The 72,089-nt window shown below is 44.5% G+C and overlaps 1 protein-coding gene and 1 long non-coding RNA gene across 2 annotated transcripts; one reads left to right on the forward strand and one right to left on the reverse strand.

Moving 5' to 3' along the window:
* Window positions 1-4,106: 4,106 nt before the first annotated feature.
* LOC132867173 (uncharacterized) lies at window positions 4,107-54,857 on the reverse strand. Its single transcript, XR_009650689.1, has 3 exons — window positions 54,622-54,857; window positions 5,122-5,156; window positions 4,107-4,684 (listed from the first exon to the last, which is right to left on the reverse strand). It is a non-coding gene; the product is annotated as an uncharacterized LOC132867173 (long non-coding RNA).
* A 178-nt stretch (window positions 54,858-55,035) lies between these two features.
* On the forward strand, window positions 55,036-58,253 carry LOC132867172 (tripartite motif-containing protein 75-like). Its single transcript, XM_060899944.1, has 6 exons — window positions 55,036-55,295; window positions 55,490-55,585; window positions 56,115-56,354; window positions 56,451-56,476; window positions 56,598-56,734; window positions 57,177-58,253. Exons 1-6 carry the CDS (start codon window positions 55,095-55,097, stop codon window positions 57,794-57,796), a joined length of 1,320 nt encoding a protein of 439 aa, XP_060755927.1. The 5' UTR covers window positions 55,036-55,094; the 3' UTR covers window positions 57,797-58,253.
* The last annotated feature ends 13,836 nt before the right edge of the window (window positions 58,254-72,089 follow it).

Raw genomic sequence — 72,089 nt, forward strand, 5'->3', positions numbered from 1 at the left:
TCTTTCTTAGAGTAGTTATCTAAAATATTTTGGAGTCTATCTTAAAACTCTTCTTTGTTTTCCCTTTTACTGTCATTCGTTGGTGGGTAGTATTGAATAACATTCATTTTAATTATCTTTCTCTTCGTTCTAAAGCTTGCTGTTATATTGCCTTGATTCATGTGCCTCCCACCCTATCAGTGCCCTTTGTGCAGATCAATGCTACGCCTTCTGTGTGTGGGGCATCCTCTTCATGGCCTGCATACAGTAAGATCTCTCCACTCACTAGCCTTTTTTGTCCCGATTGTGTCCATCTGGCCTCGCTAATTCCTAAGAGTTCCAGTTGATATCTTTGCATTTCTGCCACTACTTGGGCTGTTTTCCCTGCTTGGGACATGATCTTCACATTCCAAGATCCAATATTGATGGTCTTAGTTGAAAGAAGGGCATTCGGTCTTGAGGTTTCCTTGTGGCTTTTGCCCCTTGACATCATGGGCCTTCTGATTGAAGGGCCCCTTTCATCCAAGACTAAGTATGTTTGTTGAGCTCTTGTCTCCATTTCTGTAGCACTTTGTGTTTTACGGAGAAGGGTTGCTTGCCCTTCGTCCAACCCTCCTCCTTTCTCATTCGGGCTTGGGACTGGCCATGGCAGAGTTGTATAATAAAGTGGTATAATAAAATATCTGAAATGAAAATCAAATCAGGGCGGCACGGTGGTGTAGTGGTTAGTGCTGTCGCCTCACAGCAAGAAGGTCCTGGGTTCGAGCCCCGGGGCTGGCGAGGGCCTTTCTGTGTGGAGTTTGCATGTTCTCCCCATGTCTGCGTGGGTTTCCTCTGGGTGCTCCGGTTTCCCCCACAGTCCAAAGACATGCAGGTTAGGTTAACTGGTGACTCTAAATTGACCGTAGGTGTGAATGTGAGTGTGAATGGTTGTCTGTGTCTATGTGTCAGCCCTGTGATGACCTGGCGACTTGTCCAGGGTGTACCCCGCCTTTCGCCCATAGTCAGCTGGGATAGGCTCCAGCTTGCCTGCGACCCTTTAGAAGGATAAAGCGGCTAGATATAATGAGATGAGATGAGAAGAGATGAAAAACAAATCAAACCAGAACAAACCAGGTGCCTTTCTGGTACCAACAACAGAGACACTGAAATAACATTTTTTCCTCATTCTGATGTTTGATGTGAGAATTAACTGAAGTTCTTGACCTGTGTCTGCATGTTTTTTTTGCATTGCACAGCCGCCACATGATTGGCTGTTTGAATACTTGTATGAATGCAGGTGCAGGTGTACAGATATTCCTAATGAAGCAGTAGGTAAGTGTTTATTAATGTTTAGGGTTCCTCCTGCCATTAAACAGGAGGTGGTGGGGTGGAACTGGTGGAGAATTTCCAATTAAGCAAGTAAGTGTGTGGTACAAAAAACAAATCAGTATTCTGGTTTTTTTTTTGCAGCTTAATTATAGTTTCTGTCACACACACACAAAAAAATCACCTTTAAATTTGCAGGCATATTGTGTAAATCAAATGGTGTTAACCCTCCAAAAATCCATTTTTATTCCAGCTTGTAATGCGACAAAACAGGACAAACACCAAGGGGGATTACAAACTTTGTTATAGATTTCTATTTTATGACTTCTACATTATCGAGTCAGTACAAAAACATTTTAGAGTCCAAACGTTAGTTTTCCAGCACAAAATTAAATGCTACAGAAAAAAAGGTTTGTATCTGAGCAGCATATTACATAAGAGATCACATTTCAGATTAAAAAAGAAAACATAATGAAGGCTGCTGGGTTTTGGTGCAAAATTAAGAAGCGAGTGTGACAGTCAAAGTGCCCAGAAGAACTGTGGCTGGTTCTGTAAGATGCTCAGTAAAACCTACAGCTCATTTCCTTATAAAACTGCACCTGTACCTGAGACTACTGTTTTTTTTTAAAGCAAAGGGTCGTCTCACACCAAATATTGACTTTATTTAATTTATTTTGGCTTACTTGTGTTTATAGTATTTTTTAATGTTGAAACATTTTGTTTCATTATTTTTTAAGTCAATTATCATCTACAGCACGGGTGTGAAACATACGGACCGGGGGCCGGATCCGGCCCGCTAGATGGTTTAATCCGGCCCCAGACTTGTAGAGAAAAAATTTCTAAGGATGTCAAAAAAAAAAAAGTAAATCTCTAGCCCATTCCTGTGACGACTTATGAATTTTTAAAGAAATAACCGAAATGCTTAATTCAGCCGCTAGGTGCAGCCAAAAAAAAGCAGCACTGACATAAGGGATCAGGAAACAAACAGCACATTTTAGCAACGTACCCAGATATGCTGTCTGATTCCATGAATGGCAGTCTTGCCTCACCACTATTAAGTTGCTATCAAAATTATCAAGAGTGATACCCCCATTACCAAAATGTCTTTGTCAAAAAGAAGAAAAGTTGACGTAGAGTGCAGAGTTTTCCAGGAAAAATGGACTGAGTATTATTTATTCACAGAGGTGATTACAAAACCTGTGTGCTTGGTATGTAATCAACAGGTTGCAGTGCTCAGAGAATTTAATATTCAGCACCTCTATGAGACTCATCATCAAGAAAAATTTCACAATTTGTATGGACAATTAAGAAAAGAGAAGATAAACGAATTGTTAGCTGGTCTGAAGAAACAGCAGTCTGCATTTACTCGCAGCCGTGAGGTAGAGCAGTGAAAGCTAGCTACCTTATTGCAAACGAGTTGGTGCAAGCATCCAAGCCATTTTCTGATGGTGAACTTGTGAAAAAATGCATGCTGAAGGCTGCAGAAGTCGTGTGCCCTGAAAAGCAATCTGCCTTTGCCAACATTAGTGTGGGGAGTTGCTTCAGGTTGTCAGATGTAAAAATGTATTCACTCAACTGTATAAAAATAAACCAGTTGTTTGAGAGTGAAATGCATTTTATTTCAAATCCATCGGCCTATCTGTGAATAAATGTGTAATAATCTAGATCCCTTGTGATCAGTGATTATGTAGGCTACAAATGTAGGCTGAAGCATAAAGCATAGCCTACTGAAAAAACAAAGCTAAAGATTTGCAGTTGACAAAGGTTATTTTGCAATTATTTTACTGGTCCGGCCCACTTGAGATCAGATGGGCTGTATGTGGCCCCTGAACCAAAATGAGTTTGACACCCCTGATCTACAGCATTTCTTTATACACTCCTAAGACTTTTGCACACTACTGTATGAAGAACATTGCCAACTTGGCATTGTGAATAACAGTTGAAATAATCATGGCTGCACATCAGCAAATCCACTCTAAAGCTCCACTTGTCTGGCCAGTAGATCTAGTTCTGCCTGTTTAAGGGCCAGCCACTCTTGATGGTGCTGCTCCCTTTGGTTATGCAGGTCTCATAGTAACTGGAGTGGCTTCTTCTCGATGTTGATCAGCTCCTGGCTGCACTGACACTCTCAGCCAGCTGGACTCTGGCTGCCTGCAGCCTGGGAAACTGTCAACCGTGAGGGTCCAGGGGATGCAGAGGCAGTGGGGCCAGGAGGCTGAGAGGAGGCACTGTGGTCTAGGGAGGTGATGGGATAGATACTGTACTTCCTTCATATGCCAAATACCACTGTAAGAATCTGAGCAGGTGGGTGGAGCACAGAAGCACGGCAGGCCAGAACTGAGTTTGTAAAACTCTTTATTTTAACACTTTTCAGCATTTGCAACTCTTCCCAGGCACTCAGGCACACACATCCGTCGTCTGGTTGGGGAGAGAGCTCTCTTCCACTGCTCTCTCTCTCTCTCTCTTTAAATAGGGCACGGTCACTAGGCAAGACACACACACAAACACAGATTAATAGACATCAGGTGCAGTGATTCTGCCACTTACCTTCTCTGACTCTGCCCTCCGGTCACAGAGTGATGCTTGACCACGACCCCACTGCCACAACCACTCAGCTGCATGCTGATTTATAAGAGGCATTAAGCTGTTGATTGGGTAACAATGAAATGAGCAGGCACAGAGAAAACATTTTACTTAATTATTTAGCTTATTTTTTGCTCATTCTTTTGTCTGAATGGTTGGTCACTTAATTTAAAAAACACACTTGGAATATGTGGAAAATTGGAAAATTTTATTGTCCAAAAATGTAAAATAGCTTCAATTATTAATTACCACATTATTTATGTAATGCTTAACAATGATACAATATATTAACATATTTTAAGCACTTTATATTTCATTGGTTTTTGTTGAAAAATAAATGCCATATGACCTCATCGACTGGATTTAACAACTACTAATGCCTTTTGCAAGGATGTGCACTGCAAAGAAGCTCTTAAGAAAATTCCTCTTAAGAGTCCTTCTTACGGGTGTGTTCAGGAAAACCACATACAGAGAGACAACGTTCATTGCTTAAGAGCGTCTTTAAACTTGATCTTTAGCCCTAAAGTGCAGTGTTATCAGGAAACCCTGGGGTGTTCATGACAACTGCAGTCCTAAAGCTGTCATGGCAATTGTAGTCCTAACCCATTGTATTAATCATTAATTGTAAAAGCTGTTTGTATTAATTGTCCAAAATCATCATCTAAGTGTATCTTCAACTTGTCCCTATAGAGCCATCTCCACAGGACTGAAACAGTGAGAACTCCAGGCAGAAGTAGGGCATAAGGATGGATCAGGCAGGCCAAGAGAGCAGGAGAGGTCAGCATAACTGGTATCTCAGGAGTGGCCTGTGTAGCTAGAGAGAAAGGCAGTGAGAGAAAGAAAGAGAGAGAGACAGATTGTGAGGTGTGCCTATTGTCACATAATTGTTAAGAACAATGTACATTGTACACTAGTGCAAGTAGGGACAAGACTGAGAGATATATACTATTTATATTATTTTACTCAAACTCAAAATGAAATATTCTAATATTTTGAGGGGTTTTTTTGCGCCATAGGCCATAATTATCAAAATTAAAATGGAAAAATGCTTGAAACATTTTAGTTTACATGTAATGAGTCTAGAATACTTTCTAAGAGATTCAAAGCAGATTTTCATGCAGGTTGCACTGGGAAATCAAAGAGAAACCTTTTTATATAACATAATCACTGTTGAACAGAATATGGGTTTTTATTTAATGTTGTGACTCATGCAAGTTTGGTATTTGAAATAAGTGCATACCTTTTACCTACCTTAGATTCATTACAGGACACAATACCTTCGAGAACTGGGAAATGAAAGAAAACAAAAGAAAAAAGGAATCTCAGCTTGGAATTACTGTAAATAAACATACAGGAATTGTGAAGATGTGAATGGGAGCAAATATTTAAGCCAATGACAGAAACAAGAAACTAATTATCAAACTAGAAGTGACAGGTGTCTTCCTTGTCATTACTCACAGTTTACATATGCAGCTGTATCACAGGTAGCTTTCTAAACCATGTATCATTTTCATTTCATATTCAGTTAAAAACCAAATATTGGAAATAGAAACAGTTTGTTATTTTATTATGAATAATAAAATAACAAGCAGTTTTTTTTTCCATTTTTGGATATTTTGTTTTTAATCAAAGATAAAAAGAAAAAATAATACACAAATTCTTTCTAACCTATTAGTTTGTTTGCCTAAAGTAGCCAAGAGCAAAAAGTAAAATCTTTCCATATGGTCTGATTTGGTTTCACACTGCAGACATTAGCACACACACACACACACACACACACACACACACACACACACCAAACAAAGAAACAAACAAACAAAAATCCTGGGGGACATTTGTGAAACAGCAGAGTTCACATTTGTGAAAAACATTATAAATGGGGGATGGGGGGTATCAAAAAATACATTATCAGTCTATGACCCTGGGCAGCGGGGGCGTGGCCAAGCAGCAGTCTGTGAATGGAGGGCAGGGTCGGGGAAGGTAAGTGGCTAGGTCATTACACCTGATGTTAATTTGTGTGTGTGTGTGTGTGTGTGTGTGTGTGTGTGTGTGTGTGTGTGTGTTGCAGGGATGGAGTATAAAGGGAGGGGGAGAGGAGAGAAGAGTCTCCCTCCCCAACCAGACGACTGATGGGTGTGTGCATGTCTGTGTAACTGGGAGTTTGTTAAAAAAGCTGAAAAGCTGCAAATAAAGAGTTTTGTGAAACTCAGTTCTGGCCTGCCGTACTTCTGTGCTCCACCCACCCGCTCATCATACTACAGTGGTGCCGAAACCCGGGACGCACAGAAGGGAACCGCCCCATGGAGTCCTCCCCGTTCAAGGAGCTCATCCTTGCCCTCGCTACCACCCAGCAGAACCAGCATCAAGAGCTGATCACCCTCTGGAAGGAGCAGCAGCAGCGCTTCAAAGCCTTGATGCTGGCCCAGTGCGAAGATCACCAGGCGTTCCGGCACCGGCTTACATCAGCAGGGCCGCCGGCCACTGCTGCCGCCACCCTCATGAAGATGGGACCGCAGGACGATCCGGAAGCATTCCTCGCTCTCTTTGAGCAAACAGCCGAGGCGTGGGGGTGGCCGCTGGAGCAGTGCGCAGTGCGCCTCCTCCCGCTCCTAACTGGCGAGGCGCAGCTCGCAGCGCAGCAGCTCCCTGCTTACAGCCGGCTGGTCTTTGCCAACCTGAGGAAAGCCATCCTGCAGCGGCTCGGCCGCTCCCCGGAGCAACACCGTCAGCGCTTCCGGACGCTGACACTGGAGGAGGTCGGCCGGCCGTTTGCATTTGGCCAGCAACTCCGGGACGCCTGCCGGCGGTGGCTGAGGGTGGAAGACCGCAACGCCAAGGAGATCATCGATCTGGTGGCACTGGAGCAGTTTATCTCTCAACTTCTGGAAGGAACGGCGGAATGGGTCCAGTGTCACCGCCCGGCGTCGCTGGAACGAGCCATCGAGCTGGCGGAGGACCATCTGGAGGCGGCGCTGACGGCAGGCAGATGAGGCGCCTCCCCTCGCTTCTCTTCTTCCTCTTTCTCTCCTGTCTCTTGTACCCCTCCCCACCCCATTCCCCTGCCACGAAGGCGGTGGCTGGCTCCTCCCCAGCCAGCCCATCGCACCCGTGGTGTCCTCCTATCTGCCTCTTCTGTGTCTGTGTTGTCTCCCCCTCAGGTGAGTAACACACATAACACCAGTGCAGAGGGAAAGCCTGGGCCTGTGTGCTGGCGCGGCGGGGAATCGGAGCGTCTCCCGAATCAGAGCCCCGCAAGGGAGGTGGGGGCTGTCATCCAGATCCCCAACGCACCAGAAACCGCCCCCGATCGGGCCGGAGCATATCGCGTACCGCTGAGTATTCAAGGGGATACATATCATGCTTTGGTGGATTCCGATTGCAATCAGACCTCAATTCACCAACGCCTGGTGCAAGGTGAGGCATTGGGGGGAGCACAAGCGATGAAAGTGTTGTGTGTGCACGGGGATGTTCACCATTACCCTCTAGTGTCTGTCCATATTCTATTCCGGGGCCAAATGCATAAAATGGAGGCGGCGGTTAATCCTTGTCTTTCCCACTCGTTGATCTTGGGTACTGATTGGCTGGGATTTAAAGAATTAATGGAATATTTAACATGCAGTGGGTCCTGCGCGAGTAGGTCATGGGAAGATCCTGGTGTGGCATTGGCTGGAGAAGCTGTCACAGAGCCGTCTGCATCAACACCGCGTTGGAGTGAAGAGCACTCCGCTCCTCCTCCCTCTCTTGGGGATTCCCTTGGGGATTTCCCGTTAGAGCAGTTGTGAGACGAGACTCTGCGGCATGCGTTTGACCAAGTGAGAGTAATCGATGGTCAAACTTTTCAGCCGAGCGTGGCGCCAACCTTCCCCTATTTTGCTATTATGAAAGATAGATTGTACCGAGTGACGCAGGACACTCAAACCAAGGAATGAGTAACCCAGTTGTTAATCCCAAAGAGCTGTAGGGAACTCATATTCCATGCGGCTCACTTTAATCCCATGGCTGGACAATTAGGGCAAGACAAAACACTAGCCAGAATAATGGCCCGGTTCTATTGGCCTGGGATTTGCGGGGATGTCCGTCGGTGGTGTGCGGTGTGCCGTGAATGCCAATTACTAAATCCTGTAGCCACTCCAAAAGAGCCGTTGCGCCCTCTTCCTCTAATTGAGACCCCGTTTGAGTGAATTGGGATGGATCTCGTCGGGCCATTAGATCGGTCAGCATGGGGATATCACTTTATTTTAGTTCTGGTGGACTATGCAACGCGATATCCGGAGGCAGTGCCTCTCCGCAATATCTCAGGACGCAGTATTGCGGAAGTGCTCTTCCGCGTTATCTCCCGGGTCAGGATTCCGAAAGAAATCCTGACAGACCAAGGCACCTCATTTATGTCATGCACACTGCATGCACTGTATGGGTTACTGGGGATTAAGTCCATCCGCACCAGTGTACATCACCCACAAACGGATGGATTAGTAGAGCGATTCAACCAGACACTCAAAAACATAATCCAGAAATTCGTTAGTGAAGATGCGCGTAATTGGGATAAGTGGCTCGAACCCCTGTTGTTTGCAGTACGAGAGGTCCCGCAAGCCTCCACAGGGTTTTCTCCCTTCGAATTATTATATGGGCGTAAGCCGCGTGGCATTCTGGATGTGATGCGGAAAAATTGGGAGGAAGGACCATCACCGAGTAAAAATGAAATCCAGTATGTTCTTGACCTGCGTGCAAAACTCCACACTCTCACGCAATTAACACAGGAGAATTTACGGCAGGCACAAGAACGTCAAAGCCGGCTGTACGACAGGGGCTCGCGCCTTAGAGAATTCACGCCGCGAGAAAAAGTACTCGTATTATTGCCCACGTCGAGTTCTAAATTAGTCGCCAAGTGGCAAGGGCCCTTTGAGGTCACACGGCGAGTCGAGGACGTCGACTATTAGGTAAAGCGAACGGATAGGGGCAGGGCACTGCAAGTATACCACCTCAACCTTTTAAAACGCTGGAATGAGGGGGTCCCCACGGCGTTGGCTTCGGTCGTCCCAGAGAAGGTGGAGCTGGGACCGGAGGTAAAAAAGATAACATCGCGGACCACTCCGGTCCCTTGTGGAGACCACCTCTCACCGACCCAACTCACGGAGGTAGCCAGGTTGCAGAAGGAATTTTCCGACAAGTTCTCACCCCTTCCGGGTCATACCCACCTCATTGAACACCACATTGAAATGCCCCCGGGGGTGGTAGTGCGTAGCCGCCCTTACCACTTGCCCGAACACAAGAAAAAGGTGGTTCGGGATGAACTCAAGGCCATGCTCGAAATGGGCATAATCGAGGAGTACCACAGTGACTGGAGCAGCCCAGTGGTTCTGGTTCCCAAGACTGATGGGTCGGTCCGGTTCTGTGTGGACTATAGAAAGGTCAACGCGGTGTCTAAATTTGACGCATACCCAATGCCTCGCATTGATGAGTTGCTTGATCGGTTAGGCGCTGCTCGCTTTTATTCGACACTGGATCTAACCAAGGGATATTGGCAGATCCCCTTGACTCCTCTATCCCGAGAGAAAATGGCCTTTTCCACACCGTTTGGTTTACACCAATTTGTTACGCTCCCCTTTGGATTATTTGGGGCACCCGCTGCGTTCCAGTGGCTTATGGACAGGGTCTTCCACCCTCATGCTGCCTACGCGGCCGCCTATCTAGACGACATAATAATCTATAGTCATGATTGGCCGCGGCACTTGGAACACCTGAGGGCTGTTCTAAAGTCGCTGAGGCGAGCGGGCCTCACAGCGAACCCGAAAAAGTGTGCGATTGGGCGGGTGGAAGTACGGTATCTGGGGTTCCACTTGGGTCATGGGCAGGTGCGTCCCCAAATTAACAAGACTGCAGCGATTGCGGCCTGCCCGAGGCCCAAGACCAAAAAGGAGGTGTGGCAGTTCTTGGGGCTGGCTGGCTATTATCGTAGGTTTATACCTAACTATTCGGACGTCACCAGCCCGCTAACTGACCTCACTAAAAAGGGGGCTCCAGATCCGGTCCAGTGGACGGAGCAGTGCCAACAGGCCTTCTCAGAGGTAAAAGCTGCACTGTGTGGGGGGCCACATTTACACTCCGCTGACTTCTCTCTCCCCTTTATTTTATAGACTGATGCATCAGACAGGGGGCTGGGGGCCGTTTTGTCCCAGGAGGTGGAGGGTGAGGAGCGCCTGGTGCTGTACATCAGCCGGAAGCTGTCGATGCGCGAGAGCAAGTACAGCACAATTGAAAAGGAGTGTCTCGCCATCAAGTGGGTGGTCCTCGCCCTCCGATACTACCTGCTGGGGCACCCTTTCACTCTCTGTTTGGACCACGCGCCCCTCCAGTGGCTCCACCGCATGAAGGATGCCAATGCGCAGATCACCCGTTGGTATCTCACGCTCCAGCCATTTCAGTTTGAGGTGATCCACAGGCCGGAGGCGCAGATGGTGGTGGTGGACTTCCTGTCCCGTCAGGGGGCGAGTCAGCTTCAGGCCGGATGGCTCCCTGGTCTGAGTCGGGCAGTGGGGGTATGTGGCAGCGGGGGCGTGCCAAGCAGCAGTCTGTGAATGGAGGGCGGGGTCGGGGAAGGTAAGTGGCTAGGTCATTACACCTGATGTTAATTTGTTTGTGTGTGTGTGTGTGTGTGTGTGTGTGTGTGTGTGTGTTGCAGGGATGGAGTATAAAGGGAGGGGGAGAGGAGAGAAGAGTCTTGCTCCCCAACCAGACGACTGATGGGTGTGTGCGTGTCTTTTTTTGTTAAAAAAGCTGAAAAGCTGCAAATAAAGAGTTTCGTGTAACTCAGTTCTGGCCTGCCGTACTTCTGTGCTCCACCCACCCGCTCAACATACTACAAACCCCCATTCCAAAAAAGTTGAGACACTGTGCAAAACATCAATCAAAACAGAATGTGAAGATTTGAAAATCATGGAAACCCTATATTTCATTGAAAATAGTAGACAACAGCAGACAACAGCACCATGGCACAGAAGACCCCACCACCTCCCGGCGGCCAGGTGTTGATGCTGTCCCCAGACAGCGTGAGGAGAGCTCTCAGGACGACAAATGCATGAAAAGCCCCCGGGTCCTGATAACATTCCTGGTCGTGTCCTGAGAGACTGTGCTGAGGAGCTCACAGATGTCTTTACAGACATCTTCAACATCTCGCTGAGCCAGGCTGTTGTCCCCACGTGCCTCAAAACCACCACCATCATCCCGGTCCCGAAGAAGCCGTCTCCCTCCTGTTTCAATGACTACCGCCCTGTCGCACTCACTCCCATCCTCATGAAGTGCTTCGAGCGGCTAGTCATGAGGCATATCAAGTCTGCCCTTCCCCCCACCCTGGATCCTTTCCAGTTTGCATATCAGTCCAACCGTTCGACCGATGATGCCATCTCCATTGCCTCCACTCAGCCCTCACCCACCTGGAGACAAAAGACTCGTATGTCAGAATGCTGTTCATAGACTTTAGCTCAGCATTCAACACAATCATTCCTCAGCAGCTCATTCACAAACTGGACCAGCTGGGACTCAACACCTCCCTGTGCAACTGGCTGCTGGACTTCCTGACAGGGAGACCACAGACTGTACGGGTTGGAAGCAACTCCTCCAGCACCATCACACTGAACACAGGGGCCCCCCAAGGATGTGTGCTAAGCCCCCTCCTCTTCACTCTGCTGACCCACGACTGGACACCAACATCCAGCTCAAATCTCTTCATTAAGTTTGCAGATGATACGACTGTGGTGGGTCTCATCAACAATGGCGATGAGACAATCTACAGGAGTGAGGTGAGTCACTTGGCCATGTGGTGCAAGGACAACAATCTCCATCTGAACGTGGAGAAGACGAAGGAGATTGTTGTGGACTTCAGGAGAGAGCACACCCAGCATGCTCCACTATCTATCGACGGTGCTGCAGTGGAGAGGGTGAGCGGCACCAAGTTTCTGGGTGTGCACATCTCTGAAGACCTGTCCTGGAGCAACAACACCGCATCACTGGCCAAAAAAGCCCAACAGCGTCTGTACTTCCTCCACAAACTGAGGAGAGCAAGAGGCCCGGCACCCATCATGCACACTTTCTACAGAGGCACCATCGAGAACATTCTGACCAGCTGCATCACCGTGTGGTATGGCGCCTGCACCGTGTCCTGCTACAAGTCTCTGCAGCGCATCGTGAGAGCAGCTGAGAGGATCAATGGTGTCTCTCTCCCTTCTCTAATGGATATTTATAACTCCCGCCTCACCCGCAAAGCCATCAGGATTGCAGGTGACCCCACCCACCCATCTCACAGCCTCTTCAGCCTGCTGCCATCGGGGACAAGACTGCGGATTCTCCGGGCCAAAACCAGCAGGCTCAAGAACAGTTTCTTTCACCAGGCAGTCAGGAGGCTCAACTCCCTCCCTGTTCTGCCCCTCCTCCCCCCTCTGCCCCCTGCCACAGATTCTGTTCGCACACACACCCTTCAGCATCTGACATGTCATCCTCACAGTTCCCCCCCCAACACACACACACACACACACACACACACACACATACATACATACATACATACATACATACCTCTCATCGTTCATTAACACACTGAACTCAGGGACTGGACATCTCACTTTACCTCGCTCATTTGCACTATTCCGCACTACCTCATCTTAACAGCTGCTAGTTTGTTTATACTGCTTATTTCATGTTTCATGTTTACCTGCTATACCTCAAGTGCCCTTGACTGTTTGGTTATTTGAACAAATTTATGGGTGTGTGTGTGTGTGTGTGTGTGTGTGTGTGTGTGTGTGTGTGTGTGTGTCTATATATTTATATATGAGTGTTTAGTCTACGTCTAGTTCATATCTAGAGTGTTTATACTGTTTATATTGTGTGTTTGAGTGTTTAGTCTGTGTGTAGTTATTATCTAGTATTTACACTGTTTATATTGTCTGAGTGTTTAGTCTATGTCTTGTTCTTATCTAGTGTTTATACTGTTTATTTATACTGTTTATATTGTTTGAGTGTTTAGTCTACGTCTAGTTCCTATCTAGAGTGTTTATACTGTTTATATTGTTTGTTTTTTTCAATTGTTCTATTTTTATTTATTGCATTGCCTGTTTGCACCGTGGGTCAGAGAGGACTGATATTTCATCTGTGCTGTATATCGAGCATGTATAGCATATTTGACAATAAAGTTGACTTGACTTGACTTGAAAGACAACATATCCAATGTTGAAACTGAGAAATTTTATTCTTTTTTTTTTAATATATGCTCATTTTGAATTTGATGTCAACAACACATTTCAGAAAATTTGGGACAGGTTCAACAAAAGACTGAAAAAGTTGTGCAATGCTAAAACAAACCCCTAATTTGGTGAATTGGCAACAGGTCAGTAACCTGATGGGGTATAAAATGAGCATTCCAGAGAGGCGGAGTCTCTCAGAAGTAAAGATGGGGAGGGGTTCACTGCTCTGTGAAAGACTGTGTGAGCAAACAGTGCAACAATTTAAGAATAATGTTCCTCAATATAAACTTGCAAAGAATTTGGGGATAACACCATCTATGGTACATAATATCATTAGAAGATTCAGAGAATCTGGAGAAATCTCTGTATGCAAGAGACAAGGCTGAAAACTGACATTGGATGCCTGTGATTTTCAGGCCCTTAAGCAACACTGCATTAAAAGCACACACATGTCTGTAGTGGAAATCATTGTATGGGCTCAGGAACACTTCAGAAAACCATCGTCTGTGAAAACAGTTCATTACTGCATCCACAAATGCAAGTTAAAACCAGATATAAACAATATTGGGAAACACCGCCACCTTTTCTGGGCCCAAGCTTTTTTACAATGGACTGAGGCGAAGTGGAAAATTGTCCCGAGGCCTGACAAATCAAAAGTAGAAATTCTTTTTAGAAATCGTGAACACCACGTCCTCCAGGCTAAAGAGGAGAGGGACCATCCAGCTTGTTATCAGTGCACAGTTCAAAAGCCAGCATCTGTGATGGTATGAGGGTGCATTAGTGCACATGACATGGGTAGCTTGTACATCTGGGAAGGCTTCATTAATCCTGAATGATATATGCACATTTCAGAGCAACATGCTGCCATCCACACAAAATCTTTTTCAGGGAAGGCCTTCCTTCTTTCAGCAAGACAATGCTAAACAGCTTTCTGCACGTATTCTGTATTTAAAGAGCCCAGGTGCTAAACTGGCCTGCCTGCAGACCAGACCCATCTCCCATTTAAAATATTTGCCGCATTATGAAGCACAAAAGACGACAAAGGAGACCCCAAACTGCTGAGCAACTGAAACTGTACATGTATATCAAGCAAGAATGGGACAACATTTCTCTTTCAAAACTACAGCAGTTGGTCTCCTCAGTTCCCAAACGTTTACAGAGTGTTGTTAAAAGTAGAGGTGATGCAACACAGTGGTAAACATGCCCCTGTCCCAACTTTTCTGAAACATGTTGCTGATATCAAATTCAAAATGAGCATATATTTTTTCAAAAAACAATAAAATTTCTCAGTCTCAACATTTGATATGTTGTCTTTGTACTATTTTCAATGAAATATAGGGTTTCAATGATTTGCAAATTATCACATTTCTGTTTTTATTTTCAGTTTCACAGTATCCCAACTTTTTTTTTTGGAATTGGGGTTGTACTATCATTCTAAAACCCTTGTTTTAATTAAAGTACTTCAGGAAGAACTAGCCGTTGAGGTCTTTAGCTGTCGTTTGAAGACAGCCAATGACTCAACTATTCGAACATCTAGTTGTAGTTTATTCCACCATCTAGGCACCAGAACAGAGAAGAGCCTCAATGCAATGTGCTCCTTTTACTTTGAGAGATGGTGGCTTCAGATCAGCTTTGCACCAACATAAACATAATATCAGAAAGGTTTCACTAGCTCACTCTCAAAATGGAGAAGCCAGAGAAGAGTGAAGGGAAGGTGAAAGGAGGAGGAGTGATAAGAGCATCAAGCCAAGCCAGAGAGTATGTCACCTCTGGCCTTGATGCGATCTGATAGCGTACATTGTTCTGAGACCATACCACAATGCTAACAATTAAAAAAATTCCGTTCAGCATATTCCATATTGAGAGTCATAGATGAGCACAAAACTTTAGCCAATGGTCATGAATTCAGAAGAAAAGCAAGTAAAAGCAGACATTTCCTATTGTCCAATTTCATATTGGGGAGATTGTTTGACAGGAAGTTAAATGTGAAGATACTAATTTGTAATTTATTAATATCATGGATATTTAATATTTTTAATTTTTGAAACAAGGGAGCCGAGTGTGATCGAAAGTCAGAAGCAGTTGCTATTCTTACGAATTTCTTTTGGAGGGTTATAAGAGGGTGTAGAGTTGTACGATAGGCGCATCCCCAAACAATGTTACAGTAAGTCAAGTATGGGTAAATGAGGCTGTTGTATATAGTTATAAGAGTCTTTTGAGGGAGAACAGATTTGATTTTCCCAATTACACGAATTGTTTTAGCAACTCTTTTACTTATGACAGAGACATCTCATCTCATCTCATTATCTCTAACCGCTTTATCCTTTTCTACAGGGTCGCAGGCAATCTGGAGCCTATCCCAGCTGACTACGGGCGAAAGGCGAGGTACACCCTGGACAAGTCGCCAGGTCATCACAGGGCTGACACATAGACACAGACAACCATTCACACCTACGGTCAATTTAGAGTCACCAGTTAACCTAACCTGCATGTCTTTGGACTGTGGGGGAAACCGGAGCACCCGGAGGAAACCCACGCGGACACGGGGAGAACATGCAAACTCCACACAGAAAGGCCCTCACCAGCCACTGGGCTCGAACCCGGACCATCTTGCTGTGAGGAGACAGCGCTAACCACTACACCACCATGCCGCCCATGACAGAGACATGGGCTTTCCAATTTAATTTGTCATCTATTACTACCCAAAAAAATTTAGTCTGTCTCTCTTGCGTAATAGAAACAATCTTTAAGAATATTTTGGCCTTATTAATATCATAACTTTTATTTCTACTACAGAAAATAAGGAAATTTGTCTTTTTGGTATTTATTGATAATTTATTAGCTACTTTACTCAATTTTTGATGAGCCAGTTGTATCAGAGTATCAAAGTTTTTGTGAGAAAGGAATATGTTGGTGTCATTGGCAAACAGTATAAAATACAGTATTCAGGAGGCTTCTGCTAGATCATTGATGTAGATCAAGAATAGTAGAGGACCCCAAATTGACCCCTGTGGTACTCCACATTGAATTTCTTTGTAGGTAGATTTGATTCCATTCAGAGTCACATATTGTTTTCTATTATTCAGGTAATTTCGAAACCAATTTAATGCAATGCCAGTAACACTGTAAGCAGCTAATTTCCGGAGGAGTATGGTATGGTTTACTGTATCAAAAGCTTTTGATAAATCTAAAAATATTCCTATTGTATATTCGTTTTTGTCAATGGCTGTAGATATTCTGTCTACTAGTTGTATTAGGGCAAGAGAAGTGGATACACCCTTGCAGAAACCGTATTGGTGTTTGTATAGGATATTATTAGTGTTGAAATATTTAATCAGTCGATTATAGACAAGCTTTTCATACAGTTTTGACATACTGGGCAAGACCGAGATTGCTCGGTGGTTGTTAAATGATGTTGGGTCTCCACCTTTGAAGATAGGGATTACTTTAGCAGTTTTTGTCACAATGGGAACCTCTCCCATTGTAAAAACAATGTAAGAATATGGGTGAGAGGAATGAGGATGTGGGGAAGGGCCATCTTTAGGGCTTTAGATTTAATTTCATCATATCCAGCGGCAGAGTCTTTTAAATTTAAAACTATGTCCTCAACTTCTGTGTTCGAAGGTGGTTCAGAAAGTGACAGGGAACAATTTCTAGGGGCCCTAACGTAGCTTATGGGATCTTTTTGCATTCTTGAAATTTTATTTGCTAGATTTGTACCAATATCACCAAAGAATTTGTTAAATTCATTACACATTTCAACATTGTCATTGATGATTTCATCTGCGATTTTTATCTCTTGTGGGCCTGCGTTTGTCATTTTTTTATGATTTAGTACGTCATTAATAACTCCCCATGTTTGCTTTATATCAAGCCTTGCTTCCATAAACCTCTTGTGAAAACATTCCTTCTTTGCAGTTCTCAACATGTGATTGAGTTTGTTTCAATAGTTTTTATATTGGTGTTGGTTCAAAGGCGTTGGAATTTTTAGGTATCTTTTATATAGTTGTTGTTTCCTGTTTATTGATTTGAGCAGTCCTTTGCTTAGCCATGTTTTTTTGTAACTTTGGTTGGGGCTTTTAGCCGTCTTCAGAGGAAAGCTTTTATATGGTTCCTACAATATTATGGAATAAATTAAATGCTGTCTCAGTGTCAGGTTCCTCTAATACTCCGGTCCATGATACATCAGACAGCAGTTCTTTAAATTTCTCTGTGTTTCTGTTATTAACTTGTCCATATGTGTATCTATCCGCTGTCATCTTAGGTTCTTCAATCCCGGTTATTATAAATATAGGAAAATGGTCGGAAATATCTGTAACCAGAACACCTACTTTATAGTCACTATTTAAGGAATTTGTATAGATGTTATCTATTAGTGTTGCAGATTTGTTGGTTACCCTTGTTGGTCTACATACCATACTAGTGGAACAAACGAAGAAGAAAATAGGTTATTTATATGATCTGCAGTGAGGGAATTAGAACTTTTTATGAGATCTATATTGAAGTCTCCAAATATGTAGCAAGGCTTGTTTTTTCCATTGACCTTACTCGTGCTTTGTGTCAGTTGTTCATCAAAATCATGAATGCTTGTGTTAGGCAGTCTGTAGATACATCCTATAACTACGTTTTTATCTTTTTTGGATGTACTCATCAGTTCAATAAAGATACTCTGAGTGCCCGTTTCGTCATTTTGGAAGTCAAGATCGTTTCTCTCCACATATTTCAACCCAGTCTTTATATACAATGTAACTCCCCCTCCCATCCTATCTAGCCTAACACGGTGAATACTGTTGTAACCCGGTATATCAAAATTTTGGACGGTATCTCCCGTTAACCATGTTACCTACCTACTCTAAATTGCCCAGAGGTATGATTGTATGTGAATGGTTGAGAGGAGAAACCTCCATAATAATCTAGTAGAAGGCAACAGGAAGCCACGCTTGTAATTCTTCCCTAGAAACTTTGATGGCTGATGCCGTCGGAGCGGCCACGTCACTGCAGTGATATGCCAGAGAGAGAGAGAGCTGCTTGCTGTGTTACATGACAGACATTTCCTTTTGCATTGAAGCAGCCTTCATTATGGGTAACAGTAAGGATAAGTAAGAGGAGGGATGTTTCCTTGAAGCAGTCGTTTAATCTGTCAATTCTGACCTAGTTAACCTCATTTGTCAACAAAGAGCACAGCATGCATTCCATAACAGTGACAGCAGTTATGGACAAAATGTCACTTAGTCAATATAAATTTATTGTTGATAGAAGTGTTGTTGTGGCAGTGGGGGCGTGGTCAAGCATCGGTCTGTGACAGGAGGGTGGAGCCGGGGAAGGTGAGTGGCAGATTCGCTACACCTGACGGTAATTAACCTGTGTTTTGTGTGTGTTTTCCCAGTAAACCGCTCCCTGTTTTAAGAGGCTGAGAGAGAGCAGAGGGAGCGCGACCCGGGAGTGGAGGCTGAGAGTGTGTCTGTGTGCTGCGAGTTCTTTTAGACTGAAAAGTTTATTAATAAAATACGCAGTTACTACCTCCAAACGTTGTCCTGCCGTCCTCTGTGCTCCACCCACGCATTGTCCGCGCTACAGTGGTGCCGAAACCCGGGAAAAGGTGGAGCACCAGTGCTACAGCTCCATGGAATCCTCCCCGTTCGCGGACTTGGTCCACGCCCTCGCCACGGCTCAGCAGAGCCAGCACCAGGCACTCGTCACGCTCCGAACGGAGCAGGAGCGCCGCTTCGAAGCCCTGGTGCTGGCTCAACAGGAAGATCGAGAGGCGTTCCGGCGGCTCCTCGCGTCGGCGGGGTCCACCAGCGCCCCGGCCGCGGGCCCGTCTCCCCTCACTGTGACCAAGATGGGCCCGCAGGACGACCCCGAGGCTTTCATCACCTTGTTCGAGCAGGTCGCCGAAGCCTCGGGGTGGCCGATGGAGCAGCGCGCGGCGCGCCTCCTCCCCCTCCTGACTGGAGAGGCGCAGCTGGCCGCATTACAGCTCCCCGCCGACCGCCGGCTGGCCTACGCTGACCTTCGCCGGGCCGTCCTCCAGCGCGTGGGGCGCACGCCGGAGCAGCAGCGCCAGCGCTTCCGCGCGCTGCGGATGGAGGAAGCCGGCAGCCCGTTCGCGTTTGGCCAGCAGCTCCGGGACGCCTGCTGGCGGTGGCTGAGGGCCGAAGATCGCGACGCCGAGGGAATCATCGACCAGGTGGCGCTGGAACAGTTCGTTGCCCGCTTACCAGCCGGAACCGCGGAGTGGGTCCAGTGCCACCGCCCGGCGTCGCTGGATCAGGCCGTAGGACTGGCGGAGGATCATCTGGCGGCTGTACCGGCGGCAGGACAACGGATGACATCGTCTTCTGTCTCCTCTTCTCTCTCTCTGTCTTCCCCCCCTCTCTCTCTGTCTTCCCCCCCTCCTCCCGTGTCCCGTCCTCGCCCCATTCCCCCACCACGGAGGCGGGGGCCGGCCCCACCCCAGCCGGCCCGCCGCACCCGTGGTGCCCTCCCGTTTCTCCCTTCTGTGTCTGTCTCTCCCCCCCCTCAGGTGAGTGAGCCCCAGAACACAGTTGCAGAGGGGAGGCCCGGGCCGGTTTGCTGGCGCTGCGGGGAACCGGGCCACCTGCAGCAACAATGTGCAGCGATGGAGGTGGGGGCGGTGGTGCGGATCCCCGACGCGCCAGAGGCTGCCCTCGATCGGGCCGGAGCGTATCGCATACCGGTAAGTGTACAAGGGGCTACATATCAGGCGTTGGTGGATTCAGGCTGCAATCAGACCTCGATCCGCCAAAGCCTGGTGCAAGACGAGGCATTGGGGGGAGCACAAGGGGTGAAGGTGTTGTGTGTACACGGGGATATTCACAGCTACCCGTTGGTGTCAGTCCACATATATTTTAGAGGGGAAAAATCTATAGTGAAGGCGGCGGTTAATCCTCGCCTTACCCACTCTTTGATCTTGGGGACCGATTGGCCGGGATTTCGGGGTTTAATGGCACGCCTAGTAAAGAGTGGGTCCTGCCGGTTGACGGGGGAGGGTCCCGGTGTCGCTTTGGCTGGAGCGGCGGTCGCAGAGCCGTCTACGTCACCTCCGCGACAGGGGGAGGAGCCGCCGGCCCCTCCTCTTTCTATTGGGGAATCCCTCGTGGATTTCCCACTGGAACAATCGCGAGACGAGACTCTGCGACACGCGTTTGACCAAGTGAGAGTAATCGATGGTCAAACGCTCCAGCCGAACGCCACCCCGTCCTTCCCCTATTTTTCCATTTTGAAGGATAGATTATATCGAGTGACGCAGGACACTCAGACGAAAGAGCGAGTCACCCAGTTATTAATTCCAAAGAGCCGCCGGGAATTGGTATTCCAGGCGGCCCACTTTAATCCCATGGCTGGACACCTCGGGCAGGATAAGACACTCGCCCGGATAATGGCCCGATTCTATTGGCCGGGGATTCGCGGCGACGTCCGTAAGTGGTGTACGGCGTGCCGCGAATGCCAGTTAGTAAATCCAGCGGCCATTCCAAAAGCGCCCTTGCGCCCCCTACCATTAATCGAGACCCCGTTCGAAAGAATTGGGATGGATCTCGTTGGGCCATTAGATCGGTCAACACGAGGGTACCGCTTTATATTAGTCCTGGTGGACTATGCAACGCGATACCCGGAAGCGGTGCCTCTTCGCAATATCTCAGCACGCAGTATTGCAGAGGCCCTCTTCCACGTCATCTCCCGGGTTGGAATCCCGAAAGAGATTCTGACTGACCAAGGCACCTCGTTTATGTCACGAACACTGAGCGAACTGTATGGGCTACTAGGTATTAAGCCGATCCGCACCAGCGTTTATCACCCACAGACGGACGGTTTAGTTGAACGGTTCAATCGCACCCTCAAGAATATTATTAAAAAATTCGTAAGTGAGGACGCACGAAACTGGGATAAGTGGCTCGAACCCTTGTTGTTTGCAGTGCGAGAGGTCCCCCAAGCCTCCACGGGGTTTTCCCCGTTTGAATTATTATACGGGCGTAAGCCGCGCGGCATCTTAGATGTTCTGCGGGAAAATTGGGAGGAGGGACCTTCACAGAGCAAAAACGAAATTCAGTATGTTATGGATCTGCGCGCAAAACTCCACACGCTCACCCACCTAACTCAGGAGAATTTGCGGCAGGCCCAGGAACGGCAAGTCCGCCTGTACAACAAGGGCACGCGCCTTAGAGAGTTCACTCCGGGAGAGAAGGTACTCGTCCTGTTGCCCACATCGAGCTCCAAATTAATCGCCAAGTGGCAAGGACCCTTTGAGGTCACACGGCGAGTCGGGGACGTCGACTACGAGGTTAGGCGAACGGACAGGGAGGGGGCGCTACAGATCTACCACCTCAATCTGCTGAAACTCTGGAATGAGGAGGTCCCCGTGGCGTTGGTGTCGGTAGTTCCTGAGAAGGCGGAGCTGGGGCCGGAGGTCCCCAAAGGGTCATTGGCATCACGTACCTCTCCGGTCCCCTGTGGAGACCACCTCTCCCCGACCCAACTCCCACAGACACACTCTCAGCCTCCACTCCCGGGGAGTCCCACAGTGACTGGAGCAGCCCAGTGGTCTTGGTTCCCAAGGCCGACGGGTCGGTCCGGTTCTGTGTGGACTATAGAAAAGTCAACGCGGTGTCTAAATTCGACGCATACCCAATGCCTCGTATTGATGAGCTGCTCGATCGACTAGGCACGGCTCGCTTTTACTCGACACTGGATTTGACGAAGGGATATTGGCAGATCCCCTTGACTCCATTATCCCGAGAGAAAACGGCCTTTTCCACACCGTTCGGCTTACACCAGTTCGTCACACTTCCGTTTGGGCTGTTTGGGGCGCCCGCTACGTTTCAGTGGCTGATGGACCGAGTCCTCCGGCCGCACGCCACCTATGCGGCCGCGTACCTAGACGACATCATCATTTATAGCAATGACTGGCAGCGGCACCTGCAACACCTGAGGGCCGTCCTTAGGTCGCTGAGGCGGGCGGGACTCACTGCCAACCCGAAGAAGTGTGCGATTGGGCGGGTGGAAGTACGGTATCTGGGCTTCCACTTGGGCAACGGGCAGGTGCGTCCCCAAATTAATAAGACTGCAGCGATTGCAGCCTGCCCGAGGCCCAAGACCAAAAAGGGGGTGAGACAGTTCCTGGGGCTGGCTGGCTACTATCGTAGGTTTATACCTAATTATTCGGACGTCACCAGCCCGCTGACTGACCTCACTAAAAAGGGGGCACCAGATCCGGTCCAGTGGACGGAGCAGTGCCAGCGGGCTTTCTCTGAGGTAAAGGCTGCACTGTGTGGGGGGCCACTCTTACACTCCCCTGACTTCTCTCTCCCTTTTTTGTTGCAGACGGATGCGTCGGACAGAGGGCTGGGGGCCGTTTTGTCCCAGCAGGTGGAGGGGGAGGACCGCCCAGTCCTATACATCAGCCGCAAGCTGTCAGTGCGTGAGGGGCGCTACAGCACCATTGAGAAGGAGTGCCTGGCGATCAAGTGGGCGGTCCTCGCCCTCCGTTACTACCTGCTGGGGCGCTCTTTCACCCTCTGTTCGGACCACGCGCCCCTCCAGTGGCTCCACCGCATGAAGGATGCCAACGCGCGGATCACCCGTTGGTATCTGGCACTCCAACCCTTCAACTTCAAGGTGGTCCACAGGCCGGGGGCGCAGATGGTCGTGGCGGACTTCCTCTCCCGTCAAGGGGGGGGGGAGTCGGCTGCGGGCCGGATGGGCGCCCGGCCTGAGTCGGGCGGTGGGGGTATGTGGCAGTGGGGGCGTGGTCAAGCATCGGTCTGTGACAGGAGGGTGGAGCCGGGGAAGGTGAGTGGCAGATTCGCTACACCTGACGGTAATTCACCTGTGTTTTGTGTGTGTTTTCCCAGTAAACCGCTCCCTGTTTTAAGAGGCTGAGAGAGAGCAGAGGGAGCGCGACCCGGGAGTGGAGGCTGAGAGTGTGTCTGTGTGCTGCGAGTTCTTTTAGACTGAAAAGTTTATTAATAAAATACGCAGTTACTACCTCCAAACGTTGTCCTGCCGTCCTCTGTGCTCCACCCACGCATTGTCCGCGCTACAGTTGTATAAAAGCAATATTACACTGGAAGTTGTGCTGTTGGCAGAAATGTAAATGCACCTACTAATAACAGGCCAATTAACAAATTAACAAATTGCTTATACACTTGCTTGGTACGGAGATACACCTTTAGTCTTTGTTTGAAGAAAGCCCTTGACTCAATTGTTCAGGGAGCCAGGAGTAGTTAATTCCAGAAAAGAGACTCAATGCATGTCCTGCTTTTAATTTGAGAGTTGGTGGGTCTATTTGAGCCATGCTGGAGGATCAGAGAGAGCATAGTGCAGAGCAGGGTGCCTTAAGGTAAGTGGCAGCTGGTCCATTTTTTTTGCTTTGCCGGCAAGCATCAATGTTTTAAATCTGATGCGGGCAAATACAGGAAGTTACTAGAGGGAATGTTATAATGGAGTGGGGTGGGGGAAATTGTGGAGGTTGAAAACAGGTCATAGAGCTGCATTCTGTTATCAGTTATAGGGGTTTCATGGCACGCACTGGTAGACTTGCCAGGAGAGAGAGAGTTCAGTTTGCTTTATAACTAGCGTGGGTCCAGCAACCAAAAAGTAAAGGCAGACTTGCACAAAAAAACAGAATGATTAGAATTGGTTGACTTTCTATTCATAACCTCATTTTTGTCTCTAAAGTCAGACCAAAGAGAGATATGAGTTTCTGTCCTATGAGGTCCCACTGTGAAGGTTAACCTGATAGAGAGATGGGACATTTCCTCCCTTTTGAGGACCATCCACAAGACGGTCAGACCAAAGAGAGAATGAACAATGACTCACTGATCCTTTGATGCCTTACCAATGTAATTCTCTGGTATTATGTTTTTCCAGTTACTGTAAAAACAGTAGTGAAAAGTAATCCGGTTTGTAAAGATGTGGGTGTGTTCATTCAAGCAGAATAATTTTCTTTTTTTGGAATCTGCATCACATGTACACTCCTCCCACCAACACACACATTTTTCCTGCTGGTTCAGGGAATCAAACCAGTGACTTTTTGATCCCAAAGCTGCTTTTGTAACCTTTAGGCCATAACTTTCCCAGAAAAAGTTCCAAGAAATTCCACCTGGTTGAAATAAAAACCTCTACCCACAGCAGTCCTTTCTGGATAAGTTTGGACACCTCTGCTGAAAAAGCAAAGTAATGAAAAGGCATCTCTATTTATAGATGCAAGGTACCTATAACTACAAATTAGCATTATAGTAAATCAGTGGTTCTCAACCATTTTTCTTTCTTGCTTGTGTCCAAGACAAGCCAGGCCCCCCAACCCCTATCCCTGCCCGCACACACACACACACACACCACACCACACACACACACACACGCACACACACACACACACACACACAAAAAAGAATAAAGTGATTAATTACAAACTTTTATTTGCAAAAATAAACAGCAGTTGCAGGTTTCTTGTTCATATTATCTTTGTTTTATAGTGTATATTCATAAATGTTTTTCTTTCCTCCTTTTTATGTCATCAGGTATATCACCCCCCCCCCCCCCCACACACACACACACACAAACAAAACAAAACAAACAAACAAACAAAGAAAAAAACCCTGCAAGGACATGAAAATATTTGTTTCTTTTCATTTAAACTTCAGACATGAGCTTAACTCTTTTCCTTTAACAGCCAAACAGATTATGCCTCCCTTATTACAAAAGAAAGATCGTGATTCATTGTCAGATATATCAGCATCTCAAGGTCAAGGTTTTTTTATTTGCCATTTGTGCATAAACCAACAGTTCAGACACATTGGAATTTTTGTGCAGGGCTCTCTCAGTCAACAGATTAGAAAATAAAAACACTATCATAAAAATATAAAATATAGAAACACTATACAATACGCTGGGGGGGAGAAAAAAAGGCTATATCCTCAAAATTTTAAATACAAGTATTAAACAGAAGGAGAGGGTAAATGTTAAATAACATTAATAAAATAAAAGGCGAGTCCTGAGTGTTGTTCCTGGCTTATTAAAAGAGGGGAAGGTTATATGGAAATATTGCACATTTTGGGAGGGGAATGAAAGTTATGTGGGGATATTGCACAGTTAAAATACTGCACATTTATCAAAGGGTATATGACACATAATCTTGTTTCACAGATAATATAATAGTATATCGTATATTGCATATGACAAGTGAAGTGAGGTAGTAATGGTTGTTGTTATTCTTATTCAGTAATTTTGTTTTGCCATCCGTCTGACTATAGCAGGGAAGAAGCTGTTGAAGAACCGTGCTCTATGAGTGATGATGCTGTCCGATCTGCTGTGTCTCAGGTTGCACGTGCAGTGTTTGTGTCTGAGCAGAGAGTGAGCTGGGTGGAGTGAGTCTCTGATGATTCCCTCTGCTCTTTTCCGACAGCGCTGCACATACATAGAGTCCATGGAAGGAAGTTTTGTCCCTATGATCCTCTCCGCAGTCTTTATGACTCTTTGCAGAGCCTTCCTCTCTGCCTGTGTAGTGTTACCGTACCAGACGGTGATGCATGCGCTGAGGATGCTCTCTATCAGTCCTCTGTAGGCCAGGGTGAGAGGGCGATGGTTCAGACCAGCTTTCCTGAGCAGCCTGATGAAATAAAGCCTTTGCTGGGCTTTTTTCACTGTGGCTGTGGTGTTAAGAGTCCAGCTCAGGTCAGATGTAACCTGCAGTCCCAGGAATCTGTAGCTGTCGGCCCTCTCCACCTCAGTCCCTTTGATGATGAGAGGCTGTAGAGGGGGAGGATTCTTCCTAAAGTCCAGTATTATTTCTTTAGTCTTGTCTGTGTTGAGGATGAGGTCGTTCTCCTCTCCGTAGACAAGAATGTTGTTTACCAGGGTCCTGTACCCTGACTCGTCTCCCCCCTTGATGAGCCCCAGGATAGTGGTGTTATCAGTATATTTGATATGTGCAGTTTTCTTTCCTTCGGTTTGTCACCAGGTGTATAAAATAGAAACAGAAATAACAACTGCAAGGACATTTAACTATGTCTCTTTTTGTGAGAGCTACATTTCTTAATCTCTTCACAGAACAGGTTCATGTGCCGGGTAAACTCTGTGTGTAAAAACACACGTGCAGTGCCGTCATACTCCTTCAGCAGCAGTGGAAAATGCTGTAACTCTCCTTTTGACATTTTTGCAACTCTGTACTCCAGTTTGCACACAAAAGCATCCAGAGCGTTTGATTCAGGTCCCTGCATCTGCTTGTTCATCTCATTGTAGAGCGTGAATGTGTCCACCAGGTATACCGCTTTGATCCAAAACACATCACTCAGCTGTTCACACAGTGGTCGATTGTGATCTCTCGCAGGACGTCCCGCAGGACGACCCCGAGGCTTTCATCGTGTTGTTCGAGCAGGTCACCGAAGCCTCGGGGTGGCCGATGGAGCAGCGCGCGGCGCGCCTCCTCCCCCTCCTGACGGGAGAGGCGCAGTTAGCCGCACTACAGCTCCCCGCTGACCGCCGGCTGGCCTACGCCGACCCTCGCTGGGCTGTCCTCCAGCGTGTGGGGCGAACTCCGGAGCAGCAGCGCAAGCGCTTCCGCGCGCTGCGAATGGAGGAAGTCGGCAGCCCGTTCGCGTTCGGCCAGCAGCTCCGGGACGCCTGCTGGCGGTGGCTGAGGGCCGAAGATCGCGACGCCGAGGGAATCATCGACCAGGTGGCGCTGGAACAGTTCATCGCCCACCTACCCGCCGGAACCGCGGAGTGGGTCCAGTGCCACCGCCCGGCGTCGCTGGATCAGGCCGTGGGACTGGCGGAGGATCATCTGGCGGCTGTCCCGGCGGCAGGACAATGGATGACGTCGTCTTCTCTCTCCTCTTCTCTCTCTCTCTCTCTTCCCCCTCCTCCCGTGTCCCGTCCTCGCCCCATTCCCCCACCACGGAGGCGGGGGCCGGCTCCACCCCAGCCGGCCCGCCGCACCCGTGGTGCCCTCCCGTTTCTCCCTTCTGTGTCTGTCTCTCCCCCCCCTCAGGCGAGTGACCCTCAAAACACAGCTGCAGAGGGGAGGCCCGGGCCGGTTTGCTGGCGCTGCGGGGAACTGGGCCACCTGCAGCATCAGTGTGCAGCGATGGAGGTGGGGGCGGTGGTGTGGATCCCCGACGCGCCAGAGGCTGCCCTCGATCGGGCCGGAGCGTATCGCATACCGGTAAGTGTACAAGGGGCGACATATCAGGCGTTGGTGGATTCGGGTTGCAATCAGACCTCGATCCGCCAAAGCCTGGTGCAAGACGAGGCATTGGGGGGAGCACAAGGGGTGAAGGTGTTGTGTGTGCACGGGGATATTCACAGCTACCCGTTGGTGTCGGTCCACATACATTTCAGAGGGGAAAAATCGATAGTGAAGGCGGTGGTTAATCCTCGCCTTACCCACTCTTTGATCTTGGGGACTGATTGGCCGGGATTTCGGGGGTTGATGGCACGCCTAGTAAAGAGTGGGTCCTGCCGGTTGTCAGGGGAGGGTCCCGGTGTCGCTTTGGCTGGAGCTGCGGTCGCAGAGCCATCTACGTCATCTCCGCGACAGAGTGAGGAGCCCCCGGCCCCTCCTCTTTCTATTGGGGAATCCCTCGCGGATTTCCCACTGGAACAATCGCGAGACAAGACTCTGCGACACGCGTTTGACCAAGTGAGAGTAATCGATGGTCAAACGCTCCAGCCGAACGCCACCCCGTCCTTCCCTTATTTTTCCATTTTGAAAGATAGGTTATACCGAGTGACGCAGGACACTCAGAATAAAGAGCGAGTCACCCAGTTGTTAATTCCAAAGAGCCGCCGGGAATTGGTATTCCAGGCGGCTCACTTTAATCCCATGGCGGGACACCTCGGGCAGGATAAGACACTCGCCCGGATAATGGCCCGATTCTATTGGCCGGGGATTCGCGGCGACGTCCGTAAGTGGTGTACGGCGTGCCGCGAATGCCAATTGGTAAATCCAGCGGCCATTCCAAAAGCGCCCTTGCGCCCCCTACCATTAATCGAGACCCCGTTTGAAAGAATTGGGATGGATCTCGTCGGGCCATTAGATCGGTCAACACGAGGGTACCGCTTTATATTGGTTCTGGTGGACTATGCAACGCGATACCCAGAAGCGGTGCCTCTCCGCAATATCTCCGCACGTAGTATTGCAGAGGCCCTCTTCCACGTCATCTCCCGGGTCGGAATCCCGAAAGAGATTCTGACTGACCAAGGCACCTCGTTTATGTCACGAACACTGAGCGAACTGTATGGGCTATTGGGTATTAAGCCGATCCGCACCAGCGTGTATCACCCACAGACGGACGGTTTAGTTGAACAGTTCAATTGCACCCTCAAGAATATTATCAAAAAATTCGGAAGTGAGGACGCACGTAACTGGGATAAATGGCTCGAACCCTTGTTGTTTGCAGTGCGAGAGGTCCCCCAAGCCTCCACGGGGTTCTCCCCGTTTTAATTATTGTATGGGCATAAGCCGCGCAGCATCTTAGATGTACTGCGGGAAAATTGGGAGGAGGGACCTTCACAGAGCAAAAATGAAATTCAGTACGTTATGGATCTGCGCGCAAAATTCCACATGCTCACCCACCTAACTCAGGAGAATTTGCGGCAGGCCCAGGAACGGCAAACCCGCCTGTACAACAAGGGCACGCGCCTTAGAGAGTTCACTCCGGGAGATAAGGTACTCGTCCTGTTGCCCACGTCGAGCTCCAAATTAGTTGCCAAGTGGCAAGGGCCCTTTGAGGTCACACGGCTAGTCGGGGACGTCGACTATGAGGTTAGGCGAACGGACAGGGAGGGGGCGCTACAGATCTACCACCTCAATCTGCTGAAACTCTGGAACGAGGAGGTCCCCGTGGCGTTGGTGTCGGTAGTTCCGGAGAAGGCGGAGCTAAGGCCGGAGGTCCAAAAAGGGTCATTGGCATCTCGCACCTCTCCGGTCCCCTGTGGAGACCACCTCTCCCCGACCCAACTCACGGAGGTCGCCCAGTTGCAGACCGAGTTTTCGGATGTGTTCTCGCCCCTGCCCATTCGCACCAACCTCATAGAACACCACATAGAGACGCCCCCGGGGGTGGTAGTGCGTAGCCGTCCTTATAGATTACCCGAACACAAAAAAAAGGTGGTTCGGGAAGAACTTCAGGCCATGCTCGAAATGGGCATCGTCGAGGAGTCCCACAGTGACTGGAGCAGCCCGGTGGTCTTGGTTCCCAAGGCCGACGGCTCGGTCCGGTTCTGTGTGGACTATAGAAAAGTCAACGCGGTGTCTAAATTCGACGCGTACCCAATGCCTCATATTGATGAGCTGCTCGATCGACTAGGCACGGCTCGCTTTTACTCGACACTGGATTTGACGAAGGGATATTGGCAGATCTCCTTGACTCCATTATCCCGGGAAAAAACGGCCTTCTCCACACCGTTCGGCTTACACCAGTTCGTCACACTTCCGTTTGGGCTGTTTGGGGTGCCCGCTACGTTTCAGCGGCTGATGGACCGGGTCCTCCGGCCCCACGCCACCTATGCGGCCGCTTACTTGGATGACATAATCATTTATAGTAATGACTGGCAGCGGCACCTGCAACATCTGAGGGCCGTCCTTAGGTCGCTGAGGCAGGCGGGGCTCACGGCCAACCCGAAGAAGTGTGCGATTGGGCGAGTGGAAGTACGGTATCTGGGCTTCCACTTGGGTAACAGGCAGGTGCGTCCCCAAATTAATAAGACAGCAGCGATTGCGGCCTGCCCGAGGCCCAAGACCAAAAAGGGGTGAGACAGTTCCTGGGGCTGGCTGGCTATTATCGTAGGTTTATACCTAATTATTCAGATGTCACCAGCCCGCTGACTAACCTCACTAAAAAGGGGGCGCCAGATCCGGTCCAGTGGACGGAGCAGTGCCAGTGGGCTTTCTCTGAGGTAAAGGCTGCACTGTGTGGGGGGCCACTTTTGCACTCCCCTGACTTCTCTCTCCCTTTTTTGTTACAGACGGATGCGTCGGACAGAGGGCTGGGGGCCGTTTTGTCCCAGCAGGTGGGTGGAGAGGACCGCCCAGTGTTATACATCAGCCGAAAGCTGTCAGTGCATGAGGGGCGCTACAGCACCATCGAGAAAGAGTGCCTGGTGATCAAGTGGGCGGTCCTCGCCCTCCGGTACTACCTGCTGGGGCACTCTTTCACCCTCTGTTCGGACCACGCACCCCTCCAGTGGCTCCACCGCATGAAGGATGCCAACACGCGGATCACCCATTGGTATCTGGCGCTCCAACCTTTCAACTTCAAGGTGGTCCACAGGCCGGGGGCGCAGATGGTCGTGGCGGACTTCCTCTCCCGTCAAGGGGGGGGGAGTCGGCTGCGGGCCGGACGGGCGCCCGGCCTGAGTCGGGCGGTGGGGGTATGTGGCAGCGGGGGCGTGGTCAAGCGCCGGTCTGTGACAGGAGGGCGGAGTTGGGGAAGGTAAGTGGCAGAATCGCTTCACCTGAGTGTAATTAACCTGTGTTTGTGTGTGTTCTCCCCAGTAAACCGCGCCTTATTTAAGGAGGGAGAGTGAGAGCGGAGGGGAGCTCACCGAGAGGAGATTCACGAGTGTGAATGTGTGTGAACCTCAGAGCGTGTTTTGTGCGTGCCCGACTGAAAAGTGCGGCAATAAAAAGCGCAATACTTTATCCTGATCTCTGTCCTGCCGTCTTCTGTGCTCCACCCACACGTTAAACCCGCTACAAGGTGTTTCAAAAATATAATTTGAATATCACTGATTCACTCTGGTTCTCTGCTGTGTTTCATTTCCTCTCTGACACGTCCTTGTCACTGCTGAACCCAACCTTTTTTCCAACTAACTCCATCCCTCTTAGCTTTTGCAAAGTTTATCTCTTATCAACTGCTCCCACACCCACACTGAGATTTTCCTGTTAAATCTGATCATTTTCATTTGCTCCCATATTACAGGAATGGCTATTCTAAAAACAGCATAAATGGATCTTAAACTGGGGCCCAACAGTGCATCCCTGCAGTCCTAGAATTTGAACTAACAACCTTTTTGTGGTGCATTTTGCCCATTAGAAGTGCTGTGAGTGGAAATGCTTTGTGATTTACACAACATGCCTACCTTTTGCTGCAGTTACAGCTGGAAGTCTCTTGGGGTATGTCTTTATTAGCTTAGCACATCTAGCCACTGAGATTTTTGCCCATTCCTCAAGACAAAACTCCAACTCCTTCAAGTTAGATGGCTTGCATTGGTTTCAAGCAACCTTCAAGTTATGCCACAGATTCTCAATTGGATTGAGGTCTGGGCTCTAATTAGGCCATTCCAAGACATTTAAATATTTCCCTTTATACTGCTCCAGTGTAGCTTTAGCAGTACGATTAGGATCATTGTCCTGCTAGAATGTGAACCTTCGACCCAGTCTCAAACAGCTGGCTGATTCAAACAGGTTCTCCTTCAGAATTGCCCTGTATTTAGTGCCATCCATCTTTTCTTCAGTCTTGACCAGCTTTCCTGTCCCTGCAGATGAAAAACATCCCCACACCATGATGCTGCCACCATCATGCTTCACTGTAGGAATGGTGTTCTCAGGGTGATGGGTTTGTGCCACCCATGGTGTTTCCCATGATGGCCAAAAAGATCAATTTTAGTTTCATTTGACCAGAGAATCTTCTTCCATGTGTTTGGGGAGTCTGCCACATGCTGTTGGGCAAACTCCAAATGTGTTTTCTTAAGTAATGGGTTTTTTCTGGCCACTCTTCCATAAAGCCCCACTCTGTGGATCACGGGCGATTGCTCTAAGACAATGAGGGAGGCTCAGCCTCCTCTAAAAATGACGAACATCGTGTAGGATGAATTGCACTAGGCTTATGTTATAGCCGACCTTATAACATTGCTATTTCAGATCCAGAATCATAGAAATATATGTGCTCAACCCAACTACAGTGCGAAATCATTCCGTTATAACTTTCCCCAGTTCACCTAATGTGTGCGTGAGTTTCTCCCCCTCGTGACAGCGCGATGCAGCCCAGCCTCAGTGGACTTCAATGGCATTTGGGAGCTATGCGCTTTTCAATCTCAAAATGCAAGACGATTATTGGACAAATACTGCGAAAATGCCCGCCCACAGACTCCGAGCCTCACAGTGGGAGGGACATGGCAGTTTCCGCGAAGAGACTGGTGATTGGTGAAAGCGGCCGGATATTTTCTTTGATTGACAGCTCGTTTCAACTATAGACAGGCAGCGGTGAATTTCAGTTCAGTCCCATGCAGATTCGCAAGTGCTGTGGTGTATTGTAAGAGATCGGCTTACATTTCGATTTCATTCATTACATACGGTTTCTACCAGCTTTTTTAGTTTGTATATATTTTCATTGTAAATAAAGTGTAAATATAGTGTTGTCAAGTTTGCTATCTTAGTTCCAGAAATTTTGTTTATTTGAGTGACTGAAGTTGAACTTGAGGGGGCTAGTCAGCTAGCAAGAAAGCTGTGCATGGATGCCAAGCATTGCTGATTTAATTTTGGCGAAGCCATTTGCCAGTCTTCCTTTCGAGGAAAAAATTAAAATTAAAGAGCAGGGTAGACCAACGCCTCAAATTGACTTGGTGAAAAAGGTAGGGAATAATACTCGTTCCTTTCAGCTCTCCTGGTACGAGAAAGTGAATTGGCTAACAGCAAGTGACCCACATCAACAACAGTAAATGGGCTACTTTAGTAATATGTCATGGATGGACCAAATATATAGAATCTATTTAAAATGTTTATGCTGAGTATATTATATTGGAATATATATTTTTCTGGATATGAATTAAACACAGCTACAATTTGGAAAACATTTTTAAACAAAAACACAGCCGAGAACATTTCACACTACAGACCTGGATTAAAAGTGAAGGGTTATCAAAATTGTCAATAAAACATTTCTCAGTCAAAATAAGTAAAATATAGGGAAAGTGTCATTGAATGAAATGTGTGGCACCCAGCTCTATGTTTGGCTCCCCAAGGTCAGTGCTTGTGCCTATTCCAGAACACTCTGCTGGTACTGCTGAGGTTCCTGACAAAGAGCTGCTTTCAATAATGAGCAATTTTTAAACAACATGCCACAATTTTAAAATATAAAATATACCCCCCCAACACCACCATCATGTATATTGGACAGTAGGCTAATGGGCCAAAAGAACCTGTTATTTCACAGTTTGTGACCCTGCCAACAATCAGCCAGATCAGAGGCAAGAGAATGGGCAAAATTTATGTGTTTTTTCTTTTAAAATCTGGAAATATCGTAACCGACCAGCCTCCCCTGTTTGAAAGACTACCAGCTCCCACCGCTGTGGAGTGTATGGCTTAAAGTGGTCCTATGGAAAGATACTCCCACCTCCACTGTGGATCTTTGCAGCTCCTTCAGTGTTATCTTTGGTGTCTTTGTTGCATCTCTGATTAATGCCCTCCTTGCCCGGTCTGAGAGTTTTGGTGGGCAACCTTCTCATCAGGTTTGTAGTGGTGCCATGATCTTTCCATTTTGCTACAATGGATTTAATGGTGCTCCCTGGGATATTCAAAGTTTGGGATATTTTTTATAACCAAACCCTGATCTGTACTTCTCCACAACTTTGTCTCTGACCTGTTTGGAATGCTCCTTGGTTTTCATGTTGCTTGCTTAGTAGTGTTGTAGAGTCAGGGTCATTCCAGAACAGGTTGATTTATACAGACATCATGTGACAGATCATGTGACACTGATTGTACACAGGTGGATCTTAATTAACTAATTATGCACTGGCGGCTCGTTAATAGGGGCGATTTGGGCGACGCACTCCCAAACAGGGAGGGAGATTTTTTTTTCTACTCCTACTACCAACAGTAATGTCATTGTCCAATCATGCTAAGGTCGCGCCTGGTGTAGCCACGCCCTTTTGGGGCGATTTCTGTCAGGTTCAGATTTGCCCCAAAATCTCCCATTGACACTAATGCTACGTACGTTTTTTTTCGAAAATCCTGCTCCCAATACATTTTCTATTAGGTTTTATGTGCTCGCACAAGCAGCGTGCTTACGTCATACGCCTGTTGCGCCGCGCAAGTGTTGCCAGATTGGTTTTAAGTGCATTTTGGCGGGTTTTGAACATAATTTTGGGCTGGAAAACGCAACTTGCGCGGGAAATGTGTGGACATTCTATGAAGATGGTGGCGAGTGTTGAGTGCAACAATACGATAGCGTCTCTGAAAGAAGTTGCCTTTAGTCGTCGTACCAATGAGGAGAAAACGGCAATCAAACAGCTAGGACCTCCTAGACCGAATTTAAACATCAAGCAAGTGTCTACGAAGGGGGAGAAGACCTGCTCAAGAGGTTTAACAAGAACTGGTACCACCGGAAAACTTGGCTAGCTGGCTGTGATGTAGTCAATGCTCGTTTTTGCTACCCTTGCGCTCTCTTCCACCCTGGAAGTAGCACAGCAGACGGTACAGTGATATCTGATATTTGAATTTACTAGGCAAAAGTTGTTTGTGTGTGTGTTTTACCAATGGCAGTTTAACATTGCCATGTTTTTGTTTTACCAATGGCAGTTTAACATTGCCATGCTTGGAATATTTCAGTAGCCTCAAGTTCTCTCTGACTTGGTGTAAATTAAGCATATTTTCAGTTTTTATATATTGTACAGTATGTATTCATTGGAGCCAGCAGCACCTTACCTTTTTTCCAACTTGTTAAGCCAAGTTGCACTGACTACAAAACCTTGTGTAACCTTGTGTGTGTATATAGCTAAATAACTAAAGCCTTTTGTGTTCATTGACATGCTTGTAATACTTTAAATTTCCTTTTAAGGCATGGCTTTCTGGAGGAATTCTTGGGGAAAAAAAACTGCAGAATTTATTTAGAATTATTTTTGTTAAAATGGTGCAAGTCCATATAAAAAAAACCACATAATTAAGCTGCACACGTTTGTTTGATGGTTATGCTTTTCATCTTTTTCAAAACTTAAATAAACACTTGTTTTGGATTTATATCCTGCCACTTTAATTGCATTCTTTAGAATTGAAGAAATTAGAATATGTTTATAATTAAGAATTTGTGTCTACTTATTATAGAATACTGGAATAATATGAGAAAATAAATGAGTAATGTAATATTAATTGATTGTGATGTTTTGCTTTGAAGGCTTCACAATGAATCTTCCTTAGTTTTAGCCTGGCAAGCCAGACTAAATGTGAATATTTGCCACTCGTAGGCAAAAATATTTTTGGCTGCTAGGCGGGTGGGTCTAGTTTACTAGGCTACCTTAGTTTGCCACCTTTAACTTGTTCAGTGTTGCTACCTAGTGGAGTGAAGAGATATTGTCTATATTGATATCTGAATTTACTAGGCAAAAACAAGTTCGGCCAATTGATTTACTACCTAGGTCAATTTACTTCAGTCCTGTGGACATTTACAGTCCGTGTAGACATAACGGGGGAAAATTGCCCCCCCTGAAAAAAATTCAGGAGCCGCCACTGTAATTATGTGACTTATGAAGTGAATTGGTTGGACCAGCTCTTATTTAGGGGTTTCATACAAAAGGGGGTGCATACCTATGCACACTCCAGACTTCTGTTTTTTCATCTTAATTATTGTTTGTCTCACAATAAAACAGTTTTCACCTTTAATGAGGTAGACATGTGTCAATCAAATGGTGCTAACTCCCCAAAAATCCATTTTAATTTCATCTTGTAATGCAACAAAACAGGGCCAACATCAAGGGGGATGAATACTTTTGCAAGACACTGTACACCTGCCAATTTGGACTGTTGCCTGCTGCACTTTCCTTTATAATAAAGATCTTCTGCACTTACATCCGTCTCCAACCATCCCTGACAGGATACTGTGCTCTGCTGACACTAGTATAGCATGCACTTATACACCTCCGCTGTGCTTGTGGAAAATGACATCACATACAATGGAGTTATGGCGGCCTCCATGACGAAAAATAGTCCTGTCTATTTTCATAACTTTAGTGGTTATATTGTAAAGAAAAAAAAATCAACATGCAGCTTTTTTTTATAAAGGACAGACAAAAACCGACTTTTAGCTCAATGTGTTTATTTGCGAGACATTTTCTTTAATGAATGTGTAACAAGTCATTAATTAAATGAAATGAATTACCATCAGTTTAATCTGAAAGTTTCTTTCTGGTTGGTGATTATATCAGAACAACTGGGTTATTGAACATTTCAGTTCAAGTCAATATAAATTTAATTAAATGTTAAAATATATAAATATCCCCAAATGAGCATGCCAGAGGCAATATGAGGAAGAAATCTTGAAAGGAACCAGATTGAAAAGGGAACCCATCCTCATCTGGGTGAGGCCATGTGATTAGTGCGATTATAAATTCCCTTCTATAATTGTGTGCTATATTGTCAAAAAGTGCAATTGTGTAACCAGGAAATTCATTATAGTTTTAACATGAAGTCTGCTTTGTCGAAGTTATCAACTGTTCACTGATGGAGACTTGAGTGCAAAACTGTTCAATGGCAATTACAGTCCAAAGCCATCTTCACGGTTTCTACCGGTAAGTGTACCCTTAGGCTCTCCATATGGGGCCGTCCTCAGTAGCAGCAAGTGGTTTCCCAGTGATGAGAACTCCAACCAGAAGATTTCACAAAGTTTATTAAACTTCACCAAGTTCAAATGATCAGTGTGGTTTTATGCTTGGTGTATAAACGACTTCTCTCATTTCAGGCTCTTCTATGTGTCCGGAAGGATTGTGGGGAACATGGAGTCTCGCCGTTCTCTGTTCTGTCTGAATAGATGTGTGTACGTGCGCCGATCCAGGTGACTGCTCAGTCACAACAGGGATTACAAAACTGTGCTTCTGACATTCAGGAGAGGAGAGCCTTCGCATGCCTATTATTCTTACAAATGCTTTAAGCATTATGCCAGTGGCAAAAGTGCCGTGTTTCTTTGGAACTGATGCATTATGTAATAAAATTGTATGAGAGTGTAGGGTTTGGCAGTGAATAAAATGTCAGCCTGCACTGTGAAAGCTAAATTTCTAATCAAAGCAATGGGACCAGAACAGGATGAAAATAAACAGTGCATCCTGTGCATTTATATAATTATTGCATTCGACAGAGAAATTATAAAGAAAACAGTGCATTCAGTACAATTATAGAATCAATCTAAATTACATCAAGAAATTAAATAGAAGGAAACCGTGAAACCAATGCAATTACGAATTTAATAGAAATGACAACAAAGAAAACAGTGCATTTATTATAATTTTACAACCTACAGTGCATTCAGTACAATTATAGAATTAATATGTCACTTCAGTGAAGAATGATAAAATGTGTATGTGGGTGTGAGTGAGAGAAAGAGAGAGAAAAAGAGACAGAAAGATAAAGAGGGTGCAAAAAGAAAAATATCTTTTTCGAGTAGAAAGTCTTGACCTCGGGCATAATTGAATGAAAATCACCATTTATATAATCTGGAAGAAAACTTCATAGAGAGAACACAAGACTTGAGAGACTTTTTAATATCAACTTTAGAGCATCATCCAATATATTTTTGATCCGAAAGGAAGTTACGGCATTGCCAGGACCTGCGTGGTCTTTGTAATCACCTAGACTCAGATACAAGCAATTTTATAACAGCAGCGCTGATTGAGATGGAGACTGATTCGAGAATGAAGCACAGGACTACTGATTCAATTCTGTGGTATTTTATACCCATTGCATACTGATACATACTGTATTCGATCGGATACAACTCCATATGTGTGTGTGTGTGTGTGTGTGTGTGTGTGTGTGTGTGTGTGTGTGTGTGTGTGTGTGTGTAAAACTGGTTATTTTGTTACCTGGCTATATATGCTATATATCAGATATCTGTACACTCAATGCCATCCAAGCCAACCCAAACGTTTAGAACTCAATATGGGTCAGATGTGATCTGAAATGTGTGTTTGGAGCTCTTGGATAAAAATCTTATCAGTACACAGAGAATTTTTTACCAAGCCTAAAATCATGTCTGTCCTAATAACAGACTGATTTGTTTAAAATAAATAAACAAACTACTTCATCTCGTGATTCACTCTGATTTCCCTCTGGGTCCTACCACTGATGCAGAGTAGTACTGTTAGATAGCTGTTCTAAATAAATAAATCCTACACAAACACCCAGTCTCTGCGTATTGGTGTTGGGAATCCATAAATAAAAAATAAGCTCCAGCCCAGAATGTGTATGTATGTATGTATGTATGTATGTATGTATGTATATATATATATATATATATATATATATATATATATATATATATATATATATATATATACACTATATTGCCAAAAGTATTTGCTCACCCATCCAAATTATCGGAATCAGGTGTTCCAATCACTTCCATGGCCACAGGTGTATAAAATCAAGCACCTAGGCATGCAGACTGTTTTTACAGTTTGGAGCTGGCCCCTTCCTCTTCCAACATGACTGTGCACCAGTGCACAAAGCAAGGTCCATAAAGACATGGATGACAGAGTCTGGTGTGGATGAACTTGACTGGCCTGCACAGAGTCCTGACCTCAACCCGATAGAACACCTTTGGGATGAATTAGAGCGGAGATTGAGAGCCAGGCCTTCTTGGCCAACATCAGTGTGTGACCTCACAAATGCGCTTCTGGAAGAATGGTCAAAAATTCCAATAAACACACTCCTAAACCTTGTGGACAGCCTTCCCAGAAGAGTTGAAGCTGTTCTAGCTGCAAAGGGTGGACCAACGTCACATTGAACCCGATGGATTAGGAATGGGATGTCACTTAAGTTCATATGTGAGTCAAGTGAGCGAATACTTTTGGCAATATAATATAATATATATATATATATATATATATATACACACACAACCCCGATTCCAAAAAAGTTGGGACAAAGTACAAATTGTAAATAAAAACAGAATGCAATAATTTACAAATCTCAAAAACTGATATTGTATTCACAATAGAACATAGACAACATATCAAATGTCGAAAGTGAGACATTTTGAAATTTCATGCCAAATATTGGCTCATTTGAAATTTCATGACAGCAACACATCTCAAAAAAGTTGGGACAGGGGCAATAAGAGGCTGGAAAAGTTAAAGGTACAAAAAAGGAACAGCTGGAGGACCAAATTGCAACTCATTAGGTCAATTGGCAATAGGTCATTAACATGACTGGGTATAAAAAGAGCATCTTGGAGTGCCAGCGGCTCTCAGAAGTAAAGATGGGAAGAGGATCACCAATCCCCCTAATTCTGCACCTACAAATAGTGGAGCAATATCAGAAAGGAGTTCGACAGTATAAAATTGCAAAGAGTTTGAACATATCATCATCTACAGTGCATAATATCATCAAAAGATTCAGAGAATCTGGAAGAATCTCTGTGCGTAAGGGTCAAGGCCAGAAAACCATTCTGGGTGCCTGTGATCTTCGGGCCCTTAGACAGCACTGCATCACATACAGGCATGCTTCTGTATTGGAAATCACAAAATGGGCTCAGGAATATTTCCAGAGAACATTATCTGTGAACACAATTCACCGTGCCATCCGCTGTTGCCAGCTAAAACTCTATAGTTCAAAGAAGAAGCCATATCTAAACATGATCCAGAAGCGCAGACATCTTCTCTGGGCCAAGGCTCATTTAAAATGGGCTGTGGCAAAGTGGAAAACTGTTCTGTGGTCAGACGAATCAAAATTTGAAGTTCTTTATGGAAATCAGGGACGCCATGTCATTCGGACTAAAGAGGAGAAGGACGACCCAAGTTGTTATAAGCGCTCAGTTCAGAAGCCTGCATCTCTGATGGTATGGGGTTGCATTACTGTGTGTGGCATGGGCAGCTTACACATCTGGAAAGACACCATCAATGCTGAAAGGTATATCCAGGTTCTAGAGCAACATATGCTCCCATCCAGACGATGTCTCTTTCAGGGAAGACCTTGCATTTTCCAACATGACAATGCCAAACCACGTACTGCATCAATTACAGCATCATGGCTGCGTAGAAGAAGGGTTCGGGTACTGAACTGGCCAGCCTGCAGTCCGGATCTTTCACCCATAGAAAACATTTAGTGCATCATAAAACGGAAGATACGACAAAAAAGACCTAAGACAGTTGAGCAACTAGAATCCTACATTAGACAAGAATGGGTTAACATTCCTATCCCTAAAGTTGAGCAACTTGTCTCCTCAGTCCCCAGACGTTTACAGACCGTTGTAAAGAGAAAAGGGGATGTGTCACAGTGGTAAACATGGCCTTGTCCCAACTTTTTTGAGATGTGTTGTTGTCATGAAATTTAAAATCACCTAATTTTTCTCTTTAAATGATACATTTTCTGAGTTTAAACATTTGATATGCCATCTATGTTCTATTCTGAATAATATATGGAATTTTGAAACTTCCACATCATTCTATTCCGTTTTTATTTACAATTTGGACTTTGTCCCAACTTTTTGGAATCGGGGTTGTGTGTGTGTGTGTTTATATATATATATATATATATCTGTGAGTGTTTAGTCCATGTCTATTTCTTACCTAGAGTGTTTATAATGTTTATTTTGTTTATTTCAGTTATTTTATTTTTAGTTATTGCATTGCCTGTTTGCACCGTGGGTCAGAGAGGACTGAAATTTTATCTGTGCTGTATGTCGAGCATGTATCGCATATTTGACAATAAAGTTGACTTGACTTGACTAAAGTGTCACTTAAAGTGATAAGAATAATGGGAAAGCTTGGCCAGCTGTAAATAATCTCAATTCTGACAGGCATAGCCCAAATTACGATTACAGAATGCAGCCAGTGCAAGAGTTTGGGACTTAAATCGGCTTGAGAACAAAACACCCGTCATGCCTCATGCAGTTTGTTACAGCACAAAGTGAGAAAATTAGAGACTTCAGCTCAGTCGTCGCTTTTTTGTTCCACGCAGTCGGACCATGCTGATGGACACTGACTATCCACAAAACTGCTTTCAAGCTATACTTAAATTGAGATCTAAAGCTTGTTTGTTTTGGCTTCACATGGGCTAGGTGAAGGAAACTCTTTGAACAAACTACAAAAACATTAGTCATGCCTTATTCAGGAGACAAAAATTAATTAGAGGGAAAAAATAATGTCCAGTCCAGTTCCTACTGGACTGGACACTATAGTAGCCCGGGTACCTGATAGGCTCCGGACAACTGATGATAGTTTCAGGAATCTTCCAGAGATCCCAACTATCATGATATCTACCAAGTCAGAAGATGTAAATGTGTCAGAGTTAATGCACTTAGCTAGCTAATGAGCTATTTTATTACATTATACAGTACTAGCTACTAGTTTTGTAGTCAAGACCACATAAACCAAGAACAAGTCATGACCAAGACACAAGTGTATCAACATCTGGCTCAGTTATAGACAAGCTCCTAATGTGAACATCTGGCTCATTTACTGATCGAGATATTTGTTTGGCATGCTTGAGACTGCTACAGGCTGTTCTGATTGCTACTTGTGTTGGTTAGTTAAATCCTTGAGCTTTATCTTCACTCGTACATTCTAGTATAGTATGAAAAAACAATAGCAAATATACTGTATTTATATATTGTCACATTACAAGCTGGAAATAAAATGGATTTTGGGGGGTTAGCACCATTTAATCTACTAAACATGCCTACAACTTTAAAGGTGAAAATTGTTGTTTTATTGTGATACAAATGAGAATTAAGATAAAAAAAAAACAGGAATCTGGAGTGTGCATAGGTATTGAACCCCCCCCCCCCCCCAAAAGTAATTTATTTATTTATTTTTACCATAGAGTTGATTTTTGTGGTGCATTTTGCCCATTAGAGGTGCTGTGAGTGGAAATGCTTTGTGATTTACACAACATGCCCACCTTTTGCTGCAGTTACAGCTGGAAGTCTCTTGGGGTATGTCTTTATTAGCTTAGCACATCTAGCCACTGAGATTTTTGCCCATTCCTCAAGGCAAAACTGCTCCAACTCCTTCAAGTTAGATGGATTGCATTGCTTTACAGCAACCTTCAAGTTATGCCATAGATCAGGGGTGCCCAAATTGATCCATAAAGGGCCATGTGGCTGCAGGTTTTCATTCCAGCCATGCAGCAGCACCCTGATTTGGCTTATTCAATCAACTGACACACCCACCCTTTAATCAAGGGTGGGTGTGGCTGCAAGTATTTGACTGTGTGAAGACAGTTCAGTTGATTGAATGAGCCAAATCAGGTGTGCTGCTGCATGGCTGGAATGAAAACCTGCAGCCACATGGCCCTTTATGGATCAATTTGGGCACCCCTGCCATAGATTCTTAGTTGGATTGAGGTCTGGGCTCTGATTAGGCCATTCCAAGACATTTAAATATTTCCCTTTAAACTGCTCCAGTGTAGCTTTAGCAGTACATTTAGGATCATTGTCCTGCTAGAATGTGAACCTTCATCCCAGTCTCAAACAGCTGGCTAACTCAAACAGGTTTTCCTTCAGAATTGCCCTGTATTTAGTGTCATCCAGCTTTCCTTCAGCCCTAATCAGCTTTCCTGTTCCTGCAGATGAAAAACATCCCCACAGCATGATGCTGCCACCACCATGTTTCACTGTACGTAGGAATGGTGTTTTCAGGGTGTTGGGTTTGCGCCACACATGGCATTTCCCATGATAGCCAAAAAGATTAAATTTAGGCTCATTTGACCAGAGAGTCTTTCCTGCCATATGCTGTTGGGCAAACTCCAAACATGTTTTCTGAAGCAGTGACTTTTTTTTCTGGCCACTCTTCCATAAAGCCCCACTCTGTGGAGTGTACAGTTTAAAGTAGTCCTATGGACAGATACTCCCACTTCTGCTGTGGATCTTTGCAGCTCCTTCAGTGTTATCTTTGGTGTCTTTGTTGCATCTCTGATTAATGCCCTCCTTGCCCGGTTTGTGACTTTTGGTGGGCGGGGCCTTCTCTTGTCAGGTTTGTAGTGGTGACATGTTCTTTCCATTTTGCTATAATGGATTTAATGGTGCTCCCTGGGATATTCAAAGTTTGGGATATTTTTTTATCACCCATCCCTGATCTATACTTCTCCACAACTTTGTCTCTGACCTGTTTGGAGTGCTCCTTGGTTTTCATGTTGCTTGTTTAGTAGTGTTGCAGAGTCAGGGTCCATCCAGAACAGGTTGATTTTATACAGACATCATGTGACAGATCATGTGACACTTTGATTGCACACAGGTGGATCTTAATCAACTAATTATGTGACTTATGAAGTGAATTGGTTGGACCAGCTCTTATTTAGGGGTTTCATACGAAAGGGGGTGAATACCTATACACACTCCAGATTTCTGTTTTTTCATCTTAATTATTGTTTGTGTCACAATAAAACAACAATTTTCACCTTTTAAGTTGTAGGCATGTTGTGTAAATCAAATGGTGCTCACCCCCCAAAATCCATTTTAATTCCAGCTTGTAATGTAACAAAACAAGACAAACACCAAAGGAGCTGAATACTTTTGCAAGACACTGTATATATATATATATATATATATATATATATATATATATATATATATATATATAATATGCTTTCTGCTCTGTGTTCAGGTTTGTCTTGTTGCTGTTTGTTTGTTTGTTCGTTTGTTTTTCAAGTCATGTTGCTTTAAGTTAAATCTTGTGCATGCTTTTATTCTTTTATTTTTTTGCATGTTTCATTTGTTATATTAACACTATTGACTTAGTAGGCATAATGAGCCTCATTTATCAAGCTGGGTACAAACCAGGGCTTTGAACCAGAATTTTTTTCCTATTGGTTCGTTCCGAACAGAAACGGAATTTTAACGTTTCCGGTTTTGGGTTCCACCATTAAATAGACGTTCCCGAACCGGTTAGAACAAAAAAATTTCGTTCCCGGAACGGTTAATTACGTTCCCTGTCAGCGGTTTAACAAATGGCTATAAAGTTATGTCTCTGTCTCATCCAGCTTAAGCCAAATGTAGGCTAATTCTATTCCAACCTTCATTAAATAAGACAAGAAATAATTCAAAACAATTATTATTTCAAATGTTGGCGATTTGGATTCTCAGTATGTCTTCCCATCTACACAAACAGAAAAAGTGCCAAAAATGAAAGATAATTCGTTTAGTGTGTTACCAAAGGCTAGTCAGGCCCTATAGAGGGCTACCGCATGACGTCACCGCGCCGCGAGATTTTGTTAGGCGCCATATTGGAAGGCCAAGTACACATCTATGCAAGTACATACATACATAAAACAAACTACACCTGAAATGTAGCCAGGGCCGGTTCTGCCCTAATCTGGACCCGGGTGCAACATCGCGCAACCCCCCCCCCCAAAAAAAACACCAGTCTAAATCAGGACAACCATCACATAACTATAACTATAAACACTTAATATCAACTATTTTAACTAAATGGGCTATAATAAATAAGCCTGCAGGCAGCCACGGCGGGCTGCCTCAGAAAAGTAACCATTCAATGACAACTGAAAGCCTGCAGCCACGGCGGGCTGCCTCAGAAAAGTAACCATTTGTCCTACCTTAAAACTCGTTTTGCATTTTCTGCCTCCTTTTTTGTATTTTCAACCCTCCGTTTATTTTCTTTCCTTTTCTGAAAACCCGATTTGTGTCCAGACATTTTGTTCTGCTACCAACGAACTAACTCATCAGGTCTCGTCTCTCGAGTCCGCGATGATTCCCGTGGGAAGGGCAACAACTGATACATTTTTACAAACAGCCAATAGGGAGGTTGCATCGTTCAGGCTCTTCTTTGCTCAGACACTCAGTAATGGAGACGTGATAGCAGTCCACCTTCCCGCTCTCTCCATTCAGTCAGCGAACGTCACACAGGAAGTGAACCCCAGCGGGTCATAGAAACTTGCGCAGGAGAAGAATGACTTTTTAATTTGTAGGCTACGGAAACTTTGAGGAACGAAATAAAAACCGGTATTAACCGGTTACCATTATTTTTAATAAGCGTTTCTGTTCCGGAACATAAAAAATAATAAAGTTTCTGGTTTCGTTTCTGTTCCATGTGAAATAGAAAAAGTTCCCGGTTTTCGTTTTCGTTCCTTGAACCGGTTCAAAGCCCTGGTACAAACAGATTAATTGATTAATGTGTTGTTATTATTACCATTAATTAAATAATGTGGAAAAAAGCAAGTAAACACAAACCCATAATTTAAGACAAATAAAACTGATCATTTAATTTTGACAAATGCCAGGCTGGTCTGTCTGTGCATAGCTGTAAGGCCATAAATAAATCCCTCAGTTGAAAGACGATTTAGTGGTCACTGACCACTGTGATGGTGATGTAGGCACTGTAGGCACAGTGGAGTAGTTGTTAGCACTGTCACCTCACAGCAAGAAGGTTCTGGGTTTGAGCCCAGTGGCCGACGGGGGCCTTTCTGTGTGGAGTTTGCATGTTCTCCCCGTGTCTGTGTGGGTTTCCTCAGTTTTCCAGGGAGACTTCTGAACCTATGACTCTGGGTAGTTAATAAGAGAAACTTTATACAGAATCTCTGGCTTTGAGGTCTCCTTGGGCCCCTGTGCCTTGTTCTTTTTTTAGCAAGAACAAAGTGAGTGGCTTACCTCCTCACCATTCCTATAACTGCACCTATGACTTCCTGACACCAATCCTCCATGGAGCCATGTCCGTATAATCCTTGAGCAGCAGGCCATAGTAAAATATGTGCAGGAAGTGCTGCAACAGGGCTACATTCAGCCTTCCACTTCCCAAGCCTTGGCCATGTTCTTCTTCATAGAGAAGAAAGGAGGTAGCCTTCATCCATGCATTGATTATCAGGGCCAAAATCATAAAGCCTCAAAATATACGTATCCCCTACTGTTAGTCCCATCTGTGCAGCTCCGATCTGCCCAAATATTCACGAAACTTGACCTGCACAGTGTTTAAAATCCCATGAGAATTCAACCTGGGGATGAATAGAGGATGGTCTTTAGCACCAGCTCCGGTCACTATAAATACTTGGTCATGCCATATGGGCTGTCTTATGCCCCCTCAGTGTTCCAGTCTTTAATCAATGCTGTATTGAGAGATATGCTGGGAAGGTTCATAATTGCCTATATTGATGACATTTTGATCTACTCCCCCTTCCATCCCTTCCATGAAAGTCACATCAAACATGTCAAAGAAGTCCTGTTTCCTAGAAAATCAGCTGTATGTCAAGGGGGTGAAATGTGAATTTGATGTCTCTACTGTCTCCACTGGGTTCACAAACTTTTATCAACAATTTGTCTGGGGATTCAGCTCAATTGCTATAACACTCACAGCTCTTCTGAAAAAAAGGCCCCAAAAACTACTGGAATCCCACTGCAGAAGCATTTAACAGATTAATTAAAAACTACATTTACCACTGCATACATATTACAGCACCCTCGTCCTGCAAAGCCATTCATGATTGAGGTGGGTGCAACAAAAGTGAGGGTGAGTACTGCATTTTTTGCGCTGCATTTGTTTGACCATAAGAACCTGGAATATCTCAGAACCATTAAACACCTGAACACACAAGGCCCCATTGTCCTTATTTTTCACCCAGTTTAAGTTAATGGATGGGCGGCATGGTGGTGCAGTGGTTAGCATTTTCGCCTCACAGCAAGAAGGTTCCGGGTTCTCCCCATGTCTGCGTGGGTTTCCTCTGGGTGCTTCGGTTTCTCCCACAGTTCAAAGACATGCGGTTAGGTTAATATGCGATGGCCTTGGGCTGAGGTGCCCATGAGCGAGGCACCTAAATCCCAACTGCTCCCTGGGCATTGTTAGCATGGCTGCCCACTGCTCTGGGTATGTGTGTGTGCTCATTGCTTATGTGTGTGTGCACATGTGTGTTCACTGCTTCAGATGGGTTAAATGCAGAGAGGAATTTCACAAGTGTGTGATGAATAAAGTTGTTCTTTCTTTCTTTCTTTCTTTCTTTCTTTCTTTCTTTCTTTCAAACCTAACGAACGATGGGGGCCTTTCTGTGTGGAGTTTGCATGTTTTCCTTGTGTCTGCATGGGTTTCCTCCTGTAGGTGCAATAGGCTTATCAAATCAGTCTTATGTAAAAAGGGATCAGTCTCATAAATTCATAAAGCATTAATTCAAGTGTCTAATAGCTTATAGCTAAAGTATTAAAATCAGTGGAATAACTTAGTGGTGATGCTGCTATTGCTTTAGTGAGTATTGTAGCTCTAATGTAATATGCTTACTCTAGAGCTATAACATTCATATAACAACCAAATGGGTGAAGGCAATTAGAATACTTGTTTGGCAGAGGTTGGCACTCAGTGAATGTTGTAGCAATAGACAGGACACAGTTTACTCCAAAGGTACCATTTATTGAAATAGCTGACATGAATTAGCAAACTAATACTGATCAGATATAGCAACAATAGCACCCAAGGAATAATTCAATATAAATTGTGATACAGTGTATAAAGCAATAGTCAGTAGTAATTAGAATAATAACCAGCAGTAAACAGAGTAAGAAATCAGCAGTGAATATGATGATAACTAAGGCACTAATGGTGATCAGAAGTAATGGGCGAGTGAATGTTAAAATGTGAGAGAGAAATCATGTGTGTGTGTGTGTGTGTGTGTGTGTGTGTGTGTGAGAGAGAGAGAGAGTGTGCGTGTGAGTATGTGTGTGTGTGAGAGTGTGTGAGTATGTGTGTGGGTGTAGGCGTGCGTGTGCGCAGCTGCGCACTAACAGGATGAGGAGGAGCTAGGGAGAGGGGGCGTGCACAGGCGCATGACAAGGAGGAGGGGAGTGAGGAACGAGGCTGTGTGCACGCACGAGCGAGATGGGTGTGGTATGTGAATGTAATGCTCAAGCCTTTGTGCTAGGATTTAAACCCAAACTTCTACTCAACCTTAGCTACTTCTGAAATCCCAATATTGAGGGGTGTAGTGTGATGGAGGGAGTTAAAGAGAGAGAGAGAGAGAGAGAGAGAGAGAGAGAGAACACGTGCACGATCTAACTAAATACAGATAGTAAACAAAGCGAATCAAACAACACGTGGTCTAAGACTGACTTTCATGTGAATCAAAATGCGTACATTTAAACCATGAATTAATTCAAATAAACAACACTCTCCACATTATCTAGCCACAACTAAGACTAACAATTGCCCAGGTGCCAGCCTTACTTCAGATCGCGCTTACTTGGCGACTGAACGTGCGCCATCTGTTATCCGAAGACAGCGCAGCGCGCAGGTCCAGGGAGAAAACAGTTCTGTTCCTTTTGCTTTTACAGCTCGTCAGCTGAAGATCTTCGGTGTCCTGTCGGTCATCCGATTATCTGGAAGGAATCTTGTTTGTAGTTCGCTGATGTTGCGAAAGGGAAAAGGGATCCAGTCGCCTTTTCTCTTTAAAATACTGCGTGGACTGCAGTAACTAACCGGTTCAGTTATTATTGCAACTATGCAAAGATCAAATGCATTGAACTTTGGCTAAAGGTCTGGTATCAATAGTTTGTTCTTTGTCCTTTGTTCTTCTGTAGCACAGATGCAATGACATCTCTTTCACACGTGGGATCCACCGCCAGAGAGAGAGAATTTCGATTTCGCCGCGGGTTTTAAGCACAGTCGTGACGTCACTGTATTTGGCATCCGGTATCATCTCTGTATCCAATGCCATTACAGGGAGTCAGAAGAATGGGCGGAGATAAAACATGGCATCGAGTACAGGGATTTTTGTGTTCAATACTGTACAGTGGAAGGGAGAAGATGGTTCATAAAGTGAAGCAGGGAATTGGTTACTATGGCTATGGCATGGCAGCCACCCCTACACCCCACAATTCAAAGACATGCAGATTAGGTAAAATACACAGCCACTGCGGTTGCACAAGCCAGTGCATATTTAGTGCCAGTCCCAAGCCCGGATAGACTGGGGAGGGTTGTGTCAGGAAGGGCATCCAGTGTAAAACCTATGCCAAATCAAATATGCGAAACAGATCCGCTGTGGGGCGGCACCGTGGTGTAGTGGTTAGTGCTGTCACCTCACAGCAAGAAGGTCCTGGGTTTGAGCTCAGTAGCTGGCAAGGGCCTTTCTGTGTGGAGTTTGCATGTTCTCCCTGTGTTTGCATGGGTTTCCTCCGGGTGCTCCAGTTTCCCCCACAATCCAAAGACATGAAAGTTAGGTTAATTGGTGGCTCTAAATTGACCGTAGGTGTGAAAGTGAGTGTGAATGGTTGTTTGTCTTTGTGTCAGCCCTGTGATAACCTGGCAACTTGTCCAGGGTGTACCCCGCCTCTCGCCCATAGTCAGCTGGGATAGGCTCCAGTTTGCCTGCGACCCTGTAGAACAGGATAAGTGGCTACAGATAATGGATTGATGGATGGATCTGCTGTGGCAACCCCTAACAGGAGCAGCCAGAAGAAGATGAAGACCTCAAACCAGGGACTGATTATAAGACAACGTGCCCCTGGGTATGGATGCGCAAAAGGCTGCCCTATAATAACCTCCCCCCAATTTCACATAAGACACGTCTCATGTGAGGTGTCTATAGATAGATGGAAAGATGATAATAATAACGCTTAACAGTATTATACACTCACCAGCCACTTTATTAGGAACACCCATCCACCTGCAGTTTTATGCCCTTATCTAACCAGTCAATCCCTTGATAGCAGCATAATGCATAAAATCATGCAGATACAAATCAAGAGCTTCAATTAATGTTCACTTCAAACATCAGAATGGGAAAAAATGTGATCTCTGTGACTTTCACTGTGGCATGGGTGTTGGTTTGAGCCAGATGGACTGGTTTGAGTATTTCAGAAACTGCTGATCTCCTGGGGTTTTCACACACAATAGTCTCTAAAGTTTACACAGAATGGTGCAATAAACAAAAATACATTGAGTGAGTGACAGTTCTGTGGGTGGAAATAAATGCCTTGTTGATAAGAGAGGTCAGGGGAAAATGGCCAGATTGGTTTGAGCTGCCAGGAAGGATACAGCAACTCTTTACAACCATGGTGAGCAGAAAAGCATCTCAGCATGCAACAGCAGAAGACCACATTGGGTTACACTCCTGCCAGTCAAGAACAGGAATCTTAGAATCAAGAACACATTCCTATTAAAATGGCTGGTGAGTGTATTTCACAAAGCACTTTAACAAGCAGCACTCACAGCACCTCTAATGGGCAAAATGCACCACAACAATCAACTCTATGGTCAAGTAATAATGGAGTTGTATCCTGGTCAAGAGGACTATGCTATGATTTAAGGGGCTTTATTCAGACAAAGGTGGAAAAACATGTGGGGTCCTCATGAACTATATCTTTAGGTACCTGCCACATTAATTATTATATTTTATTTTTTTTATTTTATTTTTTTGTTGTTGTTGTTTGTTTTTTGGAAGGGTTCCTTATTTCTCCTTGAGAGGTTCTAATGGAGCCACTGTTTTGTACTTTCTCTTTTTTTTTTTATTTCTCCTCACAGTGTTGCAGGATCCGTACAGATTGGCATCAAAATCAGAGGATTAGTATCCTAAATTCATACAGAAAATTAAAGTGACTCACTTTTAAGGTGTAATCATAGTTCTTTCTTGTAACATCTTCAAGTTAATGTATGTGTTTGGGTTGAGTGAACGCTGTGCACATCTGGCTGCTACTACGCACCGGTGTTTCCCGCAACTGTTTTTCATTTGGGGAACTCCTAGGACACTATCGGATTATTTTCACTGCTACTATCTGGTGTTTTCCTAAACTTTTACTGCTATACTCAAGGCATGCTCCATGACCATCTGTGAACTAATTGCATTGCTGATTAACTCATGCCTCAACTCTGGTATTGTTCCCACTGCACTCAAAACAGCTGCAGTTACCCCCATTTTAAAGAAGCCTGATTTAGATCCAACCTCTGTGTCTAACTATCGACTGATCTCCAACCTCCCCTTTTTAGCAAAAATACTGGAAAGAGTAGTTGCTTCACAACTTCACTCCTTTCTCACTGAAAACAATCTGTATGAGCCCTTTCAATCTGGTTTCCGCACACATCACAGCACAGAGACTGCTCCCCTGCAAGTGGTAAATGACCTCCTTCTGTCTGCTGATAGTGGTTCACTTAACCTTCTCATTCTCCTTGACTTATCTGCTGCATTTGACATCATCAATCATGACACACTCATCTCCCATCTGTCAGCGATTGGTATCACAGGCAAAGCTTTCCACTGGTTTCAGTCCTACCTCACCAACAGAAGACAGTTTGTCACACTGGGTCGACATAAGTCCTCTGTGTCCCTTGTTACTTGTGGTGTTCCTCAGGGGTCTGTTCTTGAGCCCCTCCTCTTCCTTATATACATCCTGCCCCTTGGCCAAATTATTCATAACTATGGTCTTCACTTCCATTGCTACACTGATGACATCCAATTCTATCTCACTACATCCTCCCCCACTGACCCCCTCCCAGTTCCCTTAATGACTATCAGACCTAATTTTGTGGATGCCTAATAATTTTCTAAAACTTAACACAGATTAAACAGAAAACATGCTTATCGGCCCCATATCTTCTAGCTTTATTCTTAACATCAACAATGCACTTGTTAAATCTTCACTTGTTATCAGAAACCTTGGAATATTGCTTGACCCCTCACACAACTTTGATCCCCACATTAAATCCCTCACCAAGACTACTTTCTTCCACCTCCGGAACATCGCTCGCCTTCACCCCTTCCTTTCCATTAGTGATGCTCAAACTTTGGTCCACTCCTTCATTATGTCCCACCTAGATTATTGCAATTCCCTTCTTATTGGCCTCCCTACTAAATCCCTTCAAAGACTACAATACATTCATAACTCTGCAGCGAGACTACTCACCCATACCAAACAATCTGCTTAGATCACCTACATTCTTTCTCAGCTTCACTGGCTACCTTTTCAGTCCCGAATTAAGTATAAAATCCTACTACTCACCTTCAAAGCCCTCCATAACCTTGGTCCTCCTTACATCTGTGACCTTCTGACCCCTTACACTCTATCCCGCTCTCTCAGATCCTCTAGCCATAATCGCCTTGCTGCCCCCTGCACCAGACTCTCTACCCTGGGTGGCAGGTCCTTCAGCACCATGGCCCCCAAGCTCTGGAATTTCCTTCCTCAACCCCTCCGTGACTGCTCTTCCCTTCCTTTGTTCAAATCTCATCTCAAAACCTTTCTGTTTCATGAACACTTCCCCTCCTCCACCACTGCATAAACTTACCACTCTTTCCCAATTTTTTTTGTGTTCTATTTTCTTTGACCTATGTAAAGTGACCTTGAGTTTGAGAAAGGCACTATATAAATGTAACTTATTATTTATTCTTATTTATGCTATTTCTTCAGTTTTCCAGGGAGACTTCTGAACCTAAGAGCACCTTTACATGGAAGCTCTGGTTTTGGGGGTCCCCTAACTCCATGGGCCACTGTGCCTGTGCCCAGTATGCCTGTTTGGTAATCCATCCTTATCTTGAACTAATATGATCACTTACAGCATTAACAGCAAACACTATAATACAAAAAAACAAAGAAAAGAACAACAAACCAAGAAAGAGGAAGAGAATCACTCCCTCCCTGTGACTAGATGGAATGATAAAAGATGCAAATTCCCAGCCCGCATTAAAGCAGTGAGTACCCAATGACAGCATATTGGTTGAGTTACATAATGTGATTTATCTCTCATTTTGACTTCAAGAATTCAGATCACTGAGTTCCTGCAGGTTCACTTACTTACCAGAAAAACAAATCAGGTAGGTTTTGTGTGTGTGTTTATTTCCTTGTGTACTCAACTACTTCAGAGAATTCTTTACTCTTATTTTACTAGCCCCACCCCCTTTTTTTTACATGTTTCCTTTTGCAGCTTGTTCTGATTATGTACACCTTAACATATTACATTTTCATGCTCAGATCCAGACCCATACCCAGTAGTATAAGACTGAGGATTTAAACACCCTGTAAACATGCCACATTAAATTGAAATCATTCAATGACACAATTTTAATATTAAATCATCCAGGTTTTAATGTTACATAACTACAGCCTCACAACAAATGAATTATTCACTGTGTGTGACAGTTCCTTCTTCAGAAATATATCTACGGAATTTTCAGCAGAAATTCTTAAGACACCGATGGACCTCAGTGGACAGAAAACAGGGTTTAGGATACCATTTTGGACACAGAGCTAATAATTGATTAGTTCTGTATTATACTTACATACATACATACTTGCATACATACATACATACATACATACATACATACATACATACATACATACATAAGTTCAGGCACACCTATTTTATTCATAGGTTTTTCTGTATTTTTACTATTTTCTAGGGTTATGGGAATGGAATTATGGGGTAAATAAAAAAAGTGTTTAAAAAATAAAAACATGTTTTATATTTTAGATTCTTCAGAGGAGCCAGCGTTTACCTTGATGACACTTTGTACACTACTGGCATCATCTTAACCAGCTTCATGAGGGAGTCACCTGGAATGCTTTTCAATTAACAGGTGCATCTTGTCAAAAGTTAATTAGTGGAGTTTCTTGCTTTCGTAATGCGTTTGAGATCAAATAGTAAACAGTAAATAATAAAAATCCAGTAAATAGCCCACAACTGGAGTAATCTATATTAGAGTAGAGTGGGGGAAAAAGCCCCCCTTAAGGAAAATTCAGTTTTTCTCCAAGTTGAAATGAACCATGTGTTGTTTTAATCATAGTTTTTGACAACAGTGACATGAACAATAATGCCACCTAAAGTTTGCCTAAAGTTAATACTTTTTTTTTTAACAAAAACAAACATTGTGCCAATTACCCCCCCCCCCCCCCCCCCAGTGGGGTAAAAGGCCCCCTGAGGTGGGGCAATAGGCCCCCTCACTCAAAAAAAAGCTGTTTGGATAGCAAAAGTGTTTACTTAAGCCTATAATGTGAAAGAAACAAGAAAATATCCCTGAATTAATGAATAGATGCATTATTTTATTATATTTCGCATTTTAATTTCAATATAATTTTGTGTGGATTGAACATGAATTAACAAAGAACAAGTTATTCATTAATTCAGGGATATTTTCTTGTTTTTTTTGAGTGAGGGGGCCTATTGCCCCACCTCAGGGGGCCTTTTACCCCACTGGGGGGGGGGGGGGGGGGGGGGGTAATTGGCACAATGTTTGTTTTTGTTAAAAAAAATTAAGTATTAACTTTAGGCAAACTTTAGGTGGCATTATTGTTCATGTCACTGTTGTCAAAAACTATGATTAAAACTAAACACATGGTTCATTTCAACTTGGAGAAAAACTGAATTTTCCTTAAGGGGGGCTTTTTCCCCCACTCTACTCTAATTATGATAAAAGGAAACAATGCCCCCTGGGGGCCATTTACCCCGCCATTAAGGGGGCGTTTTACCCCACAGACTACACTTTTACAAAAAAGGGTCTTACTTTCAAAATGTGATTCAACTTTTTATACCTAATGTATTTTTTTTAACGTACTGACTTGTCTACTCATACCACATACACAGCTGTGATATCTGACGAAATAGCAGCTATCTAAATACAGTTTTACTGATATCTGAAAATTATATCACTTACCATGAAATCTGATTTCTCTCCACTGCGTCGCTGATATGCGATCCACAGTGGATATTTGTATATCCCCGTTGTGAAGCCAGTCCATAGCAACAAAAGAAATGTAACTTTGCGCCATCTGGTGGTTATTTTGGGTAAAAGAGGCCGGGGGCTTTTACTCCACGGGGGCATATTACCCCACTCTACTCTATGTCAAGAAGCGCTCAACAAAGAAAAGAAAAATGACAGTCTATCATTACTTGAACACATGAAGTGTCTTTTAATGAATATAAATAAACACATGACTTAGAAGGTGTGTCCAAACTTTTGACCGGGACAGTATATGCACAGTGAGTGCGTGATAACGTTCATGCAAGTCAGGAATCATGTGCTCATATGCTCCACCCTTTAGCCACTATAAAAAGCTGCACCAGGTTTTGCTCGAATCAGTTCACACACGCACACACAGGTGCTGCTGTCTGACTCATCCAGCCAGAATGCACTTTCCTTTCCGCAAACGCTCCTCCGTGCCAAGGTCTCGAGGGAACTCTAATGTCTCCTGCTGTCCAGTGGTTGCGGGTTCTGCTGTACTTTACTGCGAAACATGCGATCAGCCACTCAGCAGCCGCTGCGTCATTAATGGCACACACCGTGATCACCGCCTGAAGGATCTAAAGGATGCTGTGCATGATCAAGTGGTAAGAGCTGTTGTTTGTTCCTACTTTAACTGAAAATAGGATGAATAAAACACTACTCACAATGTCTCTGCATAAATAAATATTTACCTGATGAATAACACACCACAGGTCGCAATGATGATGAACGATAATTAATCTTGAGCTTTATGAATGATAATGCATCATGGTGATCATATTTATTCACTGTGTTATAGGAAAAAGTAGAAAAGCTTTCCAAGGACCTGACAGAGAAGGAAAAGAAGTTTGGCAACTTCATACCAAAGATTGACGCAGCAGAGCGCAAGCTCGAGGTGAGATTTAACAGAATGAATCAACTTTAAAAGAAATAATTTAAAAAAAAAAGCTTCTGTTTACATAGATTATTTACAACTCCAAAACCAGTCATGTGACTCAAAAGTTGAATGGCATCCGAGACTTATTATTATTATTATTATTATTATTATTATTATTATTATTATTATTATGTATTCTGTTCATTAAGAAAGAAAATTCAGTGTTTATTATTTCTCGTTTGTACATCATTATCTATTCATTTATGTTGTTTCAAGACCTTGCCTTGTTTAGTGTGCTCACCGAGTCTCCCTAATGTATCACATTTAATGTTTACAATTTTACTTCACAATGCACATTTTAAAAAAAAAACAAGGAAGCTGAACAAAAAGTGTATACAGTTTTTAATTAGAAAGTAGTCTAGTAAAATTTGTTTGAAAAGTTTCATAAAGGGAAAGATCACTGGTGCTTGATTTGAAAGAAATACATAAAATATATCTATTATATTTGCTATTATGATTCCTCACGTAAATGTCCTGTGATGTTCAGGAGATGTGCAAACAAACAGAGGAGCTTCTTCAGAAGGAGTACAGTGCCCTGATGGCTTTGATCGAGCATAATCAGCAGCAGGCTTTTTTCATCCTGAATGCACAGAAGGAAACCATAAAGCGGCAACTACATCAGCTGCTGGAGGACACACATAACTACAAGGCCAAGTCCACAGCCATAATCGAGGACATAAAACAGCTCAGCAGCAAAGAAGAGAGCGAGAACCCAGCCAGCCTGCTGGTAAACACTCAGTTAGCTCAATAAATTTGAATCTAATGTAAGAGCAACACACATATGCACAATGCTAATCTCTGATTTTACCTGCTTTCCGCACAGGGGGAGATCAGTGCACTTGAGACCAGGTGAGTCATACACACTCTCACTAACATCCTTTTATTAATTTATCAGATGTTCAGTTCATAAAACTGAGCTAGCCTAGAACCTTGGAGTCTAAGATTGAAATAAATTGTGGTTATCTCGCAGCCTATATACGATGAAAGAGTTTTACTCCTCTGTGGACAAGAAGTTGGAAGTTGATGACACAAAACTGAAAGCTCTGGAAAACTCCATCAAGAAAATTGTGGAAAGAAACAAAGAGCTTCTGCCAAGGCCATGGGAATGTAAGTCACTTCACATATTTTTAATCATAATGTAGGTACTGTAATAAAAAAAAGATAATTATAAAAGCGAGTTAAGCAACTACACGAGAAATGCCTGTGGTATGATAGTAATACAAGTGTGTAGGAATTTATTTATGGCACTAGTGAGGGAACTGAGATCAAGATGTAACAAGAGGTTGAAGAAGAAGCCTTTATTTATCACATATACAGTAATGCACAGTGAAATTCTTTTCATTGCATCTTCCAGCTTGTTAAGAAGTTGGGGTCAGAGTGTGAGGTCAGCCACGGTGATGGTGAAATGGTGCCCCTGGAGTAGATAGAGCAAAGGGCCTTACTTACGGTCCCAACAGTGGCACCTTTAACCACTGAGCCACTTGTTCATATGGGTTAAAGTTGATAATTATGATCTAATAATTTTTTTAATTATTTATTTCACCCACAGTCTCAGAGACCATCAATTTGGATGAGAGTAAAAAGCCAGAGAATGTCCAGATCTCGGAGGACAAGACAGAGATGTCGGTGAACCCTTCAAGCAATATCGGCCTTAGTAGTCAATCCCCATGGAACAGCATGCAGGCATCTCAGACATTCGATAAAGGCCTGCATTACTGGGAGGTGGCTGTAGGAGACTGTGAGAGCTGGGCAGTGGGAGTGGTGGAACAAAGCCGGGCTAAACGCATCCAAATTCAAGCTAAGGACGAGAAAACAAATTCATGGATTCTGGAGTGTGATGGTGGTGAGCTCTCAGTGCTGCACAACAACGACTTCAGCAGGGTCAAGGAGAGCAACATTCAAACCCTCGGTGTATTTTTGGACTGCGATAAAGGGCGACTGAAGTTCTACAATGTCAATACAGGCTTCATTCTGCACTCATTTTTTGTTCAATTCAAGGGCTCCATGTGTCCCGTTTTCAGAATCCGTGCAGAGACAGAGAAAATGGCACACCTGAAGATCTGCAACCTGATTCACATCGATGAGCATTATGACAACAGCGACATCTCCATGCCCTCAGAGATGTCATCTGAGGAGAACATGGAGTCAGCTTCTGACATCTCAGATTAGGACATGATTTCAAAAATGTGTGTAAATAATAAATTACAATAAATAATTATAAATTATAAATATTTATTTTAAGGACTATCTATTAAAAGTGCATTACTTTTACTGCAGTGTTTAATGATGATTAATGAAGATGTGTTACATACACACAGCTGGGCTGTAACTGTGCAATAAATAATTTGTCATGTGAAAAATGCATATGTAAATCCTGTTCTACAGTCATAAATAATACAATGATAATGAGAATACAATGACAAATTATAAATATTTATTTTAAGGACTGTCTATTTAAAATGTGCTACTTTGACTGCAGAAGATTAATGAAGATTCATGAAGATGTGTTTCATACACACAGCTTAGCTGTAACTGTGCAATAAATAACTGCATATGTAAGTCCTGTTTTTGTATGGACCACTGTAAAAATGTTGATGTTTCATTAAATGTTTGAATGATATCACAACAGTTTTTTTGTTAATTTTTCATCTTCGCATACCACATGTGTCTCACAGCTGAGAATTGCCAAAGTTCACCTGCCAATCATGTGGCAGATACCATGTATATAACACACAACAATCCTACTTCTAATATTATATTGTTTCTCTACTAGTAAACCTCTGCTGTTCTTAATTTTGACACAAAAACCATTTGGTCCTTACTGTCTTGTTGATGAGATAGGTCAGAGGAGAATGGCCAGACTGTTTTGATCTGACAGAAAGTCTAAGAATAGTAACTCAAATAACCATACTTTACAACCATGGTGATCAGAAAGGAATCTCAGAATGCACAACATTGAGACAGACAGACTACAACAGCAGAAGATCATGTCAAGGACTAGTCCTGTCAGCCAAGAGCACAAATCTGAGGCTAGAGTGGACACAAACTCATTGAAATTGGACAGAAAGCCAAAGGAGTTATTCTATCATTCAATTATTTTGGTTAAGTTTACTTACATGTTTACTTTTTCATTGTATACTGTACCAACTTTTTAACATTTAATTTTTTGTGTACATCTACATAGATGCTGAGTGGATGGCTGTCATCAGTCTTGGGAGACCATGGTTTGTGTCCAGAATGTCTGTTCAGTTGGCACTGGAACAGCACCTCGAGTGACTGTATAAGCCCACATGTGAGTGGCAGTCTCTGCTGCAGCAGGTGCACTTGAAGGCAGCGTCAGTGCCAGCCGTCGCCAAATGGCTGGCCTTCCTCAGGGCACACTTCTCCTCCGCTGCCTGTGTCAGTTTGGCCTCCCCTCACTGGACACCTCTGCACAGCTCTTGCCTCCACTGACAGCAGTCACTGGTGAGTTCCTCCCACCTCTCAACATTCATGTTGAGCGCTTTCATGTCGTGCTTGCAGACGTCTTTAAAGCGGAGGTGGGGGTGTCCTTGTGCATGTTTTCTGGTGGCCAACTCACTGTACAGCAGGTCCTTGGGGATCCTCACATCCTGCATGCAGTGGACGTGGCCAAGCCAGCGAAGGCAATGCTGCTGGAGCATCATGAAGATACTTGGGATGTCGGTGTGAGCAAGCACCTCGTTGTTTGTGATTTGGTCCATCTAAATGATGCCAAGAATGTGCTGCAAACTCTGCAGATGGAAAGTGTTCAACGGATTCACCGCCATACAGCAAGGTGGAGAGTATGCAGGCTCTGAAGACTGCTACCTTGGTGTGGACAGTCAGTTTGCTGTTCTCCTAGACACACTTGGACAGTTTGACGCATATTCCTGTAGTACAACCGATCCATCTGTTGAGCTCGGCATCCATAGAAAGGTTGTCAGATACTGTGGAGCCAAGATAGATGAATCCATGTACCACCTCCAGTACGTAGTCATTGATGATGATTATTGGAGAGTCTCTAATGCTCTGGCCCATCACTTTCATTTTCTTCAGGCTGAATTCCTAACAGGCATGAGCCAAGCTGTCCATGAAGTGCTGCAACTGTTCCTCCTTGTGTGCCGCCACAGCTGCATCATCAGCAAACAGCATATCTCTAATCAGGACCTTGCAAACTTTGGTCTTTGCTTTCAGCTGGGACAGACTGTGCAGCTTGCCATTGGATATGGTGTGAAGATAGAGCCCATCAGTGGATGTGCCTAAGGCATGTTTCAACATGACAGCAAAGAAGATGCCAAACAATGTAGGGGCAAGAACACAGCCCTGCTTAAGGCCGCTCCTGGCATCGGAAGCCTGTGAAGATGAGTTGTTGAACTGAACAACATCCTTCATGTCCATGTGGAATGACTGGATCATGCTTAAGGGCCTGGAAGAACATCCAATCCTTGTGAGGACTTTGAAGAGGCCCTCACGGCTGACAAGGTCAAGAGCCTTGGTCAGGTCTATGAAGGTGATGTACAGAGGCTGCCTCTGCATTTCTCCTGAAGCTGTCGCAGGGAGAAGATCATGTCGATCGTGGAGCATTCTGACCTGAACCCGCACTGTGATTCAGGGTAAACCCTATCAGCTAGTTTCTGCAGTCTGTTGAGAATCACATAAGCGAAGACCTTGCCGACGATGCTCAGGAGTGAGATCCCCCTGTAGTTATTGCAGTCACTTCAGTCACCCTTATTCTTGTACAGAGTGACTATGTTGCAATCCCTCAGGTCTTGGGGTACTTCTCCTTGCTCCCAGCACTGACAAAATAGAATGTACAAATGTTGAAGCAGGACACTCTTTCCACACTTGATGATCTCTGGCGGAATTCCATCCAGTCCTGGCACTTTCTGTGTGAGTAAACCACCGATCAATTTACTCAACTCCTCAATGGTGGGCTTTTCACCCAGCTCTTTCATGATGGGCAGGTGTTCAATGGCATCCAATGCAGCATCTGAGATACTGCTGGCTCAGCCATACAACTATGAATAGTGATCCACCCATCTCTCCACCTGCTTTTCTGTGTCTGTGATGACTTCTCCAGATGCAGACTTGATTGGTACCATCTTGCTCTGGGTTGGCCCGAGGGCTTTCTTAATCCCGTCATACATGCCGCAAATGTCAGCATCAACTGCAGACTGGATACTCTCACACATCTGCAGCCAGAAGTCATTTGCACAGCACCTGGCAGTTTTCTGAACAGTGCTTCTGGTTGACCTTAATGCTTGCAGAGTAGACTGGGATGGATGTCGCTTGTACTCCATCAGTGCGGCACACTTCTTCTTAATCACAGGAGTGAGCTCTGCTGAGTTGGCTTCAAACCAGTCTTGCATTTTCCCCACTTTCTTGCCAAAGGCAGAGAAGGTGGTGCTATGGATCTTATTTTTCAGGGAGTTCCATTTCTGCTGGGAGGCTCCCTCTGGAGGTACTGCTAGAAGAATGTCTTCCAGAGTCCTGGTGAACTCCTCTACCTTTTCTGGGTGTTGAGTCTTGCTGGTGTCTATACGTGATTTCCCCGGTGGCCTGGCATGATGTATCTTCTTCAGCTGGAGCCTGATCTTGCTGCAGACCAATGAATGGTCAGTGTCACAGTCAGCACTCTGATAGGAATGTGTGATGAGTATGTTCCTCAGGTGGCAGCATCTCATGATGATCAGATCAAGCTGATGGCAGTGCTTAGACTGAGGATGCTGCCAGGAAACCTTGTGCTGTGGTTTGGTCTTGAAGTAGGAATTGGTAATGCACAGCTCTTGTAACATACACAGCTCAAGCAGGTGTTGCCCGTTTTCATTTTTGCTGCCAATTCCATACTGGCCCAAACAACTAGGCCAAGAGGTGTGGTCGCTTCCAACTCTGGTATTGAAGTCGCCAAGTAACAGCATGGGTTCCTGTCTTGGGAGTCCCTGGATGACTATCTGTAAGTGGTCATAAAACTCATCTTTGGCCTCTGGTGATGAGCAGAGAGTGGGAGTGTACATGCTGACTAGGTTGGCTGACCCATCGGTAGTGTGAAGATGCATGGAGCATATTCTCTCAATCCTGTTTTCACCGGGCTCAATCATCTTCAGCAGTGAGTTCTTGACAGCAAAGCCTACACCATACTCTCTGGCATCATCCACACTCTTTCCCCACCAGAAGAAGGTGTAATCATTTTCACATAGTGTTCAAGAGTCAGCCAATCAAGTTTCCTAGAGCACAGTGATGTCCATTTGGAATCTGAGCAGTTCGTTGTTTAGCACTGCTGTCTTTCATGTGTCTCTCATTTCCTGAAGGTCCACTGACAATCCAGATGTCATGGTCTGAATGTTTCAGCATGCAAATCAGAGCGCTTGTCTCCTTCTTCCTTTTCTTATCTTGTCTGATGCTGAGTTCACAGTCTGCATGTCAGACATTCAAACCCTAAGCCCCACGCACCCCATGAAGCTGGCGGACTGTGGTGGGACAGCACCTTATTGGCTGGGGGCTGCCCAGCTTAAGGCAGGCGGTAGCTGTCCAGTGAGACACAATGGTCCCTCCCACCATCAGAAACAATCCCTGGCACCATGCCAGTCAAGCCAGACTTATAACTGGTATACTGCTGTTTCCCGTGTTGTGCCAGGTCACAAGTCTGGGCAGGGATAATATGGAAGACTAGCTGTTGCCCATGCAGCAGGTACCCCCTCTCCATTCTGCCAATGTTGTCCAAGGGAAGGGCTAGAGCTGATACGCTTGGAAGTGGTGTCATTGCAGGAGTTGCCAGAATGAGGTTGTAAATAGCGCTGAACTGCCTTACACTGCAAAAACTGAAAACTGAATTTGAGGAGAAAACTACTTAATACTAGTGAAATTATCTTCCTGCATGGACAAATATTTTTACTTGAAAAGACATCTTAGAATAAGTTGGTTGCAGTCTACAACTAAGTTTAATAATCTCAGAATTGGTGTTTCGTATTCTTCTAATAGGAAATGCTAGATCATTTCAACTGTTTTCAAGATATTTTCACTTGCTAAGATATCATTTTTTGCAGTGTAGGGACTCCAGCTCCTGATTTTTCCTCAGGGTTAACTCCTGAAGCCTTTCCCATGAATGAGCATAGCCGCAAGGCAATGCAGGTTTGAAATAAGAGTTTTTCTTCTGGAATATACCGTTCCTTACTCAGCCCCTGAGATACCTTTTAGAAAGAAGAAAGGACATCAGCCATGACCTCACAGAAGTAATTGTTGCTGCTCATCAATCCGAGAAGGGTTATAAGGCAATCTCTAAACTCACCATTCACACCATTTACCTTTCACACTGTGAAACCATTGACCATTCTACAGTGAGAAAGACTTTAGATAACTGACTCTCAAATGGATGTATGCTCAGCTGTCACTTAAATGGGGTTAGAGTCCAGATGTTACTAGATAGCAGAGCCCAAGTTAGTATGGTGAGGAAGTCTTGGTTAGAACAAACTTTACCAAATGTCAAAATCCAACCCCTCAACAGCCTACTTTCAGAATTCACACTTGACATCACAGCCACAAATGGGACAGCTGTACCATTTGATGGGTGGATTGGAGTCCTTTTGGAAGTGATAAGTCAAAAACATGGGAGAGTAGCAATACGGGTACCAATGCTAGTGAGCAGAAGTTGTGTGACTACCCCACTGCTGGGTTTTAATGTGATTAAGGAGATAATCATGGAAATTGAGCAACAGCCAATTTCTGTCGGAGGCAATGAGTGTCCGGAGGCACACTGTTGAAACTCTTGTCTCTGTGCTAAATGAAATGTCATTGCAGGAAGAACCAGTAAGCCCTGTGGTGAAAGTTGGGAAGAGAGGACTCACCGTTCAAAGGGGCCAGATCTGTGAGGTCAAGTTTAACCCAGGTGAAAATAGCTTATAAGTTAATAATTAGTTGAATAAATTAGAATAAATATTGAGCAGAATTTCATCATTTTACAAATTCATATTAGTGATAAAAACAATGTTAAAATCAGATTAATCAGATTAAAAGTAGTATTTCATCTTGTTTGTGAACTATTTTGTCAGTTTAGTTTAATAGTACTGTAGCTTTAAAAAACTGTAGATCTATCAGCCAATCAGAATGCTTGCAGTGGTTTTCTGCTAAAAAAAAGAGACGACAGGACTGAATGAGACCAAGAGATGGAAGATCATGCTGACGAGTTAAACCAGTGAGCTAATTGAAATGATCAGATATTGAGTATCGCTGACCTTTATTTTATGTTCTGAAGTGTTTTATTTATCGTTCTGTCTATGCTGATAGACTGTGGTAATTTTGAACATTCTTTTGCTAAGTTGACTAAGTTGCTAGGGAAAGTTAGTGTCGCAATCATTCTATGAAAGCAGCCTCTCTCACTTGATGATCCACTCCTTGAATGAACTGTTAGAGGTAGAGACTGTGAATGGTCAAGCTGTACCCTATACAGGCTTTATAGAAGTTAACATCACCTTTCTGAAGCCCTGTTTTGGCTCTGAAATCTCTGTGTCCACCCTTGCATTAGTAGTCCCAAACACAAGATCAAATGCACAATCCAAACTCTTGATAGGAACTAATACCTTGGATTTGGTGTATGAGAACTGCTGCAATGTGAATACAGATATTCAAGCTCTTCCATATGGTTACAGAGTTGTCCTGAAAGTAATGCAGCAGAGAAACAAGCAGAAAGAAGACAGTAGCTTAGGGCTAGTGAGGCTATCAGGAAAGGAACCAAGGGTTGTCCCTGCTGGACAAAGCTGTGTCGTAGAAGGACTAGCTCATGTCAACAGCCAAGCTTTAGACTGGTGGATTGTTATCAAACCCCCTTCATTGTCTTCCTTGCCTGGAGGCATGCTAGCCACAAGCTGTTTACTGACTCTTCTTGATGACCCACCCAGAAAACTACCAGTTGTGCTACACAATGAGAGTAAGCATGAGATCATTATTCCAGCAAAGAGTGTGTCATAGCTGAAATTCATGCCCTGCAGGAAGTAGTTTCACGTAAGCGAAGCCCTGCTAAGCCAGCACACTCTGATAAACTCCCAAAGTCTTCTGAAAATGTAAAGCTGAACTTAAACTTCAATGACTTCCCACTTTCAGCTGAATGGAGAGAGACAATAAAGAAGAAGCTGTGTGCTATGCCCGAGGTGTTCGCTCTACATGATTCAGACTTTGGTCGAACAGATAAAGTCAAGCATCAGATCAAACTGAGTAATGAGATCCCCTTCAAGCACCGACCTTGACCGACACATCCAAGAGATCTTGATGCAGTGCGGAGACACCTGCAAGAGCTAAGTGAAGCAGGAGTAATCCGTGAGTCAGAGTCGCCTTTCCCCTCGCCCATAGTTGTGGTTAGAAAGAAGAACGGAGATGTGAGACTCTGCATCGACTACCGAAAGCTAAACCTCCAAACCATCAAGGATGCGTATGCGCTACCTAACCTGGAGGAAGCTTTTTCTGTGCTCACAGGCTCAAAATGATTTTCTGTTCTGGACCTCAAGTTCGGTTATTATCAGATCGAAGTTGAGGAACCCGATAAACCGAAAACAGCCTTTGCATGTCCATTGGGGTTCTGGGAGTTTAATAGAATGCCTCAGGGTGTGACTAATGCTCCCAGTACATTCCAGAGGCTGATGGAAAGCTGCATGGGGAATATCAACCTCAAAGAAGTCCTTGTATTTTTGGACAATCTGATAGTCTTCTCAGGCACTGTTGAAGAACATGAGACCCATCTTCTCCATGTCCTTAACCATTTGAAGGAGTACGGCTTGACGCTGTCCTTGGAGAAATATAAATTTTTCCAAACATTAGTGAGGTACTTAGGACACGTAGTGTCACAATACAGCGTTGAAACAGACCCCGAGAAGATTAAGGCCCTGAAGACTTGGCCTAGCCCAAAGAACCTGAAACAGCTACGCTCATTTTTAGGATTTGCTGGATATTACCGGCGATTTATCCAGAATTATTTGAAAATAGTAAAGCCGTTAAATGACCTCACCGCTGGGTACCCACCACTTAGAAAGAGTGATAAGCCAAAAGAGAACAGTGGTGAGTACTTCAAGCCAAGAGAGCCCTTTGGAAAAAGGTGGACTGATAGCTGCCAGAAAGCTTTTGCAACCATCATTGACAAGCTCACCACTGCCCCTGTGTTAGGATTCGCTAACCCCAAGCTACCATATGTGTTGCATACAGATGTGAGTACAACTGGGCTAGGAGCAGTGCTCTACCAGGAGCAGGAAGGAGTTATGCGTGTTATAGCTTATGCCAGCTGTGGACTGTCAAAGAGTGAATCCCGTTACCCAGTTCACAAACTTGAATTCCTCGTGCTCAAGTGGGCTGTATCAGAGAAGTTTGCGGATTACCTGTACGGTATCTCTTTTACAGTGGTTACAGACAGCAACCCATTAACTTACCTGCTCACCACAGCTAAGTTAGATGCGACTAGTTACCATTGTCTGTCTACCCTCTCCACCTTCAGATTCCAGCTTCAGTACTGAGCAGAGAAACGCAATCTTGATGCTGATGGCCTCTCACGACATCCACATGCTGAACCTGTTAATGACTTAGTGTCTCAGAAAGAAGAGGAGCGGATTTGTCAGTTTATACACCATCACTTACCTGAGTCTGATGAGTTCACTCGTCTCTCTGCCAAGACTGTTAGTGCAGTTTGTGAGAAACATTTAGTTTGCCCCCCCTGTGAACACCAGTGAGAGTGGTCTCATCCTCCCTCTTGTTGCATCTCTTGCCATGTTGACTACAGCTGTTCCAGACAGCTTGGAGAGCTGCGATGGGTTTCCTGTCATCCCCAGTGTACCAGAGGAAGATTTAAGATAGCAACAGAGAGCAGATCCTGCCATCTGTAAAATCATCCATCTGATGGAGACTGGGGAGACCCCTACTCCAGCTGTTAAGAAAGAGCTGCCTGATCTTCCCATCTACCTGCGAGAGGTGAACAAGCTTGAGTTGAAGGATGACATCCTCTACAGGAAAAGGCAAATTGGCAATGAAACTCACTACCAAATAGTCTTACCTGAGAAGTTTAGAGACATGGTTATGATAAGCCTTCATGATGACATGGGTCATTTAGGTTTCAACCAGACCCTTGACCTCACTCGATCCAGATTCTTCTGGCCAAGAATGGCTAATGACATCGAGAAAATGATAAAGAGTTGCAGCCGCTGTGTACATCGGAAAGCACTGTCGGAGAAGGCAGCACCTCTAGTGAACATTCGGGTCACTAGACCCCTAGAGCTAGTCTGTATGGGCTTCCTCTCAATTGAACCAGACCAAAGTAATACGAAGGATGTACTTGTGATCACTGATTTCTTTACCAAATATGCAGTAGCAATCCCAACTCCAAATCAGAAGGCTCGAACAGTAGCCAAGTGCCTGTGAGAAAATTTTGTAGTACACTATGGCTTCCCTGAAAGATTGCACAGCGATCAAGGCCCAGACTTTGAGTCTAAAACAATCAAAGAATTCTGTGATCTTGCGGGTATACACAAAGTTAGAACGACACCATATAATCCCAAGGGAAACCCTGTAGAAAGATTTAACAGGACACTTTTAAGCATGCTTGGTACACTCAAAGCTCAAGACAAGACCCACTGGCAAGACTCTGTGAAGCCATTAGTGCATGCTTATAATTGCACTAAACATGAGACAACTGGGTTCACGCCCTACGAGCTAATGTTTGGGTGGCAGCCTCGGTTGCCTATTGACCTTGCCTTCAATGTTCCAATGAACAACAGTGTACAGAAGTCTCACTCCCAGGATGTACGAGCCCTGAAAGACCATCTTCAGGAGAGTTACCAACTTGCTAGGAAGAATGCTGCTAAAGCAGCTGAAAGGAACAAAATTAGGTTCAACAGATGAGTCACTGAATCCACATTGGATGTGGGTGATTGGGTACTAGTCAAAAATGTATGGCTAAGAGGAAAACACAAGTTAGCTGACAAGTGGGAAGAAATTGTGCATGTCATTGTGAGCCGAAAAGGAGACCTTCCGGTTTACACCGTCAAGCCCGAGAACAAAGACAGTCCTCTCAGAACACTGTACAGAGACCTCTTGCTACCCTGTGGGTTCTTGCCAGTCCCTAATGAAGAACCTCCTGCTGTGTCTAAACCTCGAAGGCCCAGTACCCATCAACGTCCACACCCTGACCCTGGCGAGCAAGAGCCAGAGTTTAACTCTGATGAAGAAGATGACTTCATCTATACCTTTCAAGATCCAGTCTTTAGAACTACAAGGTCCACACAGGAATCTGTTGTGCCTGTGCCTCCCAGAGAACAGATGACCCATTCTCCTGTTGAGCCAGCCTTTTCGGATCCAGTAGTTTCCAACAGTGCTCCAGAGGATCCTGGTCAAGTCTTATCTGGAAGCCCACCATCACTGGAGACACAACATGCACCTGAAGTGGAACCCATGACCATAAGTGACCAACCTGAAAGAGAAAACTTATCTGAACAGATAGCAGACAGACCTGTGGAAGAAATAGAATCCAAAACAGTTACAGCTGATGCTGGAAACTTACCTGTAGATCAGAATGGAGAAAGTACACAGGAACTTAATGATCCTGAAACAATGGAAAGTGACGGAACCTTACATCAGAATGAGACAGAGATTGATGGAGTAACAAATGATCAAGATGAAAATGAAGACCATAGTAAAGTGCGAAGATCTTCAAGACAAAGAGAACCGCCAAAAAAACTGACATATCCTGAGCTTGGGAATCCCTTAGTGATGATTGTCCAAAAATTCCAAAGTTTGAGTTCAGCCATCACTAATTCCCTAGTAGGAACTAGCCTAACCCCACTACCTGAACCCAAAATAGTGTAACCCTCTAACTTATGCAAAGGGACTTGCATAGATTTAGGAGGGGAGAGTGTAACCCAGGTGAAAATAGCTTATAAGTTAATAATTAGTTGAATAAATTAGAATAAATATTGAGCAGAATTTAATCATTTTACAAATTCATATTAGTGATAAAAACAATGTTAAAATCAGATTAATAAGATTAAAAGTAGTATTTCATCGTGTGTGTGAACTATTTTGTCAGTTTAGTTTAATAGTACTGTAGCTTTAAGAAATTGCAGCTCTATCAGCCAATCAGAATGCTTGTAGTGGTTTTCTGCTGAAAAGACAACAGGACTGAACGAGAATGGGAGGTGAAAGGTCATGCTGACGAGTTAAACCTGTAGGTATCATGCCGCCATCTTGTGTCAGAACTACAATTCCCAGTCCACTTCCGTGTGACCTACGTCACGCGTGGGCGGGATCATCTACGTCATCATACAAGGAAACATAAAACAATGGGACAACGCTTCCATTTCTGCTCTCTCACGTCTGGCTTCCGATGGATCTGGATGTATAAAGAGGCGCGCTCTCCACCCCAAAAAGACGTCTTCTTTCTTGCAAGATCCATCACTCAGCGCGATTTTCCTTCTTACCCTTGGCAAAGGTAAACTCTAGAGTCGCGCGATCTTTAAACTCAACCTGAGTTACAACCGGTTTACTTGCATTAGAAGTGACGTCACGACTGCAGCCCAGGCAGTTAAAAGTTAAGAAGCGATTGAATCCTTTTTAACTCAAAGCGCTGTGCATCTTATTCTGATCAGAGACTTTTCCTCACGAACGCTGAGGTTCGGACCAAGAACCCTCTGCTTTTCACGGGAACCACCCAAGTGCTCCGTTCGACCCGAAAGTTTTCTGCGCCTTCATCACGAGCAGCTCACGTGCTCCCACGGCGAGGCCTGAAGCTACACCGGCGAATAGTTCTTCATATCTTGCTAAAGGCAGGATTAAGTAAGATTTTGGCATTTGGGCATAATTAGGATAGTCTTAGGAATTTGCTTTTATTTGAAATAGTGTGAATTTAAACCCAGGTTTATTGTTACACTGTTGAACACGCAGCGTGTTGATTTATTTTGGTTCTATGTTCTCTCAATTGTTTAATAGATAGGCTGCGCATGCTTCTCTCTTTTATTCTTTACTACTAACATATAGTTCTCATTATTATACATCTTGATGTCATTAAGATTTCAGTGGATTCAGTATGGTTATGAGCTAGTGGGTTAGCTACAGCTTCGCTTTTGTCTGCTTAGCAACACAAAGCTAATCAAGGCCTACCATGTGCTCAGCAAGCCATCAGGCCTAACAAACACACTTTAGCTAGGCTATAGGGCCTTTCACAAACACATACTAGCAACACAAGGCTAATCTAGGCCTCCACCACGTGTAGTTAGCTACACGAGGCTAAACACAGAGCTAATCCTTTGTTCTGTTTAGATAACATTCTTTTGTTTAGCTACCAACAAGCTAGGCCTCCACCACGTGTAGTTAGCTACACGAGGCTAAACACATGGTCAAGTCCTTCACACTCCCTCTCTCTCTCTCACACACACACACACACACACACACACACTTACTTCACTGCTTGTATATATTGATATCTTTTTATCTTTGTATAATAAATTCATTTATTAAACAAACTGTGTTTATTTGTGTGAATAACATCTGAAGTCCCCAATTTTCTCAAAGAATTCAAAAAGGGTGCAAATGTTATATAATATGGTAAGTGATCTTAATAATTTGGAAATGTACCATAATTTAGCTGTTTGGTAATTTATTATTAAGCACCAGGATTAATGGTATGATTCACTAAATGATTCCCTAAATGATTCATTGAACGATTCCCTAAATGATTCATTGAACAATTCCCTAAACGATTCACTAAATGATTCATTGAACGATTCACTGAACGATTCACTTCAAATGAGAGTGATTCTATGGTATGATTCAATTCAAACGAGTCAAATTAAATGATTCAATGGGATTGATTCATTTTAATTATTGACCTTCAAAATTTAATGAGACTGATTTAACGAGATTGATCACTTAATATCAATAATTAACTGATTGCACCCACAGTTAAATTGGTGCCCCGTGTGAGGCGATTGGTTTGTTGACTTCTGGATTATTGTTCAACAACAAATAAACTATCAGTTTAATTCAGCAACTGCTAAGGTATATCCCCAGGTGTGTTAAAACGGATAACAGTAGTGTGATAACCATATCACCAATACTCATAACCTATTCAACTTAGGATAAGAGAGCATTTCCAAATAAACCTTCATAATTAATTACATAGTTAATTAATAATGATTAAATTAATAATTAACTTGATTAATTATCTAACATCCAGCCTAAGTAAAATGGCATCCCCTCATGTCTCAAAAATGGAAGACAACGCTCAAGACGTGTCTCTCCTTGAGGTCATTGCAGACCTCATTCACTGCTCTGCCTCCGAAAAGGCAAACATTAAGTACATGAGTGAGAGTGAATGCCAAAACAACCTAGACAATTCAAACAAACATATGAGAGATCCAAAAAGAACAACTATTAGTGTCCAAGTGGCACTAGGTAAGCTATTCCTATCATACTTCCAAAATGCTGATTCAGAAATCAGATGCCTTCGCGGAGAGGTTGAAAGGCTGACCACCAGCAACGCCAAGCTGACAGCCGATCATAATGATTTACATAGGGAGTGTGAGCTCTTGAAGACCTCCCTTGATAATTGCACCAAACGGCTAGAGAAAGCCGAAATGGTTGCTAAGAGGGCTGCCCAGGAGCAGACCCCCCAAGAGCAGCGCGAGGGGCGTGAAAGACCCCCAACAATGCGCCAAAGCTCAGAGCGGGAAGAGGCGTCCGAACCGGACACCGTAAATGATCTGGTCGAGAACCAGACATCCCGCCAAACTCCATCAACTCGCTACACGACTCCGTCGTCGTCTAGCCAGGATGGAGCTGCCCTGCGCTCATCCCGAGCCCAGGCCCGTAGCACACCTAGGTCAGTGCGCTTCAGTCTCCCTGATCCATCTCCAGACGAATCAGACCACGCATCTCGTGCGAAGCGGGAGCGACACCAGAGTAGCTCAGACAGTGAGTGCTCAGAAGAGCCAAGAAGGTCGCACAAGGACGTGCACCAAACCCTTCGCTTACGGCAAATTGACCTACTTGCCAAAGATGTCGAACAATTCGATCCCGACAATCAAAGAACAAATGTAAATAACTATTTACGAGAAATTGATCGATGCCTGATGGACCTGCCGAACGCCACAACACGTGAAAAACTTAAACTAATCTGGAAGACCTCCAGTAGTAGCGTTCGTGCCTTTTTAGAGACACTACCCCCAAACATTCGCGATAGTTATTCGAAACTTCGCAATTACATGAGGGAAGAATATGCGCCATACACGGACGAAACCTCCGCGATATTGTGTGCATTACAAGTCAAACAAAAACGGTCTGAGGCGCCTCGTGAATATTACAGACGGCTACGTACTGCCTATTTCCAAGGTAGTAGTGCACCAGGGTTGGAAGAAGATAGAGGTTTCATATCTCTCTTCTTGCATAACCTCCACCCAAGCGTGCGGACCCATGTCACACTGACGTGTCGACAAGGTCGCTA

This window comes from Neoarius graeffei, chromosome 19, assembly GCF_027579695.1.
Source record: "Neoarius graeffei isolate fNeoGra1 chromosome 19, fNeoGra1.pri, whole genome shotgun sequence".
Taxonomy (NCBI): Eukaryota; Metazoa; Chordata; class Actinopteri; order Siluriformes; family Ariidae; genus Neoarius; species Neoarius graeffei.

Bases quoted from the DNA above. Each gene is read 5' to 3' on its own strand.
- LOC132867172 (XM_060899944.1), top strand. From the start codon at position 55,095: ATGCACTTTCCTTTCCGCAAACGCTCCTCCGTGCCAAGGTCTCGAGGG. The intron at 56,355-56,450 runs GTAAACACTCAG...CTTTCCGCACAG, and splicing joins AGAACCCAGCCAGCCTGCTG to GGGGAGATCAGTGCACTTGA. The intron at 56,477-56,597 runs GTGAGTCATACA...GTTATCTCGCAG, and splicing joins ATCAGTGCACTTGAGACCAG to CCTATATACGATGAAAGAGT.